This window comes from Oryza sativa, chromosome 12 (genome assembly GCF_034140825.1).
Source record: "Oryza sativa Japonica Group chromosome 12, ASM3414082v1".
Taxonomy (NCBI): domain Eukaryota; kingdom Viridiplantae; phylum Streptophyta; class Magnoliopsida; order Poales; family Poaceae; genus Oryza; species Oryza sativa.
The window spans coordinates 5,139,159-5,211,041 of NC_089046.1; the positions used below are offsets into that span (position 1 = coordinate 5,139,159).

Sequence of the window (71,883 nt, forward strand, 5' to 3'; positions counted from 1 at the left end):
TTACTTTGGTCAGAGCTGTACAACTGTACCCACAAGACACGATTCCACACATGTTGCCATGTCCTGCAGTACCACTATGTTACTGCAAAGGGGGAAATCGTGACGAGACCCATCGCATAACCCTCCCCTAACCATCCACACCATGATGAGGTTTCACCCCCACTCCTAAACAGGCAGTGGGCAGTCTCCCTGTGCGCTGCGGTGAATCTGGAAGCTGGACAACCGGACACCCCGGCTGACCCAACTCCATCACGCCCACCCTCGCCACCGGTGCCTAGGAAAGGGTCAAGCTATACTACAAGTTAAGCAGTTACCCACTCCCGCTTGTGGTAAGCACAATAAGTCTTCCAGGGTTTCCCGTGAACCGGTACTTAAATGCTATGGGTACGACCAGCAAAACCATGCACCCACAGCCCACCATTCAGTCACATTTTAATTGGATAATTACGACTAATGAAACATGGTCGGATGTCTCGAGCACGCAGCTCGTCATGGTACTAAGTGTCTAATAATGTAATTATCACATTATGTGAACTAGTGGATCTAAGCATGGCTAACCATTTCCTAAACCAACATCTAATCAAATTAATACCCAAGTTATCAATGACATAAGGGAAACAATATATGGCCGAGTAATAGGATCCATCCCACATGACATTGTAAAATAATGCAACATTTAATAGAAAGCGGGACATTTGTAAACCAAGTACAATATGATCAATTGTAATGCATGACTTGCCTTGCTCTCGCACTTATGAGACTTCTACAACGAACTTGAGGTATCGCGGAGCGACGAAACGACCGGAATCTATGTGACAAACAAAGCACACAAGCAAAACATGCTATAAGTCTACTGAAACAGGAAATAAAACCATTTTAATGGATTCTAGGGATTTTTATGAATTTATTGAGACTTAAATGGACTTAAACGGAGCTCGGATGAATTAGTTATGATTTTTAGAAGATTATCTGTGTTTTTACTATAAATGGAAAAGCCTTAATTGATTTATTGCACGGTAATACCTAGGACTGACGTCAGCAAAGGAGGGGGCGGTGCCGGCAAGCGGGCCCCGCATGTCAGTGGCTCGGGGAGGGGGGAGTGGCGCCAGCTAGTGGGCCCCATTTGATAGCGGCACCAGGACGTCGGTCCACCGTGGACCGGGACCACGTGGGCGGTCCACCGCCGATCCACGGGACCGACGTTCCAGATCGGCCTTTGGCCGATCGGACGGCGGCAGGAAGCAGTTGCCAGGCTCGGCCTCGGCTTCAAGCTGGCCGACCGGCTATGGCGAGGGCGGCGGCACGGTCACCAGTGGCGATCGGCGGAGCGGAAGGCGGTGGCGCATGCCCGAAGCAGCGGCGCACATGGGAGAGGGAGAAGAAAGGAGGGGGAGGGGGTTTTCCCCGGCGAGCATGGCGGCCGGAGCGGGAGATGAAGGCGGCAGCGACGACCCACCGACGCGAAGGGGCGGACAGGCGCCGACGACACCTAAGGAGAGAGCGGAGAGGGATTAGTAGTGGAGAGGACGACCACGACGGCTTGCATCGCTGGCCAGAGATGGAGAAAAATGGCGGGCTCACCGGAGGACGAGGGAAATGGGGTTTTGGTGGGGTTCCGGCGACGGGAGGCGGCGGCCGAGGTAGCTCTCGCAGCGGCGAAGCTAGAGGCAGTGTTGGCATGGCGTGGCGGCAGCTCTAGCGGCGGTTAGCGGCGGTCAGAGATCGACGGTGGGCGGCGGAGCTCGGGTTGGCGTGGGAAGAGCGCGGGAGAAGGCGGTGAGCGCGGAAAAAGAGAATGGGGCTCGGGGGAGGCGTTTTATAGGTGAGGGAGAGGCGGACGTGGCCAGGAGGGTGGCCTATTGCGCCGGCGACATGGGGAGGTGCAGAGAGAGAGGAGGGGATTCGAAGCCAAATTCGGCCATTGCGGGGAGGCGCGCGTGCGGGAAAATCGGAGTAGTGGGCAGTGATGTGGGCGCGGTGTGGAGTGGGGCACGGAAGGCGGAGAAGGTGGACAGCAGCGGCGGTTGCCGCTGGCTGGAGGTGGAAGAAGGGGCCAACAGGTGGCCCCAACTAGTTGGTGACCCTAAGACGGAAGGATGCGGCGCCGAATGGGACACGGCCATGGGCCGGCCCAGCAAGGATAGGGAAGGCGCCTAAGGAGTGAGCCGACGGCCCAAGAAAGGAAGATAGAGAAAAGAAAAAGAGGAAAAAGGAAAAGGATTTTCCTGGGATTTATATATTGCATAGAATTGATTATAATTGGTTAAAATTATTTTCGAGGCTCTGAAAATTCCGCTAAAAATCCTGTTAATGTATTGTGGCATGGTGAACTCAAGAAAAATCCCACCATGCCCTTTCCAATTATTAATCGCATTTATTGATTAAGGTTCATCTCTAGGTTAAATTAAACCATTTCTTCAGGCAATTTATTAAACGGATTTTAAAGCTACAAAGGGGGAAACTTCGGGGCGTAACACTTGGCTCGAGCTTGGTTGGCTTGGCTCGGATCGTTAACCAAACGAGCCAGCCCAAGCCTCCTTTTCAACTCGTTGCTGAAATGAGCCAAGCACGAGCTGGCTCGCGAGCCTAGCCCATTATGTGTTTATATCGATTACTTAACTTTTTATGGAGTTATTATTTGACAACTTGAAATTTATCATTAAGATTTTGAAGAATTGAATATATAAACTTATTTAAATTTTACATGTTGATGATTTGTTCTTGCTTTTTCTAATAATTACAAAATATATATGAAGAAGTGTTTCAATAGGAAGGCTTGCAAGCTAGCTCGAGCTGGCTCGAGCCAGGAAAGGATCCGGGCCGAGCTCAAGTTTTAGCTTGTTTCCCTAACTGAGCCGAGCCAAGGCAAGACTAGTTTGTTGCGAGCCACTGCAAGCCGAGCCAGGATTGGCTCGGCTCGTTTCCACCCCTAATAATACCGCACAAACTCCGAGAGTCCACATGTGGAGCACATTCCACATTCCTCTTTTTTTTGGGGGGGGGGGGGAGGTGGGAGGGGGAATAAGTTCCCCTGACATCTCTGAACTTTTTGTCAAGTCTGTCTGACGTCTCTGAAATTTATGTTTTTTTTTTGCATACTTTGAGTTGCATCGACCTTACTCGTGCTTAGAACCATAAAAACTAACCTACCTTTGATTGCCAATAAGGGTTTCATCGGGGTTTCAGCCGATAAGTTATCTAGACGTTGCATCGGCTTATAAGGATTGCATAGAAATTGGATTTAGCCAATGATAATCGAGGTTTCATTGTTTATTTAATCATTTGGATTTAATGACATTGGACCTCAAACCAATGTATGCTTTAACCATCGGATCACTTATTCTATTATATCATTGTTAGCCGATTGGTTTCTATTGGATTATATTGTTGTTTTATTATCATAAGTCGATTGTCTATATATCGTTGTTTACTTAAGTATCATAATTTACATTGGATATATAGTCGATTGTTCAAAACCCTATAGGCATCGGCTGGCATCGGCATCGGCTGGAACTACTCCATCGGCTTATCAGCCGATCGGCTCTTTGATCTTCAATTTATATATCTTGTCAGTTGCAGGATCAAACCGACTGGCACGCCCATATCTCATCAATTTTTGGACCTGGACTGGAGCTAAGCAGATCTCCCAGGTCGTTGTGTTCATCGACTTAGTTCGCGCCAACACAGTTCCGACACCATCGGCTGAGCGTGGATTTTTCGTCAACAAGTTCATGTTTGATTGTATCAGTGAGGGTGGTGTAGCCAAGGAGTCTATTGTTATTGATGTAGGTTTAGATGAAGATAGTGATGGTGAGGCTGAAATGTAATTGGATGTGGATGAAGAATATGAGGATGAGGAAGATAAGGATGGCAAGCTTAGAGCCGAAGGGAAGGGCTAAGCTGTGTAAGAAGAACCTAATGGTGCCAATGAAATGAGAGCAAAACTAAAGGACAAAGCAGTGCAAGAAGATGCTGATGCTAGTGACAAAATGCTTGTTGTTTACATAGACAACTCATCACCTCTGGCCACTTTGATGCCATTTGACAGTGAGGATCACAATAATTAGGTAGCTGGAGATGATTCTCCATCTGATGATGATGCTGAGGCTAGGGAGATAGAGAGACATTACAAAGAGGTCAAGAGGAAGATGAAGACTAGAAAGGCTTATAACCTGAATGATGTGGTGTTTGAGGGGTACAGAAGTCTTCTTGCTATGCATGGTAGGGCTAAACCAGATGAAAATAGCACCCCCTACGCTGAGAATGATGATGAGGAGTCATTTGATGAGATTGGCAGTGATGGTGAGGTTATTAGAAGAAAGAGCAAATTGAGGGAAAGTCTAGTTGGCCAGAGGATGGTAGAGAGGCACTGAATGTGCTAGGGTATATCAAGGTGCCAGGGAAGCCTAGGAGTAAAAGGAGAAGGGAGCTCAATGAACTAGCTAAACCAAAAAAGGTTTCTAAGTTTGGAACAACTATCAGGTGCAGGACCTATAAGAAATCTGGGCATAACAAATCAAGCTGTCACAAGTACACTGATGCAGGAACTAGCACAACAGCTTCTCGGCACACTACCAATGCTGCCAATGCATCCAACAACTCAGTACCTAGCAGCATTGGCCAAAGCAGGAAAAGAAAGGCAGTTGAACTCAGTACTAGCACATCTGCTTGCCAGACTTGGAGGAGATCACCTCCTGTGAAAAAGGTCTGTACCATTTCCTGGACTAAACTATTACTCTCATTCACCTGGTCTAATTGTATCTTCTGCTTGTAGGCACCAAACAAAACCAACCCAATGGTGAAGGTAGCAGCCAGTGCAAGGGTATTAACCCGACAAGGTGGTTCAGCCAGTGTGAATCTTCAGGCCATAGTGCCACATTCTCAGAGCTCTAGAACTGCTTTAGTGAGGATCACTTCTGGAAAAGCATGTGTGTTTGTTCAAGTTCAAGAACCTGCTAGTGCCAAGACAAAGAAATCAACCCCTAGTCGACTGATGTTTCTTTTCCATGGGAATCTGATAAGATGTGATGTATTTCTGCACACTTGAGCAGCTATTTTGTGATGCATTGCCAAACTCTTGGGCATGTCATGTGCTGTGTATGGGATGGCTAACTAATGGCCACATAATATGTGTGCCAAACTCACATGTAATATTTGTAGCTTTGAAAAACTCTTAGCCCATCTCAAATGAATCTTCAGTCATACTTGATGGCATTTCAACTTATGTCAAATATTTCTGCACATACATAAGATGAGTAATATGTTTCATCTCATATCAAACATATTGCTGCATTCACTCAAATTTCATGACAAACAAAAGAACATATTGATGCATTCACTGAAATTTCAGACATAACAACAACCACCAATCCACCATACATCTTACCATGCTAACATATTACAGCTCAGTTCTTCACTAACACCAAAACAAACAACATAAACACACATGTCAACAGTAACATTAGAAGCACATATCTCTGTTTCTCTAGCCTACTTGGCTTCAGTCCAATAATTTTTGCTTCATCCTTAGATGCCACAAGCCTCAAAGCTGCTAGTTCATGCCTTGCTGCAGTAATCTCTGCACACTGCTCTTCTTCCTTCGTCCTCAATTCATCAACAAAATGCTCAAGCTCAGCCTTCTCCCTCTTAGTGACAACACGACATCTCGAAGATCATACAACGGCTCTCTCATGAAACTGCTAGATGGGGGATCATACCAATCAAACAAATTGCAGCCGGCGCCCTGAAAGTTCGACATGCAAATTCACCACAAGCTAAATCCCAACTCCCATAACAACAACCAAACAAAACAAATCGAAGAACACTAACCTGATTGTGACATTTGTGGTACCGACGACTTGGGTTGTCGACTCCCCACGAGATCCACCGTGCCGCTTTCGCACCACCCTTGCACATCACCACCGGGTGGTACTCGAAGGGCCCAACATGAGGCGGGATGGGAGCACGATTGGTGGGATGGGAGGAAGTCGAAGAGCATTCACTATACGAACTCGCCATCTCCTCGCATGCACTCCTCTCCTTGCCGCCATCGCTGCCACCACCATGCTACCGCCTAACCTAGGGTTTTCGAAGAGAGAGAGAAGGGGAAAAACTCGCGCCAACCCAACAAGAGAGATGACTCAGTGTAATAACGCCCTAACGGCGCACTAACATGTGGGGCTTGCTGTATGCCACATTAGTAAAACCGGGGTTAAATTTGGTCCATACTGCCTTGAGACCTATTTTACACGGTTTGTAATAGTTGAGCGGTAGAATTTCTGGTATTGGAGATTGGGGACCTCAGACAAACTCGACGTAAAGTTTTGGGATATCAGGTGAACTTATTCTCTTTTTTTTTTTGGGGGGGGGGAGTGGGGGTGGAGGATATAGCTGCAGGTGATCAACATAAGGCATAGAAGTTTAAGCCCCATCCTTCAATTCCACATTCTTCTAAAGTAGAGATACGACTGAGCATATAAAGATGAGTGCATGCTAATTTTGTCATCTCCAAAATTATGTGTGTACACAGAGAAAAACGTACTGTCAATATTATCACACACCATGACACCAACACAAATGTAAAGTTAATTAGTAACCATGGTTGAGTTGTCGACGCAGGCAAGACTTGGCCCTATTTGGGGGAGCTTAGTATTTTGAGAAGCAGCAGGTGACAATCTGGAGAAGCTGACAAATCCAGCTTATGGCTTCTAGTTCATTTTCTGGATTATACAGCTACATCATTTCACAGTCTAGGTGAAAATTTAGACTGTTTGGGGGAGCTTCTGGCAGCTGGAAATTTCTGGAGAAGTTGCAACTGCCAGAAGCTCCCCCAAATAAGCCCTATAGCTAGAAGGCAAATTGCTCGCTTATATATTAATATATGGCATGCAAATCAAATCCCCAAATAAACAACAAAATGCACTGTTGAATGGAGTAACGCAAATAAATTTAGGCCAAAGCAACATAAGAATAACAAAACCAATGCAACCATGAGGAAGAAAGAGGTTACGAAGCATATACTGATGACGCGGTCTGCGAGAGCATGTTGATTAGGGAGGAAGTTGCTGCGGTGCCAGTGAGGGCGGAAGAGTTGGCGATTCCCGTAGCAGCGGCAGTGGCGGAAGAGATGGATGCATCGGAGGTCGGAGGCACGAGCAAGGGGAGGAAGTGGAGGCAAGGGAGAAATTTGCATGTGTGCCATCCTTAGGAAAAACGGCTTCGCTAGAAAGCCATAGTTAAAATGGAATTCGTTTGAATGCTACTCTTAAGCTGTGGGTATTTCCTACAATGTAATTTTTGTTGTTTCTTGCATTTGTAAATCATTTTTCATCCAGTTAATTTTTTCTTGGATGTTTTTGCTCCTGCCTGCATGGTTTGAACGAAACAACATCCTCTCTCTCTCGTGAATCGTAACTACGTTTTCAAGAACCGAACAAGCGCGAGAAGGGGCGATTGCAACCACGCCAGAGCCGCCTACCACCTGCTCCGCCTGCCCCACCGAGCCACGCAGCTTCCCCACACGGAGCCGCGCTCCCTCTCCCTCCGTCGCATTCGCACCACCGCCTCCCTCGACTCCGATCACTTGCCCGCCACGCTCCGCCTCCCTCGACTCCAGCGACTAGCCCGCCACTCCACCTCCCTCAACTCTAGCAACTTGCCCGCCTCGCTCTAGTGCCAGGAGACGGCGCTGTTCCGCGGGAGGAAGCTACGCGGCTCCGCGGGGGAGGCGGTGCGGCTCGGGGAAAGGGGTGGTTGGGGAAGGTGGTAGAGTAGGTGGTGGTTGTCGCCAGCGCGGTCATGGGAAGGTACTGGAGCAAGTGGTGGGTGGCATCAGCGTCATCGTGGTTGCCTTTCCTCGTGCTTGCTTAGAGCGAGTGGATGTGGTTTGGTTCAACCCGTGCAGCTAGAGGATAAAGCATCTGAGAAAAAAATTAAATGGATGAAAAATGATCTCCAAATGTAAGAAATAGAGAAAATTGCATTGTAACGAATGCCCACAGCTTGAGAGTGGCATTCGAGCGAATTCTATTTTAACGATGACATTCTAGCGAAACCGGTTTTTAAGGATGGCATATATGCAAATTTCTCTTTGACTGAGGTACAAATTACTCGTGAGACCCTGATGTCATGACGCCCATCACATGAGAATTTTGATGACGTACCCATGGATGACGTCACAATGGATGACATATGCCAATTAATGTATGATTAATTGTCTCAGAGGCTATTGGTCCTGTACTCCTATCGAATTGAATGGACGAGAGGACGATCGATTAATCCGTTTGACTGATCACCCTTCCTCATCGGGAAAGAAGTAATTCTTGTACTACTCCTGTGTTTGTGATGCGGAAGAAATTAGGCTAGCAATAGCAACTCGTCAGACAATTAATCCCAAACGAAGCTAAGCCGCGATTTTCACGCGTGCATGTATAGTATGCTACATTTGATAAATGGTGAGTAACTCATTTATAATAGTATGAGAAGTTAATGTTTCAATGAGAATTCGAGTATGTTACACATTTTAAGTTTTTATGTTGTAATTAATCTTTATTTAATGTTTCATATGGTGTTATTTGGATATTTCAATACTATTTCAATGGGAAATTAAATTAACTAGATGTTTTGTTTTCCTTAAAATTTGTAGGAATTTCTCTAATTTATTAGAGTGCCATGTAGCATCATAGAAGCGTTTGCAGAAGTGCGATATGACGGATTAAGAGCGTTTATAGGATGTTTAATGTACTTTTAGTATATAATAGATAGATAAGTAGCTATATGTATAAAGCAACGTGGTCTTATAAGGGTAATAAGAGAGCTGCTAGCTCGTGTGTGTACGTATAAGGTTTTGTTTCTATTCCTGTGTTTGCCTATATCGTGTGTTCCTACAAATAACCCAGTGTTAATCTTCAGTATACTGTATTTGCCTATATTGTGTGTTCCTACAAATAATCCAATGTTAATCTTCAGTATACATGTGCTCCCGGTCCGACGTTATTGGAGCACCCAACATCAAGCCATCTTACCATTTGTTGAAAAACCGCCTATAGAATTAAGCCATCTGTTTTTCTTTCAATTCTATAAGCTGAATCTAGTACTAAAAGAAAACGAGGCCTTTCACCATGCCCCATCTTGCCCCTCGAAGTGGTTAAGAGTTTTCATGCAATCCTAGTAGTTAATTTTTAGTTTTTATTTGATGCCATAAATGATTGAACTCTTTCTTATAACATACCTTTACTAAATATAAGAATATAAATTACTCCATCCGTTTCAAATACCAAGATGTCGTGATGTGAGAAATAGCAGCCAAGTTAACATACACAACTCGGTCGCTTTCATACTTCATAAGGTTGATATAAAACCAACCTTAGATAGGGTACTATTTGCTTCAAAAAGAAGGGCACTACAAATATTTCAGCTTAGATGATCGATATACTCATTGGATGAAAACTATTCACCAAACCAAACTTTTAATGAAGATTTTTATTGATGCATACAACACATTGCTAACTGAATGACGACTTTATTCACCAAACCAACCTTCAACGAAGATCCTTATTGATGCATACAATGCATTGCAAACTGAAACCACCGACAGAAGGACTGCAAATTCAGAAGTAAACACACTTCAGCTAGAAAGGATCCCTCATCACTACTGGAATGAAAGGGAGGATCCCATCATATTTATTTATTATAGAAAACACACTTCAAAGTCAAACATGGGAAACTGATTTTGACATGTTATCTCGGATGCACGTAGATGCCAACTGTGTCGAGGTACTTCCCGCTGCGTCCAAAGAAGCCCACTATAGTGGAGTTATTCTGCACCGGGACGCTAAAAGGGGTTCCTTCCTGTCGTCCAAATGGACCATATGTTTTCTTATTGGTGACAAATTTAATAGATCTTATAACTTTCCAGCCTTCATATGGGCCAAACGTTCCAGAAACCTCCTTGAGAAACTCTGAACTGCCAAATTCAATCTACATAAAAAAAGGATAACTACTGTATAAGTAATTTAACACCAAATATGTTCTGTTCTTTTCATTAATTGTGGGTGTGTGGTGTGGGCTGTGAGGTACTCCTAGATGACTGTCGTTAAATAAAAATTGCAATGGAAGTTCACTAACCGTGCAAGGATCCCCACCAGGACCACCCCATGGACCTGCTCTGTGCTTCTCTCCAGCTTGGTCAAAGTAAATAAATGAGATCGAATCAATAGTCCAGCCGCTGTGTATTGTAATGGATTCTAGACGCTTTGGAGTAGCTGTAATGTCTTGAGCTCTGCCTCCATCAATTCCACCCCAAGGCCCAATCTTGGTGACAAGGCCCTGCATAGATATGTTGTACATCTTACATATCCCATAATGATATGGTATCTCAAGTGCTTCTTAACATTTAACAAAGCTATAGAAAATAGATTAATGTTCTTACCTGTGACGGTGACCCTTTCAAGACAGGGCAAAATCCCTTGATAGTGAGTTCCATAATATTTCCTTCTTTTTTTTGTTCATGGAACTTTTTAAAGATTACACCATTTGCCATAGCAAATTGTCCCGTGCCCCCGACAATAGCCCATTCACCTTGTTCAACAACTATTCCCATCACCTCAAGAGTGGAACCCTTGAACCTGTAGCATATACATAATGTTAATCTACCACGTTACAATTGATTGAGAAAAAACTAATGTTCATGTGCTTCTAAAATGCAAGTGTAGAACTTATTTTTGTAGTGTGATTAAAGGGGCTAGAGTGTATGTGTAACCCATCCATTGATACCGAAGGATGCACGCACGCATGCATACACATATATACAGACACAAACACTGAAACACAAATATATGCTTACCTTTCATCCTCAAACACTAGGGTGAAGGAGTTGTGCCAGTTACCGGCATAAACGTGCAGGCCTTGTGCATGGGCAACAACCTTGGCGTCACAGCCGATTCCGTCGTATACCTGCCAGTTGTTAACAACCAAGGAACCCAACCCGGTTTCCTTGTTTGTGCTTGTGACCCCGGACTGGTTTGGTCTTGGACCAGCCGGCGTGTGGTGCAGGTAGAGTTTGCTAAAGTTGATCTCATTGCCCTGAATGGGTGTGCTGCATGGGGTGAATTGCAGCTTGCTAGCAGACATGGCTGGGAACTGCTGGTGGGTAGGGGAGAAGATGTGGTGTAGTACTATGGTCTATGGCTGTGGCTGTGAGGGATGTGAGAAACTGAAGCTGGCATGCATCAGCTATTTATAGATAGAGGCTGTGTTTAGCTCCCTTCAAACTTCCAAAATTTCCACCACATCAAATGTTTAGACACATGTATGGAGCATTAAGTGTGGACGAAAAAAACAACCGATTTGCATCTCATAACACTTTTGCATGCAATAAATATTAACAAATAAAAAGAATTAAAATAAGTGGTAGACACTTGAAATAAACTTCCATAAATCTCAAAAGTTTTGCAACTCAATTAAAAGGATGAAAACATCCAAAATTTGATTCAAATTAGTAAACTTGTTTTAATTTTCAAAAATAAACAGGACTTGAGAAAAATCCCAAAAATTCACCAAGTGGAGTTCTTGACCACACTAACCTCCAGTAATTTTTGCGCAAGCATTTGAGCACTGTAGCATATCCAAAAATTAATCAAACTCTCAGCCTTCTTGGAAATTCCCAGAAAAATCCCCTCACCTCATCCCTTCTCCCTTTCTCTCTCTCTCTGATCAGTGGGCCTAAGGACCATTGGCCCCACCTGCCAGCCACCATCCCCATCTCCCAGCTCTCTTTCTCCCTCCTCTCCCTCTATTCCTTTCAGGCAATTCATCGAGCACCTAGCGTGCGAGATCGAGGTCATCGTTTCCAAGCCGACCAAGCAACCTCTGCCCGCGATTCCCGCTGGCAAAGCTGAGGCAAGGCTGGTGCTTCCCTGCCCGATGCCCTGCCGCGCCCAGGCGCTGACCTCGCAGCCCGCCGCGGCCAACCCGAAGCCGCCGCCCCTCGCCACCACTCCAATGCCGCCGGTCTCTCTCTCTCCTTCTGCCCGTGCGGCGACGCAGCAGCACAACGACCCCGACCACGCCTGCAAAGCTGCGCGCGCTACTGCAAAGCCGCGCAAAAGCCGCGACGCTGCCCTTCCCGAGCCGCCGCGCCTCTGCCTACCGAGCTGCCTGTGCCCAGGTTGAACAAGAAGGACCTTGTTCTGTAATTAGGATAAAATATAGGGTTCTTTCCGAACAATGCCAGACACTGACAGGTTGGCCTAGGACTTACATGTAATTTATGCAAACTTTAGTTTAGTTGGACCCCACGGTTTTAAAATGATTACACAGAACGAAAATGCGCCTTCCCTGTAGGAAAACGTATTGAAGACAGTTTGCTTTAGTTTCTTTTATAAACAAATTATTAAATCTGAGAAAAGGTTTTCTGTTAATTATTTATGCACTATAAAATGCTGAAAATTTGGAAAATCATAGAAAATTCATTTTAGATCCGATTGACGTGAACCAAATTTTGTTACTCCCTCCGGGCTGATAATACTTGTCGTTTTGGATAAGGGTGAGGTCAAACTTTAAAATCTTTAGTTATGAATAATTTCTAAAATATTTATCTTTGAAATATGGTGACTATATTCACATATTAGTCTTAAAAAATACTTCAATAAAATCATATATTTGTTAACATTTATATACATATTATAATAAAAAATAATGGTTAAAGTTGTTTGTTGAAGACAATGCCCTTGTCCAAAACAACAAGTATTATCAACCCTGAGGGATTAGTTTCATAATAGCTCTCTCTTTAATACTGCGCACTCAAACATAGCATCACTGTTGTGAAAATTTTCACTAATTTAAATTTGAATAGTAGTGTATTTTAAAATCTTAGAAACACGATAACTTGCACATTTGACATCGTATTTAGGCGATTATTTCTCCTAAATTTATATTAAATCACCCTCTATACACTGAATATGTTCATGCACCCTGCATCACATTTTATCTTGGAGTTCTATTGGATTTTCGTTTGAATATATGTTTAAATTTAAATAGAGGACAAATTGATTGTTGCTGTTGATGAGAGTGTGCACGACCAAGAGATATTTGAGTAACTCCTGAGCAAGGCAAGTCCTATTCAATTCCTCCTTCGAACATGTTGAATTCTATATTTTCGCAAATGTTTTATTATGTTTAAAAATTGCATGCAATGTTTGCAAAATGTGGGACCTTGGTAGAACAACTCCTATTTGCTGCATTATCTATGATATTTAGGTCGGTTTGTTAGAGATTTGGTAAGAGATCGCGATGTAGTCTTTGTTTGTATCTTATCTTTAGGAAAGTTTGAGTCGTGCCTATAATGGACTAAATTTGTACTCCGGTACAAATATAGACCCCAGATCATTGTAAAAGAGAGAGACAATCCAATACATCTTCGGCGCATCGCCACCCTTTTTGTTCTTCTTTTCGGCGAGTTCTCTCGAAAAGAAGTAACCCGTCTCGATGGCTTGAGCTATCGGGGCTATATCGGTTGGTCCAATATATCATCTTAGATGTTCTAATCCTTTTATCATGACCATCTGTTATCATATGTATTAGTTAATCTAGTCTTAGTATCTCAATTTAGCTCTATCGGTTGGTTCTCGTTTTAGGGTTCTTGCCGATATCGGATAAATTGCCTTACTAGATTAGATTAACTAAGGCATCTACCATCTTGAAAAGTAATTAATTTCTTGACCGTTTAGACTTTAGGTTTCATTACTTACTTTATGATAGTATTGTCTAGAACCCTAAAAACTAACCTGGAATTAATTATAATTAGAGATAGTATCGGAGTTTCAGCCGATCTTACGTAATATAGATGCTACTTTACATGTTTTATGTATATTTGCCACTTATATAGACAGATCACTTCATATAAATATATCAAGTTTAGATCAACATCGGCTAGGTTATCAAACCTGGTAGTTGATCGTTATTTGATATATTTTTATAGATTAATTTGTTTATATAAGTTTGTACTAGAGTATTAGCTAGTACATTATTTTTATTTACCTATCTTGCTCTAAATAATGTTACATCGACAATTTTTATGATATTGTCTTAAATCTATTTTATCAAAACTAAGGAGATGATATTACAGCCGATGTGGCATATTTAGGGTTTGTGCTTAATTTACACATCAATCCATAGCTGATCTGGTCTAACTATATCGGCTAGGATCACTAACGACACGTCATCGGCCAATCGGCTACCGGCTCACTCACTTTGTTTGTTGTTTCCTTGCTGGTTGCAGGATCAAACCAACTGGCACGCCCTTAGCGCACTGGAGTTAAGCAGATCTCTCAGGCTGCCATGTTTCGTTTGCAGCTTCATGTGCTCATAAAAATGGGTAAGTTTGTGCCTTCATAGGCTCAAAAGAAATGTGAGGTAGGCATGTGCATTGTGAATATGTGACTGGCAATGTAATTTTTGTGGGATTTTGGAATGCATGTGTATGATGTTAATTCTGTGATGTATCTGTGCTGAATTGTGGAAAACTGTGAAATTGGGGATTGGCTGGAATATCTGTGATGTATCTATTTCTTAGAGGGCATGGCAAGCAAATCCTGAAGCTAGCTAATATTTTAAATTTTTTTTGAAAGTACCTCATTATTGACGGGTCATAAACAAACACCGTCACAGATGACCTAAGCTCTAACAGCGTTGGTATATCAGTCCGTCAGAGGTGAGTCACCTGTGATGGCTCCAAAGTAGGTATGTCAGATAAGGGGATGCCTCTGACGGGTCGTAAACTTTGCACCCGTCACAGGTGTCTCACCTCTGACGGGTTACAAGCATACGTGGGCTTGTGAAGATCCTCACCTCTGATGGGACGAAAAATACAGGCCCATATATAAAATGTGACTGTCCACCCAACAAAGGTGAACAGAGTTATTATGGCATTGTCAAAGGTAAGGGTTTGAACCCGTCAGAGATGGTCTAATCCAGCGTAGTGTCAGTGCAGCTAGGCATTAATTTAAGGAACCAACACTGATTGAGAGCGCGTGAGTATGAGAGGGCAGGAAACCTTATCAGAACCGGCTTTGGTCCAACCGGCATCGATAAGGGTGGCATATATATACGCTGTTTTGTAGTAGTATTTATCTTAACAAGAACGAACATGTTGACATGTTAGCCTCTGTGTGGAGAGAAATCCCAACTTTATGCCCAGATTAATTTAGACCTCAGTTTAAACTATAGAAAAATTAATGAACTTTCCACCAGTTGCCGAGAAGCTTGAGCTCGGAATGCAAACAATGTCAACTAACTCGTCAAGTACCTTTAATTGGTTCGTCAATCAAATTTTAAAACTAAACTAGTATATTAATTAAGGTAAGTACATGCAGTTTTATCTTAGCAAGAACAGCCATGTTCCTATGTTAGCGCGGAAGGAGGTATTACGTAAAAAAAATGTTGACATGTTAGCCACATTCCCACCTATATTATTATAATATGAAGAGAAACCCCAACCCGATTATATATACCCTAATTTAATTTAAACTCACTTTAAACTAAAGAAAAAAAATTCCCACCATTTGGCAAGGAAGCGTGAGCATGCAATGTAAACAATGTCAACTAACTCGTCGGGTACTCTTTAATTTGTTCAACAACAAATACTAAAACTAAACTTCGTTAAGGTGATGCCGTTATTTTTATCTTAACAAGAACAACCGTGTTGACATGCATGTTAGCCTCCTATATATTATAATATGGAGGGCATCCTAGCTTTATTAAACCTCAATTTAAACTATATATAGCAAAAATGAATATTCCGCCATTTGCAAGGAAGCATGAGCATACAAGTCAAACAATATCAATGAACAGGAGGTCATGTCTTGGGCCTCATGGAAATAGACGAATTTCAGAGCATTCGGTATAAATCCCAAAACCTTATATAATACTACATTCATATTTTAATGGATGACGCCGTTGACTTTTTATTCAACGTTTGACTATTCGTCTTATTTAAAAAGTTTATGTAATTATCATTTATTTTATTGTGACTTGATTCGTTATCAAATGTTCTTTAAGCATGACATTAATATTTCCATATTTGCGTAAAAATTTTGAATAAAACGAATGGTCAAACGTTGGTCGAAAAGTCAATGGCATCATACATTAAAATACGGAGGAAGTATATGTTGCAATTAGCTGTTTTTATCGAGTATATCCGTCCCATGTCTGCGTCCACCACTGAGCACTCCATCATAGGTTGAACAACCAAATACTAGAACTATACGCTATGTTTAGGTAAGTAAAAATGCAGTTTTCCCCGCAAAAAAAAAAGAGTAAAAATGCAGTTTCGCCTTAACAAGAACTAACATGTTGACAACTTGACATATTAAATTACTATAATATGGGGAGAAATCAAAGTTGAGTACCCTAGTTTAAACCTCAGTTTTAAATTGTTAAATCATTGCGTACATGAAATTTCCACAGCTTACCAAGGAAGCTTAAGCATGGGAGGCAAGCAAATGTCAACGAACTTAGCGGGTTGCCGTTCTAATTAAAAAAACCGGAATTGCTATAACAATCTTTCATATTTTGATTCCGATCCAACTGATTCGGTTGAAGATTCGTGCACAGAGTCATGAACTCCGGCGACCTCGACAAACTAGATTTCAGGGTTGGCGTCGGGGTATTTGGGGAGAGGGGGAATGACAGGGAGGTGGTGGTAGGGTTTAATTTACCGTTTTCGGAATGTATTTCGGGGTACCGATTTGATAAAAATTTAGAAAATTTCCACCATTTGAATAAAATTTTGTCAAAGTAGTACAAAATTGACCAAATTCATAAAAAATGAAAAAAAAAATCCAAATCTGTTTGAAATAATTTCATGTATGGGACGAGTTTCTGCCTCATACAACTTGAGCCGAAGACCGCGCGGGGGGCCAAGGTCCAATAGAAAAAAAAATTTCCGAAATTCTGAACCCTAAGTGGCGGCGCTGGGCACCAGAGGACATGATGGTGGTGTTGGTGCTGGTCGGCTGGTCTCGCCGGCAGTGCTTGGGGGAGGGGGAGGGGCCAGGAGGGAAGAAGCTGCGACTAGGGGTGAAAATGGGTGGGTACGGTCGAATTATAACATTTTCCATATCCAAACCTATATTTCCCTTTAAGTTCGGAACCGGATACGGGTAGTGCCGGATAACATATCACTCATCTCGTATCCTATCCCATATTATTTCCTTTGAATTAGATTCGGAAATGGATATCTATTTGTATATCTAATTCATTGAAATTATATATATTAAGGTGTATCATATCCCATATTATTTCCTTTGAATCAGATTCAGAAACGGATATCTATTTGTATATCTAATTCATAGATATTAAATATACTAAGGTAATTAAAGTACTAAAAGAGATACATCAAGAGACAAATTATATAATATTACATGTGAGCTCATAAAATAGTGATTAGCCGATCTTTTATCATGTTTATAGGTAATAGATTTTCATACATGTTTTATAATATGGGACATATAGACGGATACATGTCATCCCGTATCCTATAGAGGACATTTTGAAACTTTTAATAGGCACAATCGTGAGTCAACAAGTAACTCGAAATGCCCGTAAGAAAAGAGAATTGATTTTCAAAATGGTAGAACTAGATGACGAAGTTTTTCTATAACCTTGATGAAGAGGTAGTTTTAGTTTACGACTCCGATCAAGAGTGAGAAGTCTTTCATTTCAGATTGGACTGCTATAGAATCTGGACTCATCGTAGAGACGTTCAAAAGGCTCCTGATGATAAGAATCATACTTTCGTGGAACTCCATGGGGCTATGGGCTTCAACGCGGTAGACGTTTTGTTCCAAATTTTTCTGGAGCAAACCTCCAACCCAACAATAAAATTCGAATGAATTCGGATTCGAACTCGGATAGTATCTGGTATCCTATTTTTTTCTCCTATATTCCTCCCACGAGCCTTGAGTTGGGCGAGTGGTCGAGAAATACCCGCACCATTTTCATCCCTAGCCGTGACGCCTAGGGGCAAATATATATGGGACTATGACAAAATCTAGGCCTTTGGTTTAAATTTGAACCAACGGTATAAAATTTGCAAGATTTAGATCCTAGATTCCTGTCAAATTACATATAGGCAGTCAAAAAGAAATGGCGGGTACGCATATATATCGCGCACGTTCCCGCCAAAGTTTTTGTATAAAATGATCCCTCAATTGCATCAACAAGAAGCAGATAAATCTCGCTCTGTCGTGCGCACTCTGCAAGCAAATTAAACCAGGAAAAAGGCTCTAATCGTGAGAGGGCAGAGAGACGATGGAAGCGACGGCGGTGAGCTTGGCGAGGTCCGTCCTCGACGTCGTCCTGAGCAGCGTTGGGCCTGCCGTCGCCGACGAGGTCGCGCGCTTCCTCGGCGTCCCCAAGGAAGTGAAGTTCATCCGCAACGAGCTTGAGATGATGCAGGCCTTCATCAAGACGGCCTCCTCTTCCTTGCACCCCGACGCCGCCGCCACCGCCGGAGGCGGGGACAACGACATCTTGAGGACGTGGGTGAAGCAGGTGCGCGACCTGGCCTATGACATCGAGGACTGCCTCCTCGACTTCGCCCTCTACGCCGCCAGGATCTCGTCGTCGCCGACGGGCAGCTCCTGGCTCCGGCCAGGCCCCCTCGCGGCGCGCGGCCGCATCGCCGACCGGATCCGCGAGCTCAAGGCCAGCGTCGAGGAGCTCAACCAGCTTAGGCTGCGTTACCATATCGTCGTCGACGACCACCACCACCCGAGCCGCACGTACCATGAGCGCGTCGTCGCCATGCTCCCCGGCGGCCATGGCTCGAGCTCCGACGAGCTCGCGTTCCAGGAGTCGGAGATCATCGGCCGCGCAGGCGAGAAGGAGCAGCTGAAGGATCTGATCTCCCGCTGCAGTGGCTCGCCGTCGCCGAGCGTGGTGGCGGTGTGGGGGATGGGCGGCATGGGGAAGTCGTCGCTGGTGAGGATGGTGCACAACAACCCGGCGGTGCTCGACGTGTTCGACTGCAGCGCGTGGGTGACGGTGCCGCACCCGCTCGACGGCGCCGACGAGTTCAGGCGGCGGCTGAGGAAGCAGCTCGGCCTCGGCTTGGGCGCCGCAGCCGGAGACGACCAGAACGTCATCCAGGACTACCTGCGGGAGAAGAGGTACATCATCATGGTGGACGACCTGCTCAGCCAGGAGGAGTGGGATCAGATCTGGCAAGTCCTCAAGCCGTTGAACAACAAGGGCAGCGTCGTCATCGTCACGACGCGCCGTAAGGACGTCGCCGGGCACTGCGCGGGCCTCGCGCCTGAGGAGCATGGCCATGTCTACGAGCTGAAACGTCTGGATGATAAGCAATCCAAGGATCTCCTTTGTCGAAAGGTACATGCATGTCTTTGCTTGATAGTTGATACTCCCTCCTCCGTTCCAGTTCTAGGTTATAAGATGTTTTTAACCTTTATCAAAGTGAAACAACTTTAAGTTCGACTAAGTTTATTATAAATTTATTATAAAAAAGTATTTAATTACTAATTTAATAAAACTAATTTAGTAATATAAATATTACTATATTTGTCTATTAACATTGTAAGTCAAAACATCTTATAACTTGAAATGGAGGGAGTAACATTTATATTTATTTTCTTTGAGAAATTTTAAAGTCTCTAAGAGGCACCAAGAGTGTTACTAAAATTTATAGTGCAAATTTCCATAGCTCCTAATATCGGAGGTACTAAATTTTACATTTAAAATAATATTGTACCTACGGATACTTTCTCAATGACCATAAAATCACTCCTTTTTTAAGTAAAACATAGTTAATGTGAAAATCATAGATTAACGACTGTATGCAGTAATAGAGACTGTAATCCTTATTGATATTTTTTAAACATACTGTTTCATAAATATTTGCATGGCAAACAAATATAGGGACATCCCTCAAGGTGTTTTAAAAAACTTTTATGCATAGTGGGGCATGGTTGGTCGGACTGAATTTATCACCACCACATATGGATTTTCGTCTCTCAAGGGGACGTCCACTTTTTTCGTGCATGTCATTAAAAAATCATTATTTTTTTAAAAAATGGTAAGATAGATCAACATGTGATATTTACTGCACAATTGAATTTGACCAATATAATTAGAAACAAAAATAATAAATTTGACTAGGAATTACATGTTCTGTTCAGAGTCAAATTTGTTGATATTGTTTCTACATGTATAAGTTGGACTTCAACTTGTATAAAGTGATATATCACATATTGATCTATTTTGTTAAAAAATTTTAAAAAAATTATGACATGTGTAAAATTGAGGGGATTGGGGATAAATAGAGTCGAGGATCTTATTCGGACAAAAGGAACTCATAAAGTTCCCTTGCATATAGGAAGTGAAGTTTTGGAGGAAACCAGAAATGGGAACTTTCCAGAAATCACCTGACCGATTTCAGTGGGAAATTGGCAAGAACGACACCCATACATATAACTCACTTCTAGACAGGGTTAACAATTTTGGATCCGAAATTCCAAAATTTCGGTGTGTTGGTAGGATGTTCTACCGGCTGTAGAAGCTCAATTTTAATCCATTTTCTAAAAGAAGGATGTTCTACTGTGCAAAGTATGTTTTTTTATATTAACAAAATTATATTCATATTATGCAAAAATTATCAAGATTTTGAAATTGTTGAAAATTTCCCCTTTTTTCCCCTGAAATTTCAGTGACCCGGGTATAACTATGTATTCCGAAATAGTAAATTTTTTTTTCAAGATTCCTTCATGCACCTACATTTGGCTTTCATAATTTCAATTTCATTCTATAGTCATTTTCATTTTTCAAACATTAACAAACGCTGGCCTACGCACTGCTCGTCTCATTAATTTAATTATTTCATTCCATTTCCATCATTTAAAGGTCTACAGAACACCAAACTATACCTTGCCGGAGGACATGAAACCGCACATCAGTCGCATCTTGAAGGGATGCTGGGGGCTTCCTCTTGCTATATCCACAATCGGAGGTCTCCTTGCCAATAGGCCTAAAACAGGAATGGAATGGAAGAAGTTGCACGAACACCTTGGAGTAGAGCTGGAGTCCGACCAGCTCCAGGACATCACGAAGGTACTTGTCTCAAGTTACCATGGCCTGCCATATCACCTGAAGCCAATCTTCTTATACCTTAGTATCTTCCCCGAGAACAACGAGATCCGGCGCACCCGCTTGTTGAGGAGATGGATCGCAGAAGGTTACATAGCGAATAACCGCGACATGCCCGTTGAAGTAGTGGGAGAGCGCTTCTTCAATGAGCTTATCAACAGAAGCATGATCCAATCTTCCAAGGTCAGCCATGGCCTGAAAGTCGATCGCTGTCGAGTTCATGGCATGATGCTCCATATAATCCTGTCCAAGTCCATCGATGAGAACCAGCTCTTTGTCATCAAGAAGCACTGTAACGAGGTTCCACAAAGTAAGATACGCCACTTGGTTGTGAACAGATGGAAGAAGAGGGATGAAAAGTTGGAGAACATAAACCTGTCATTGATTCGATCGCTAACGGTATTTGGAGAGTGCCCAGCATCTCTCATTACCCTTGAGATGCGAATGCTTCGTGTTCTCGACCTGGAAGATATGGCCAATCTGAAGAACGAAGACCTTAAGCACATAGGAAAGCTGAGACACCTAAGATATCTGGGTCTTAGAGGAACAGATATTTCCAAGCTTCCATCTTCTCTTCAGAACCTTCTGTACCTAGAGACGCTTGACATCCAAGACACGCAAGTCACCCAGCTCCCAGATGGCATTGCTAAACTTGAGAAGCTCCGTTACCTTCTCGCCGGAGTCAATTTCTCAAGAGATTTGCTACAAAAGATGCCGCAGTTTGGGATGGAAAACCACAATTCCAACCTGTTGGGGAACTTGGCATCCTGCCTATATTGTTACAACACCCAATCTTGTGAGATATCTGGCATGGATCAATTCAGTGTAATGGTTCCTGAAGGAATCGAGAAGTTAAGGAACTTGCACATGTTGAGTGTGGTCAATGTGCGCAAGAGCAAAGATGTGGCTGGGAAGCTGGAGAGGCTGACGAACTTGCAAAGGCTAGGGGTCACAGGTCTTGGTCAGGAGGAAGGCAAGGAGCTATGGAACTCGATAAAGAACCTCAATAGGTTGCAACGGCTTGAGGTGCGCTCCGAGTCACTTGATTTTCTTGTCAACAACAAGGACATAGATGCAACACCACCAAAGTATCTAGTGTCACTCAGGTTGTGCGGTCTGTTGGACGAACTTCCTGTATGGATCAAGTCACTCAATGATCTGACGAAGGTGAAGCTAATAGGGACACAACTAAAGCAGGATGACATTCATCGCCTCAAGGACCTGCGCATCCTAGCTTCACTAGGCTTGTGGGAGAAGTCCTACAAAGAGAAGTCACTGATATTCAATGATGGCACATTCCGAAAGCTCATATTCCTCGATATCGATGGATTGGAGATTATTGAAACAGTTAACATTGAGAAGGGTGCGATGCCTGAACTTCAACAACTTTGGGTGAACAGGTGCCAGAAATTGAGCGATGATGATAATGGCTTGTCTGGAGTGTTACATCTCCTCAACCTTAACGAGCTTGTTCTGAAGAAATGTGGTCCTAAGGAGAAACTGGTGCAGCTATTGCAAAGCCAGCTCAGTACGCATGTCAAGCGCCCCAAGTTCCTAGTTGGAAAGTCCATATCACCAACTAGCTCAGAGGCGAGCACGAGCACGGCCACACAGACTGGATAGTGGAGAAAAATGGATGATGTACTTTATTGTCGCTACTTAATATGATTTTTCAAACAAGCCTCTGTTTCTTTTTTCATTGATGTACTACTTCATTTGTTGCCTCCCACTATGCCATTAACTCACTATGATTGATGTAGTCGTAAGGTCCTCCACAATATAGTGGAATAGAAGATAATAAGTAGTAAACACATTCTTGTTATCATGTAAGATACACCGTGGAGGTAGTAACTACCACTTCCAGGGCATAAGCTTACTACTAGGTATAAACTATTTATGGTGGGTTCCGCTTCTCTTTTTAAAATTATGGCATGACTCATGTTTGGGGATTTTATTTAAGGCAGGTTCCACCTTATATTACTCATCTACGTATTTATACATTGTGATGTCTCTCCTACCTAGTATTGTCAGCTGACATAGGTTCAACTTGGTCTCTAATTTTGCAACAAACATTGAGGATGCTACAATTTGCCTTGGAATGTTGCTTTATACTTGGTGGATTGGCCAGATCCCATCTAGTAAGTTTGTGTGAGCAATAGACACTCCTAAACCATATCAGCAATAGTGCCATACATTTTCTGTCAACAAGTTGGACATACAATATATATGGAGTAAAAAAAGAACATGTGCAGCCGTCACTAGGGGTGTAAGTGGCTAACCCGTAAACTCACTTAAGGCTTATTTTAACCTATAAGTGAGTTTATGGGTTAGCCATTTACACCCTTACCATTACTTCTACACAAATCCTTATAGGAGACACCTTAAATGTCCCGGTTCCTCTAAAACCAGCACTTATATGACCCCTTCCTACTTCTTGGACGTGTCTAAAATTAAAAACTGACACCTTTGATCCCTTATAATTATAAGTGTCAATTTTTTTTAATAAATCAAAACACTTATATTAGAGTTATAGGTATTGATTTGTCACTCAGTCACATAATCCGAATGAACCCACTCCAAGCGCAATGTTAATCCAAACCATAAAAAAAAAGGTTCAACATGGGCCACGGGTAGCACACTGCCTGCATCTTGTCATCATGTTCCCCATTATCGAACATGGTAAAAAAAAATGTTCCCCATACTCTCTCCTTATTGAGTAAAAAAAATATGTTTTGGAGAGTCAAACATGGGCCACGGGCAGCACACTGCCTGCATCTTGTCATCTGCGCTATGTCCACTCCCATTTTGTTCAGTTTTACTATAAATCACTCGAAAGATTTTCTTTTTTTCCATAGCCATCACACGCAATTCCTGACCATATGATGCGTGCATTGAGATGAAAAAATTGAAGGCAAACGCCACAACCTCTTGGTTGATGCCGTGTGGTTGTAACCAAATGAGCAAGCTATCAATCTTGTTATGATTTATATACAAATGATGTAATTGTAATTACACCATACTTATGCTTTAATTATATTAGTGTGATTTTTATTAAAGAAAATCTTTCGAGTGATATCTAGGTAGTCCCCATTTTAGTTTGATTTATATCCTTCATCTTTGCCACAACAACTTCTTTTTAGTAGAAAGGCATGAGATCTACCTTGGTTAAATTAAAAAGAGAAGCAGGCGTTGTTGGATATATCATCTTGTTTACTTTTCAGCCAACCACAAGCACAATTAGATTCAGCCGTTGTTGCGAATTAAAGAAGCAAGAAGTTCTTTTTGAATTTTCTTTTTATGGGAGTGCCGAAAAACTGTATAATGTCAAAACTAAGAGAAATGCTTAGAAATACCAGTCACATTCAACATTAAACCTTAGAAGATGATCAACTTCACAACAAGACAATAGGAGTATGGAGGAGCATGCAGTAGCAAGAGAAGAGGTTACAAATTTCTGCTGATCACGTGCTGGTTTATTTTAGCTATAGATAAATAAATCTGAAATTCAGATAATACTAACTAATGTTGCTAATCTTTTTTTATTATTTTAGTGGTTATTCCTGCAGTGTTCCTCGTGTACATGCATATTCATGACAACATGCATAATATTCCTCGTGTACTTCACAACGATGGTATAAAACTAAGAGAGAATCTATTTTATTCTACTGAGTTTACTCTACTTCGATAATTTGCTATTGATTTTGTCTTCCTCTATAATATACCATTGACTTTGTCAATTTTTTCTATAATGTACCACACTGAGGTGGATACTTTTTAAAAATGCCTAAAATATCCTTCAAGCCATACAAGAGTTGATAATTGATTGACTCATTAGAAGTTTTGAAAAAATATGAAAGTTTTTGTGTAGGCTTCTTACAGAATGTAGAAGTTTATGTATATATTTTAGGATTTTCTTCAATGTTTTTTTAAAACTATTTTTATGGCATATGAAAGATGAATCACATACACAAAACATAGCCGGATTAGAAAAATAATTTTATGTGTCATATGAAAGATGATTTATATAAAATAACATCAACGCATGAGTATTCTATTAGCATATTGAACATAAATGATATTTTCAAAAAAAAAATCAATACATGCAAATTGAAAGTCTTAAAATATACGCACACTTCATAATATTTAAGGAGGCTATGTAAAAATTTTCATATTTTTTCAATACTTTTCTAGTAGGTCAATCAATTATAAACCCTCTATGTATTAAAGGGCATTTTAGGCATTTTTTTGAAAAATATCCACCCCAATGGTATATTGTAGAAAACATTGACAAAATCGGTGGCATATTACTAAGGAAGACAAAGTTGATGGCTAACCGTTGAGTTGAAGTAAACTTAGTTGTATAGAATAATAGATTCTCTCTAAAACCAATCTTCAGTATGGCATTACAAATATTAATTTCAGCTTGATAGATATACTCATTGAATGACAACTTGATTCACCAAACCAACCTTCAATGAAGATCATTATTGATGCATACAACACACTGCAAACTGAAACCGCTGACAGTACTCCAGCTACATAGCATCACTCATCACAATACAGAAATGAAAGGGACGAACCCCCATCAGCATATTTATTTGTAGCTGAAAATACACTTCAAACTCAAACACGGGAAGCTGATTTTGACTGTTTAGATAGGATGCACGTAGGTACCAGCTGCATCGAGGTATTTCCCGCTGCGCCCAAAGAAGCCCACTATACTGGAGTTGTTCTGCACCGGGACGCTGAAAGGGGTTCCTTCCTACCGTCCAAATGGCCCATATGGTTTCTTATTGGTGACAAATTTAATAGATCTTATAACTTTCCATCCTTCATATAGGCCATACGTTCCAGAAACTTCCTTGAGAAGCTCTGAACTGCCAAATTCAATCTACACAAAGAAAAGGAAAAATATAAAAGTATGGTAAGAAATTTACTACCCAATATATTAGTATTTTCTTTTCATTAATTGTGAGTGTCTGGTGTGAGCTGGGCGAGCGTCTATCCAAAATATAGTAGTAAATTACTAGGTTTATATATTTTTGAACAAAGGGATAGATGATTGTTACTCCAAAATATAGTACTCCCTCCGTTTTATAATGTAAGTCATTCTAGCATTTTTCACATTCATATTGATGTTAATGAATTTAGATAGATATATATGTCTAGATTCATTAGCATCAATATGAATATGGGAAATGCTAGAATGACTTACATTGTGAAACGGAGGGAGTATCAAATACAGATCGTATTGGAAGTTCACTAACCATGTAGGGATCCCCACCAGGACCACCCCATGGACCTGCTCTGTGCTTCTGTCCAGCTTGGTCCAAGTAAATAAACGATATCGAATCTGTTGAGTTGTGATCCAAATTCATTTGTACTTAATAAAGGCCAGCATGTAAATAATCAGTTTGGCTGAAAGGATTGTTTGCTGAGCTTTGTGGAGTTGATTCTTGCATTAACTTGTTTTGTGACAGTCAAAGTGCTATATGCCTCACCAAAGATCAGATGTTTCATTAGAGGACAAAGCACATTGATATCAAGTACCATTATGTTCACGATGTAGTCGCGCAAGGTAAGCTAAAGGTATGCAAGATAAGTACTCATGATAATCCTGCTGATATAATGACAAAACCTGTTCCTGTTGCTAAGTTTGAGCTTTGCTCAAGCTTAGTTGGTATAGTGGTTTAGCCCGAGAGGCTATTTGGCGCCGAAAGTGTTTTTTTTTGTCTTTGTTGTGTTCAGGGTAAAGGATTGATTCATGCTACAAGAAGGAATTTGTCTCAAGGTGGAGTTTGTTGAGTTGTGATCCAAATTCATTTGCACTTAATAAAGGCCAGCTTCTGCCGTACGGATCATCATCCCTTTTAGGGTTCCACTATATATATACCTCTTGTAAGCCGCCGTGCGACGATGTAACCTCACCTCAGATATAGTGAAGATATTTTGCTGGCTGGCGCCCGTGGTTTTTTCTCTCCTGTTTTGGGAGGGTTTTCCACGTTAAATCTCGTGTCTTTTGTGATTGATTTATTATTCTTTATCGTTTGTTCGCCTATCGTTTCCTAACAGAATCAACATTCCAGCTGCTATGTATTGTAATGGATTCTAGACGCTTTGGAATTGCTGTGATGTCTTGAGCTCTCCCTCCATCAATTCCGCCGCAAGGCCCAATCTTGGTGACAAGGCTCTGCATATATGTAAATCTTGCATATTCCATATATATTGATATTGCACGTCAAGTGATTCATAACATTTAACAAAGCTAAAAATAGATTATTTTGTCCTTAATTACCTGTGACCCTTTCAAGACAGGACAAAATCCCTGGATAGTGAGTTCCATAATATTGCCTTCTTGTTTCTGTTCGTGGAATTTTTTGAAGATAACACCATTTGCCATAGCAAACTGTCCCGTGCCCCCAACAATAGCCCACTCACCTCGTTCAACGACTATCCCCATCACCTCAAGTGTGGATCCCTTGAACGTGTAGCACATACATAAAACACCACATCGACCAATAGGTTACTGCCACGTTATAATTGATTGAGAAAAAAACTAATGGCCAAAATACAAGTGTAGAACTTAGCTTTCATTATAGTGTGATTAAAAGAGCTAGAGTAGTGTATCCATCCTCGTGCATGCATGCATACATACGCATACACATATATACATACAGATCAATATACTCCCTCCGTCCCTAAATATTGGACGCCGTTGACTTTTTTAAACATGTTTGACTGTTTGTCTTATTCAAAAACTTCTATCAAAAACTATATGTATACATACAACTATATTCAACCATGAATCAAATGATAGGAAAAGAATTAATAATTAATTAAATATTTTGAATAGACAAACGGTCAAATATGTTTAAAAAAAGTTAACGGTATACATTACGCTCCTTTCATCCTTAAACACAAGGCTAAAGGAGTTATGCCAGTTACCGGCGTAAATGTGCAGGCCTTGTGCACGGGCAACGACCTTGGCGTCGCGGCCGATGCCGTCATACACCGGCCAGTTGTTGACGACCAAGGGGCCCAAGCCGGTTTCTCTGTTATTGCCTGTAAGCCCGGACTGGTCTGGTCTTGGACCAGCCGGCGTGTGGTGCAGGTAGAGCATGCTGAAGTTGATCTCGTTGCCCTGAAATAGCGAGCTACGTGGGGTGAATTGCAGCTTGTTGTTGCTGGCCGACATGGCTGAGAGCTAGCTAGCTGCTGGTGGCAGATCAGAATTGGTGTGTGCTACTGTGGCTGTGGCTGTGAGCGATGCGATAGACTGAAGCTGGCGTGTATGTGGTATTTATAGATAGAGATTTGTTCCGGTGAAAAAAAAATACCTCGAGGTATCGGTGCCTTACAGTATTAAATTATTTCTGATCGTTGGATCTAGCTGAGTAAGATGGATATTGTTAGATCCAACGATCGAAAACAATTTGTTACCGCGTGAGGTACTGGTACCTCGGGGTATTTTTATTGGACCGAAGCAAATCTTTTATAGATAAGGCCGCCACACGATCGATAAGTGCACGTTTATACGTACGCTGTGTTAGGGCTTAATTAAAACTAGAAGAGAGAGAGCGCGTAAGAACTACGCGTTTGTCGTTTGCTTTTGTGCATGTGTGGTAACGGGGCGAGGTAGTTTCTGTGCGTGGCTTGTGTGTTCTAAGGTTCTGTGGCCGTGTTGATCTGCGTATATATGCTTCTCGATCGGTGTGGATTTGTTTTACCTTTGTGCTTTGGTGTTGAAGGCTGTGCCTGTGTTGCTTGTTGCTTCTGTGTGCAAGCTTCATCGATCTTTTTTTTTCTTTTGAAACCCTCTGCCATTTTTATTTTTATATTTTTTTCTCGAAAATGGAATCAGAACAGTAGACCCGAAAACGATAACAATATCAATAATAACGATATATTGAAAACGGGACTGTCGGAATGAAATCTACCGATATTGGTCGGAAGTCGAAAATTCATGTCGGAAATAACGGAGTGTGACATAACCACACATTTAACTATGCATGAAGATAAATTTATAACTTCATTATTGAACCATCACACTTCACGTAACACCATGATGTGATGATTGATGATATAATAATAAGTCCGACGAACAATATAATTACAAAGGTCAACAGTTCTTCAACATCGATAAGTTGAAAAGACCAAAGTTCAGCAAAGTCCACATGCCACACTCTAGGGTTAACACGTTTTCCCCTGGACACTTCTCCTTTCTAATAGGCTAAAAGCTTATTAGGCTTCCTCAATTCATGGGCTTCCGATGGGTTGGGCTGGCTGGGACACTAGGAATGTTTTGGAATTTTGATAGAAATTATTAGACAAATAGGGTTATCAACAAAACGGTCGAAAAAACCTCCATCCCATTTTGCTACCATTTTTGGAACATATTACCATTTCCATTTCCAACACCAACTATTGCCTGCACCGACTGAAATGATCGGTGCAAACCAGAAACAGCAGCCTGAAATCTCGAAGATTTTCGTACCGTTTTCACTCCTATTGGAGAGAGTGGGTGGCACATACTACTATCGGAACTCACTTCGGTGCCAGTAGGGAATCCCATATAGGAGCTAGATTTTTCAGCCGGCACCACGGAGATGGTATTGATGAGAGGGACTCATCGATGCCAGATTGAAAATCTGCACCTATGAGTTGTACTACATTTCTGAAAAAACAAAACAGGCTCGTCTTAATTCAAGCGGAGGTGATGCTCCATAAAATAAATCACAAAATCCTTTTAAAAAAAGAGTCACAAATTCACATCATAGAATATGCTGATGGATTGAGAGTAGGGAGATGGGAGAGGGAGAGAGGAAGCCAAATGGATAAGGACAGGGAGAGTGAGAGAGGTGAATGGTTAAGGTCGGTTTCTTATCCCACCCCGCTCAGCTTCACCTACCGCTCAATAGGTACCGGTTTTCAAAAAACTAGAATGATAGCTAATTTTAAATATGTTGATTAGAAGAAAAAAACCGGCACCTATATTTTAGGAGGAATATATATAGGTGCCGGTTCCTATTAACATCCAGCATACATATGTTGCCACATAGGTGCTGTTTGTGTTGAATAGAACCCTGCAGGCGTGTGTTCGGGTGGAAAAAATATTATAGGTGTCAGTTCTAGACTTTCCGGCACATATAGTGTCATCTCATTTTTCCTATTACATATGTAATAGTGTGGTGGCTATGGGCTATTGCAGCAAGGAGTACTACTGAACATGCGAGCGAGGAGCTTCTTCTATATATCTTTGTTGTAGATCGTTAATTTATATATACCCTTTGTTTTACCTTTCAAAGATGAGTGCGTTAAGGACTCAAGGTTCATATCTTTCCTGAAGGAGGATGTGTGTAAGTGTGTCATGGTGTGAGTGCGGTGTGTGTAAGTGTGCGTCTTGAGTTATACCCTTCTCAAAAAAAAAAAGATGAGTACATCAAGGACTCAAGGTTCATATCTTTCCTAAAGGAGGATGGCGGCAGAAGCTGTTGACTCTCTTGTAGGATCTCCCGACCCGTTTATCATGTCAATCGAGTTGTTGGTAGACACCTTGACGTAAAAATAAATTTTACTCGTGTATTGTTACGATGAATGAGTATTCATAAAAGAATTATTCACTGATAACATAACATCATCAACCTCACAATTAGGCATCCCTACAAATCAGAAATTACATCAACAATCAGGAAGCACGACAAGCGAGTAACGCTAGAGGCCATATCCCAGACCAGGCGGATATCAGATCAATCAACAATTAATAATCACAGGTAATGACAATGACAAGGATCGGAGGCAGATTGGGCTAACAGCTGCTGCGTGGGGAGGAGGCAGCCAGTGAAGATGTCATGCCGGTGAGCTACAGAGAAACCAAACGGCGATGTGGGAGACCACGGCGGTGGCTGCATGGCCTCCACAGTTGTTCCCGTACGTCTTCTCTTCTAGTGCTGATCTCTACGCCTCACTGTGGCGAGGCGGTGGCAAGGAGCCTACGCAGCCCGGCGAGATCCGTCGGCGGCAACGTCGTCTTATCTTACAACAATAATCCATAACAATGTGGCAGAATGGAAACAAATCCAACGACGGCGAGGAGGGCACACAGAAGCTTCACCATCCTCAACTCCTTGGCGCGCCTCTCTTTGTCCTTCAACAAACCATCGATAATGCCTGCGATACAACTCAGGTTAATTAGGAATATCCACACACTGCTACTGATGAAGGGCTTCCGTCTCAAACTACGATTTAGACCTGTGGCAGTAAAATTTAGTTGTGGTCTAATTAAGCAAGCTCATCCGAAGAGCTACTTGGTGAAAAACAATCTGTTGTTCCTTATCATATCACTCTAGGAAATTTTCAAGCAGACAAAAATAATCTAGCTCTGTATGTAATGCTTGAAGGAAAAATCTTCTATCAATAATCACGTTTCATAGAGATGATGTGCAAGATAAGGTGATGAATCGCATCATGTGCTTTGCCTTGCATCCAAACCGTTCCATCCATATCTCTCTTTTCGTCAGTAGACGTTAATTTACTGTAGTAAATTTTATTCTAGTGGGCAAATAATTATCAAGTGAACACTATATTGGTAGTTATATGACAACGGAGCTTGAGAAAAAAGAAAGAGGCTAACCATATACTCTACATAAACACTAACTCCAGGGAAACTATATTTTAGTTTGCACATACAGTGATGGATTAATTAGAGGAGGCAAAACTATAATATGCAGTTTAAGCTTCTAGATTCTATTCTTGGCTATGCACATACAGATTCCAAAACATAAGAAAAGAATACCAAAATACTCCATAATGTATAGGAAGAGAATACGTCGACAAAAGTATACACCAATGAGTAATGTTTACCTCTAGATATGGAAGAGCAGACGATATTTGTGTCCAATTTGAAGGGCTCCCGTGTGTAAAACACATACCACCTTCTCCTGATGCGCATTTCACCTGCATATCCACTGATTTGCTGGATATGGCTGATCTTGTCCCAGTCAGAGCAAGAGGCCCCCATTGATATGTTACCAAGCAGTGGCAAACTACAGTCCAGCACCAAACTCTTTGGCTTTACATCTTGTAGATATCCTGGGAGTGTTTTCATGCTGAAGTCTAGCAGATAGAGCTTTTGCAGCGCAGGTATTCCCTCCAATAGTTTGAGCTTTGGGCAGTAATTAATGCTAAGCACTTGCAGTTTTGGGACACCTCTGATGCTCTCCATGTCAGGGTTTTTATACAGGTGAAGCTCCACAACTGAAGGCAAATTCTGTAAAGACTTGAGGTTATGGACCATGAACAATTTGAGAACACTCAAAGCCCTGGCATGTTCTCAGCAAGTCCAAGAGGAAGTTGTCGCAATTTGCACCTGTCTAGTGTAAGCTCATGCAGGAGTGGCATGGCTTGAATGTGTTCCTCCCACACCCATTCCTCCAACTCCAGCACTACTGTAAACTCTAGCGTCTCTAATATAGGAAATGCAACCGCTGCTCGGGAAGGATGGCAATCACCATTGTGTTGCTGTATCTGCAGGAATTCATGCCCGATGCGCTCAATGGCTGGGGCACGCCTGATCTGTAGAAGCTTCAAACAGGAAAGCTGACACAAGCCATCAGGGAGTTTGGTGCAGCAAGGCAGGCCATCCAACTTAAGACTCGTCAATCTATCAAGCCTCACAGATGCTTTTGATGTCATCCACTTTGGGAGCTGCCAACCAAAATATCCTCTGATGTAAAGTTGTTCTAAGCAGTATGAAGGGCACAACTCATCAAAAACCTCCTTGATTCGTCGCTGCTCGTCTATAGAAATGATTCCTTCCTCTTTCAAGAATCCATCATCTCTCTGCCTATCAGTGCACTCTAACCACCATATGGCAAGATGTTTCTTGGCACCAAGCATGGCCTTTGCAGCGGAAGAGCTGGCAGATACATTCTCCAAACCCTTTATATGGAGATCCCTGAGCTGAGAAAGAGGTCCCAGCTCCTCCAAACTACACCACTCATCTTTTGATGAACTGCTACCCATCTGAGCTGGAAACGAGTATAATGTTCTCAAACTTGTAAGGCGACCAAAACCCCTAGGTATACTTTTTATGTTTGTGCCCATAAGGTTAAGAGATCTTAGCCGCTCTAGTTTTATAATGCTACCAGGAAGTTGTTGTATTTGTTCACAGCATGTAATCCCAATGTACTCCAAGAATTTCATCTTGCCGATGCCATCTGGCAGGCTACGTATGTCAGTACGGGAAAAGTACAAGTGCCTCAAGTTCTTCAATTGGCATAGAGAATCAAAAGTAGCAAGTTGTGCATATACTATACTCAGAACCCTTAAGTTTGAGAATTTGCTGCATAAATCATTGGCCTTCAACTTGATATGAGTACTTCCATAAAAAAATAACGTTCTAACTGAGTTTTGTTCTTGCCATGCACTCCAATCTAATTCATTCTGTATGCACAACCAACGATATCTATTTGAATCGAGGTCAGTGACTCTAAGATGTTCCATATGAAAGGGTAGTGCTTCATCTTTAGCCACATGTCGACAAAATGAGCGAACCACATCATGCATGGTCCAATTATTATTGTCGCCGGGCATTGTCTGTAAAAGGTTCCTTATGATTAACTCATTGTAATACTCCTTTCCTAGTTCTTCCGGTTCATTTGATTTTCCATTAACAAAACCTTCACTAATCCATACTTCAACAATCAAATGTTTATTGGGTTTACCATATTTAGGGAAGAGTGAGCAATACAAAAGGCATTGCTTCAAATGAGGGTCTAGGTCATCGTAGCTTAAATATATTGCATGGTTTATCTCTTCAGGCATTCCATCCACTAACCATGAAGGACTTCTTAGTACCTTTCCCCACTCAATTTCATTTATCTCTTTGTGGTTCAAAAGCCCTGCAATCGCTTTGATAGCTAGCGGTAAACCACCACATCTTTCTAAAATTCTAAAGCCAGTACTCTTTAGCTTCTCAATCGCATACTCATCTTTCAAAGTTGAAGCAATCTGCAAGCGGTTGAAGCCCATGATGTTAATACATATAGGCTAGATTTGCGATTGATCGAGAAGGGTAATTTGTGCATTTGCCAAACATAGAATTCTTAGCTATTATTTAAGTTAGCATTTCTATTACTTCCCGGTCTAAATTTAATTAGAGTAACCTTACAGTTGGTTGTTTACTTCATACTCCCTCCATTTCAAAATGTCACTGACTCTAAGTTGTCCCATTTGAGATGATAGTGCTTCATCTTTAGCCAAATGTTGACAAAATGAGCGACCGACATCATGCATGCTCCATTCACTATTGGGCATTGCCTGTATAAGGTTCCTTATAATTAACTCATTGTAATACTCCTTTCCTAGCTCTTCCGGTTCATTTGATTTTCCATTAACAAAACCTTCACTTATCCAAATTTCAACAATCAAATGGTTATTGAGGCATTGCTTCAAATGAGGGGCTAGCTAGGTCATCATAGCTTAAATATATTGCATGGTTTATCTTTTCGGGCATTCCATCTACTGACCATGAAGGACTTGGTACTTTCCCCACTCAATTTTATTTATCTCTTTATGGTTCAAAAGCCCTGCAATCGCTTTGATAGCTACAAGTAAACCACCGCATCTTTCTAAAATTCCAAAGCCAGTACTCTTTAGCTTCTCAATCGCATACTCATATTTCAAAGTTGAGACAACCTGCAAGCGGTTGAATCCCATAACGTTAATAGATATAGGATGCATTTGCTTACCTACTTTTTTTTTTACTTTCTTTAGTAACGAAGATGATCATTCTCTTTGTTTTTTGATCTAGAAGGGTAATTTGTGCATTTGACACACACAGAATTCTTAGCTATTATTTAATTTAGCATTTCTATTACTTCCTGGTCTAAATATATTTAGAGTAACCTTACAGTTGGTTTGTTTACTTCATAATCTGCAAAAACTCTCCAACCCTTTGCGTACTTTCCAATATGTCTGCTTCACTACAGTATAACACATCATATATATCTTGCAATCTCTATTTACATTCATTAAACCTATAAACCTATATAATTCATCCCCTCTTAGTGTACTTAATAGCTATTTCCTGATATTCCGTGCTTCCACATCATCAAGAAATGCATTGCCCGTTCGATCGAATCTGGATACCCCTAATAAATACTTTGTCTCTCTATTCACAAGCTTACTATTGTAATTGGACCCATCTCAATCCATATTTTCCTCTCCTTCTCCACACCCAGCATGAGCCACCGGCCTCATACTCTGCCATGACGAGCGCAAATGGCATCTCCTACTCTCCCACATGACCTCCCGATCGCTTCACACTCCCCTTACCCTCCAACTCCCTCCCCCACTTCTAAGGCCCAGCGCTCCACCACAATGTGTTTTTATACAGGCACGGCCTTATCACTATTGGCTTCTATAGGACAATTTTATATGTATGCTTTGTGTGATTTGATAATTTTGTTGTGTTTATTTAATTTTAGGAGCAAGTGGCTTATAGTATGCTCAAGCTTTTCCCTAAGCAGGTATTTATTTGGCTGGATCACGTTGAGGGGTGGATAAAAATCTGACACAATCAATGCGTGCTGTATGGATTCTCAAATCCTTCCCTGTTTATGTGTTATGATGCTAGGCATACTCCTGTTAATGCTTCCATATAATGACTGCAAGAGTATAATGTTTCCTTCAAATATAAGATAGCATATTGATAGGTTGGTATTCCGTTCTCCTTATCTTAAGCTTTGTATACTCCTACAAATTTATTTGCAGAAGCATGGCATTTTTGTGCCTCGTATGTTTATGTGCCATTATGTTCACATAACTAGGCCTCACTATATTGTTGTCCATGTCTACTCTTATATCTCCATCTTACCCTTTTCACTTAGAATTAGTCACTTTTTTTAACTAGCTGACCTAAGTTGGTTCTGTAGAATACGTCAAACTTGCTCAGAGTTTTGCCATTCACTAACTGATGATATGCTTATTTTCTCTTTTGCTCCAATCAGATAAAAAAAAGTAATTATCACCCAGCTCCTATATTTTCTTGATTTGCACAAATGATTCTGAACATTCCCCTAGAGTTTCCCTATAAAATACCTTGGATTGCCACTACTTCTTGGAAGGATGCGCAAGACGGATATTCAACCAATCTTCGATAAGATCGCAGCACGGGTCACCGGCTGGAGGGGAAAAACATGGGACCAGTAGGGAGATCAACTCTGGTCAAGTCAATGATGACAGCGCAGCCCATCTACCTACTCACCACCCTCAAGGTCACCAAAGAAGCCGTAGGCCTCCTCGAAGTGAAGAGAAAGAGGTTCCTATGGAAATGCAAAATAAACTAGAAAAAGATGTGCCTCCCAACCTTGAACCGGGAAAAACCGGAACCAGCTCCTCAGCCGGTTCGATTTGCTGCAAGGACTGGACATGCAATCGAACCGGTCACAACCAGATGAACCGGGCAGTTTTTGGTGAAAACCGGTGAATCCGACGCCTCTGAACCGGCGGTTCTGGCGAGCACGTGGAGCAGGCTACAAAGGCCCACTAGGCCCAAGTCATGCATGTGTCATTTTTACTGAATAAATGAAAAAAGGGTGGGAAGATGGGATTCAAACCCTGGTTGCCTCATTACAAACTCAATAACTAAACCAACTAGACCACTTATGCATGTTGTTCAAGGGAGAATATACATATAATATGAATGCTCCGGTTCTGCAGTCGAACCGGACGACCCAGCGGTCAGACCTGTGAGCCGGTGAACAAGAAGCTTGACCGGTTCGATGGCCGGTCCGGCTTTTTGCACTATGCTCCCAACCGTGCAAAGAGGACTGGGAGTTCTTAACATGGAGAAGTTCACGAGGGCCCTGCGCCTGAGATGGCTCTGGCACGAATGGAAAGACCCCACCAAGCCGTGGGTGGGCCTCAAGACACCATGTGATGAAACATATAAATTGCTCTTCACCACGACCACTACAATAACGATTGGGGATAATAAAACGATTCGCTTCTGGGACTCATCCTGGCTAGATGGGCAAAGGCATTATGCCACTACCCTATGCAGTCTCCAAAAATAAAAAGAGAAAAAAATACTACGTGAAGGAATAAAAAACGACGTTTGGATTGATGATCTGGACTTAAATGGCAGCACCCATTTCACAGTGGATCTGATCAACAAACTCGTGTCCCTGTGAGACACAACCCAGAGCATCCTTCTAGATCAAAACAAGCCTGACCATACTGCCTAGAAGCTTTCAAGCCATGGAGAATACTTGGGAGCGTCGGCTGATAGAGCGATGCATGGGAACCATAGGTACCAATTTTAACGGCTTAATATGGAAATCATGGGCTCCTACAAAGTGCAAATTTATGCATGGCTTGTGATCCAAAATAGAGTTTGGACTTCTGATCAACTCGTAGCCAGAGGTTGGCCAAATAGCGGGACATGCCCCCTCTAACGTACGTCAACTGAAACAGCAAGCCACCTGGTTGCCCAATGTAGATACACCAAAAGAATTTGGAGCCTAACTACCGCATGGGTAGCATATCAACAACTAGACCCGAGTCACTAGGACCCATGCCAAAGCGTTAACGACTGGTGGGAAATGTTAGCCAACTCAAAGGAAGTACCCAAGAAAGGCATGCGGACCCTAATCCTACTCGTCGTCTGGGAAAGCTCGAAAGAAAGAAATTAGCGGGTTTTCGAGCACAAGGAGATGGCAAAATTAAAGGAGGCAAGAACTTGGGCTATGGGAGGAGCAAGGCAGCTTCGGGATTTTGTTTCGAACCAACCATAGGTGCCATGTAGCTCTGTACATTTTTTTTCCTTACCCCTAGCCCTAGGGGTTGTATTTTTTACCTCTATATTTAATGAAATAGCACAATCTCGTGCTGATTCCTTCAAAAAAAAATGAAACTAGTTAAATAGCACCCATTCCACATGGTTTTATTATTAGGTGGTGGTGATTGTGCATGCATAACTGACATAACATTTGATCCACAAGATTAGAGACAAAAAATGGTTGGCATACCTAGTATATCTATTACTCCTTAAAAAACATCTAGTGGAGGTGACAGTGAATCTGCCACCCCACTATTGCTTTGGCTGTTTTCAGAAATTACCTACAGATATTTTCTAATATTGTGGAATCATCGAAAATTTGGTTTAAACAAGTGAATAGCATATAATCAAATAAACAAACAAGTGATACTAAGATATCTATTATATATTAAAAGTCCATGAAACTTCCTACAAATGCTCCTAAGCCACCATGTGTCGCTCCTACAAACGCTTATAAACCGCCAAGTGGCACTACAAAATCTAATCGTTCATTTTTCTTTAAATTAGTGGGTCCAATATTTTCAACCATTAGATCTAATAAAAAACAAAACTCCCCTATCTCCATGTATCCCCATCTCCCCTCCTCCTGTTGGTACGTACATACTTCACTCCTCTCCTCATCTCTTTTTAATTTCTTAATCTCTAATTTAAGCCACATATCTTATTTTTATTGTTAATTAAATAAATAATTTAATATCTATGCTGTTCTATGCGCCATATGCTTTCTATGGCAACCAAATATAACAAGGAAAAAAAATTTCACTATAAAAAAGTTAATAACATATTTTATGTTACTTTAAATAATTCTACAAACATGTGTCGCTAAATTGTATCGACGATATCCAATCTATCTATTATATAGTGAAAGCCCATCAAATTTCCTATAAATGCTCCTAAACGCCATGTGACGGCTCCTATAACTCCACGTGACGCTCTAATAAATTAGATAAAAAAGAAACAACTAGCTTTGATTTTCACTAAAACAACTAGCTCTAATATTTTTTTCTCTAACTGTTCTCTCATTATAACTAAATTAACAATATAAGATACATATGCCTATATTTTGCTATATAATTATAGCATTTGGGTGCAATCCACCGGTGCAGTTTGCGCGCCATCTAAATACCTTATAATCTAACAACAAATATTATATTACTATGAATCATTCTACATTCTACAAACATGCATAGCTAAATTAAATATATAGTATCGAAATAAAAATTTAAAAAATACATATTCAATTTGCTAAAAGAAAAAGAAATAATTCAACAATATAGGTCGCAGCATGATATGTTTGAAAACATGTATAGCTAAACACACTACATAAGCAAGAGTAACTAACTGAAATATAAATAGTCTGAGCCACTATATAAAAAATCGAGTGCCTTTTAGTAGAGAAAATATTAAGTTTTTTTTCTAAATGTGCTCAAATAATCCAAACAAGCTAAATGATCTTCTATTTAATATTCCACCTTTATAAGTTTCTCAAACACGGTCTACGATTCATGCCCGCGCGAATGCGTGGGCTACCTTCCTTGTTTGATAAAAAGTATATTTTGCTGTGACATATTATGATATTATTTTCTTCTGCCCAAAGCAAAGCTTGGGTATTTTGCTAGTGTGTACAGTGTGTTACTTTTAATGAAACTGCAAATACATGTTAATGTTGGAAAGTGCTTTCATGGATATTAATTAAGAATATATTTTATGAGTAATCAAGTCAAAGGTTAATCTTGAAGACTTTACCAATACATAATAGGATTTTCTACAGAGGGAATAATTACCAAAATAAATACTCTGAGGCAGGAGTAAGAAATAAATACGAACCTGTTTCTTGAGTAACAACCAGGCATCTTGCCGAGATAATATGTCCACGCGGTGGTACGGCTGTATGGCCTTCATCTCTCGGGCAACTCTTTCGTCTCTGGTGGTGATGAGAACCCAGCTGCCTTGAGCAGCCGAGTTAACTAAAGGGATTCTTAATGAATTGTTCCAAGCATGGACGCTCCACATATCATCCATCACCAAAAAGATTTTCTTTCCAGATATTGCTTCTCGAAGGATTGGCTGAAGCAGGGACAGTTCTTGATGCCCACTGTGCTCACCACCGGCACCAGTGATGGCCGTCCTCACCAGCTCAGGATCACTGAATTCCTGGTTAATGCTCAGCCATATTATTTTGTCGAACTTCTCCTTGATGTCCTGGTGGTTGAAGATGTTCTGTGCGAGGGTAGTTTTACCAATACCTCCAACACCGACGATGGCAACGACCCTGACGTTGCTGCTGATACTCGCCGCACTTGCCTCTTCCTCCTCCCTCGTTAGCAACTCCACCAGTCTCCTTGTATCTTGCTCGATCTTATTCCCGACAACGCCTGACCGATCAAGCTCTGGTGTTGTCCGGCGTAAGCCATGGCCTTGAGCTGTCCTGCTGCAGTCACCGTAGCGATCGAGCTTGATGAAGCTGAATTGCTCGGCACGCTGCTTGATGCCATCAAGCCGCTGGTTCAGCGCCATGATGCGGCTTCCAATGTGGTGGGCGTTCAAGGGATTCCGCAGGGAGAGTAGCGACGGGTTGTTGCTGCGCCTACTGTCCTGATCCATGGCTTTGAGCTGACACAGCTCCAGGATGTCCGTGGCATCGTACATGGCATCCTTGAGCTCCTTCACCCAACCCTGCACGTGCAGATCGGTGATGCGCCTCCGCTCCGCGTCGGCGAGGAACTCCTTGAGCCCATCAAGCCTGACGCGGAGGCTGTCGATCTTGTCAGAGATACCAAGCAGCATGCCCACCTCCTTCCTCGCCATCTTGGCAAGCACATTGCTCAGGTTGGATGCCAAGGCCTCCAGAACCACAGCCATCAAGGCTGAACGAGTAGTGCTTCTGCATCTCAGATTTAACCAGCTTGTCAGTTTTTACATACATATATAGCAATAAAACAGAAAAGGTGCTCTAAAGGATTGTGTACCTGGCTTTAATTAGTATGCAACTTCTCCGATCCTGTTCAGAACCAAGTAGATTGATGAAATGGAATGGTGGCACAGAGCTCAATATATACACATATTGAGCCATTTTTAATTAATACAATCTATTTTCTAACCCTACTCAATGGCTTTCCTAATCCTGACAGCAATGTGGATGCAGGACACCTCACGCGAGCAGCCACGTATTAGATTATCAAGAATCTTAGTCAACAACGAAAAGGGGATCAAATTTCAAGCGAACTGATTGTTGTCTCCATCCATATTGTGGAGATATCTAAGAATATGCCATCTCCTAACAACTAAACAAAACTGATTTCAAACAAAACTGTTGACGCAAGTTAAATTGTACTGAAATAAACCATCTCTGCACTGCACTAGGAAGTTGCCGCGTCACTTTCCACTTCCAACAAAATAATCTCAGATGTTCTGCTGTAAACATATCTGTTTCTTTAATAGAAATGGGAGGGGGTAACATCTATAGTTAAAAAAACTAAATAATCTCAGGTGGCTGCATCAGCATCAACCTTCACTTTTAGATTAGCTTATCACAATGTGTTGACTCGGGACTTCTCAATATTTTTGGTCACAGTTTGTTGGAACATTGCAATCAGTGTTCTGCTCTTCTAGCCCATGAATCTCGGCCACAACTACGCCATAAAATTATCATACATGCTGTGAAGTTTGTACATGACACAGAAATTCCAATGTACCTATGTCAAATAAATCTATCAAGAAACTAATGGGGTCGCTGCTCTCCCTTGGAGAATCAGTAGATGGAAAAACTCTTCTTTTTTTTTCTTTGAACGAAACATACAAACTGTTATGTGGCAAGAATATTTCCTGGTATTGGATTTTTTTTTCTTCAATATTTCCTGCTATTGGATTTGTCTGACAGAACATTTGATGGTTGATATAAGTATCAAATACATGTGCTTCATTCTTTGCCCAACTAAAGGTGCCTTCTCTGACTGGTGCGAATTATTAGTGCTAAGCTATTACCAACAAAATTTCAATCAGAGAATCACAATGGTTTTGTTTCGATAATGGGAATAAAAGCTCAATGAACAATGATGTTTCCATGTTTCATATATTGCTTCAGTAGTTCAAATGTGTCAAGATAGGAAATATCGTAGATCCAACAAAAAAAAAAGGTGCAGATTTCCTAGGAAATAAAAAAATGAAACAAAATTGAAAAAAAATACATTACCCTGCCATGACGTCACCGATGGAGCTGCTGCCGCTTCAGCTACCCTTGGTGCAGAGCAAGGCAACGCGGACGCAGCTCACCCCCACTATCCAGCACACGCTGGGATCCCCAATCCAGGCCTCAGGCTGCTCATCTGCATTGCCCCACGGCCGCAGCCGTTCCTGCAGTGTTGGGAGAGAGATGGGGAATAACCCCGCACGAGTTCACCATGGAGAGCACCACACTGCGGAAATACGACCACCTGCTGAGGGATGACTATCTTATCGGCGCCGATGGCCATCTCCGGCTGCCTCTCCTGCCGAAGTGGTTTTTGCTGCTGCGGATCTGGAGGTGGAAGAAGACCCAGGGGCGAAAATGACATTCTGGGCTTGTTCACTTTATTGCTAAAATCGACCTTACCTAAATTCGACATCTTTCTAAATTTTGATAGTGTTTTAATGAGAGGAAACTTTTGAAACTATCAAATTTTGGTAGAATTCCATTGGTAAGATCATGTGTAGTTTGTAACCTTAACGAAATTTGGTAACACAAAAATTTGGTAGGATTGAACATAACAATAAAATGAACATGCCTTTCATATTAGTGTTCCACGTTGATGCGTCTTATACGTAGGTGGAACAAAATTAAAAGAGTCTTGTCTCTCTAGCGACAATTTCCTTAAAAAAATGAGCAATTCTACGGTCCTTGAGGAGGTACCATGAGGTACCAAAAAAATTAGTGTAAATTATGAGGTACCATGAGGTACCAAATTTACAATAGAAAAATTGGTACCTCCTCAAGGACCGTAAAATTGCTCTAAAAAAATTATTAGGGACAAATCTTATAATGGCATTTGGAGATTGGCCACTTGAGTTGCAAATAGTTAAATTTCCCCTCAAATGCAATATATGTCATGAAAAATCATGAAGAAAAAAAAAAGAAGACCATATAGCGTAGTGACATATATCATCTCACCAAATTTCTATTGTATAATCAATTGAGCAATGAGAAGAAAAATTCGGATGCATATAATATTTGTATTGCTTATATCTCGGATTTGTCTCTCATATTTTTTAGATGTTACGTTCGAGTTGAGTTTAGACTTGAACATTTGAACATTTAAGATGGTATACATTTCCTAGCTAAATGATATCAAATGTTTTAAAAGTTGTATCTAATTAGTTACTATGTATTTAGAGGTACAAGGGAGATCTGTCAAGTTCTCCGGGAATGGAAACTTATACTTCTATTCATACAATATGTGACGGTATCACATACTATAGTATTTCTTCTAGGAATCACATATTATAGTATTTCTTCTAGGAGTACTTCATATGTCTTTGGTTCAAAGTTCAAACTAGACAATTGTTCATACGGGTGAAAACAGATCGGACATTCGCTTCGTTCCTAATCCGTCTGAAACAAGGATATGGTGGGGCTTGTAGAAATTCGGCGAATACGAACCCGGATACGGATATATAATATCCTGTTATGATCCAAGTAGATTGACAAAATGGTTTGGTGGCATCGAGCAAAATATATAGACGTATGAGAACTTTCTCAATTCATACAATGCGCATGAAGGACACATCGCGCGACCAGGCACGTATTATATTATCACGAGTCTTGGTCAACAAACAAAAAGGATCAAATTTCAAGCAGAACTGATTTTCAGTTGTCTCCGTCCATATTGTAGAGATATCTAACAATATGCCATCTCCTAGCAACTAAACAAAACAGATTTCAAACAAAACTGTTGACGCAAGTGAAATTGTATAGAAATAAACCATCTCCGCACTGTACTAGGAAGTTGCCACATCAATTTCCACTTCCGACTAAATAATATCAGGTGTTCTGCTATAAACTTATTTGTATCCTTAATAGAAACGTACGGGACGGCAACCTCTCTGGTCAAAAAAATAATCTCAGGTGGCTGCATCAGCAAACTTCACTGTTAGAATAGCTTATCAACAATGTATTGACTCAGGACATCTCAATATTTTGGATCACGGGTTGTTGGAACATTGCAATCAGTGTTTTTGTTCTTCTAACCCATGAAGCTTGGCCACAAACTATGCCATGAAATTATCATACATGCTGTGAAGTTCATACATGACACCGGAATTCCAATGTACCTATGTCAAGTAAATCTGTCAAGACACTAGTGTTCTGAAACTATCAAATTTTGGTAGAATTCCATTGGTAAAGATCATGGTTAATTTGTTACCTTAACGAAATTTGGTAACACAAAAAATTGGTAGGATTGAACGTGGCAATAAAGTGAACATGCCCTTCATTTCCGTACGTGTTCCACATTGGTGCGTCTACGTATCATGCCATATATACGTATGTTGAACAAAGTTAAAGAGCCTTATCTCTCTTGTGGCAAATTACAGGGACAAATTTAAGAATGGCATTTGGAGAGTGGCCACTTGAGTTGCAAAAAGTTAAATTTTCCCTCAAATGCAATACGTGTCAAGAAAAATTGTAAAGAAAAAAAATGAAGAGCATAGAGTGTACGTAGTGACATATATCATCAAATTTCTATTTCATAATCAATTTGGATGTGAATAATACTTGTATTGCTTATATCTCGGATTTGTCTCTCCAATGTTTTGACATTGCATTCAAGTTGAATTAAGACTTGAACATTTAGGATGGTATACCGTATACGTTTCCTAGCTAAATCAAACTAAATGTTATAAAAATTGTATATATTGTTTCTATGTATTTAGAGGAACGAGGGAAGTACCTCAAGTTCTCTAGAGATCAAAAGTTGTACTTCCGTCCATGCAGTATGTAACAGTATCACATACTATAGATTTTCGCCTAGGAGTACTTCATAGTATGTCTTTGGTTCAAACCAGACAATTTTTCATATAGGTTTAAATAGATCAGATATTGTGTCCTATCCGCTCCACTCCGAATCTGTTCGAAATGAGGATATGGTGGGGCCTGTAGAAATCTGGTAAATATACAAATGCTGATACGGATAGTTTCCAGTTTAGATCGAAGTAGGTTGATGAAATGGTATGGTGGCAAAGAGCTAAATACATACACATATGAAAGCATTTTCAATTTATAAAATCACTTTTCTATGCCTACTCAATGACTAGCAATGTGCATGTAGGACAGCTCGTGCAAGCAGGTACGTATTAGATTATCATGAGTCTTGGACAACAAACAAAAGGGGATCAAATTTCAAGAACTGATTTTCAGTTGTCTCCATCCATATTGTGGAGATATCTACCAATATACCATCTCCTAGCAACTAAACAAAACTGATTTCAAACAAAAATTTTGACGCAAATGAAATTGTACAGAAAAAAACCATCTCTGCACTGCATGCACTAGGAAGTTGCCACATCACTTTCCACTTCCAACTAAATAATCTCAGGTGTTCTGCTGTAAAAATATATGTTTCTTTAATAGAAACGGGAGGGGGCAACCTCTCTAGTTAATAAAAACTAAATAATCTCAGGTGGCTGCATCAGCATCAATTTTTCAGTTTTAGATTAGCTTATCAACAATGTATTGACTCTGGACATGTCGATATTTAGGGTCACAGGTTGTTGGAACATTGTAATCAGTGTTATGTTCTTCTAGCCCACGAATCTTGGCCACAACACTATGCCATGAAATTTTCATACAGGGGTTGTGAAATTTGTACATGACGCAGTAATTGCAATGTACCTATGTCTAAATCTATCAAGACACTAATGGGGTCGCTGAGCTCCCTAGGAGAATCGGTAGATGTAAAAGCTATTCTCTCTCTAACGAGCGTAAGAGCTGTTCTGTTGTTGCAACGAGCTTTCCTGCTATTGGATTTATCTGATAGAATATTTGATGGTTGATATCAGTACCATATAGATGTACTTCCTTTCTTTGACAAATTAAATGTGCTTGAGTATTGTAATATGCTGGCTTAAACAAATGTAAACATGTCTCTGGCTGGTGCAAATATTTAGAGCTAAGCTATATATGGCCTGGCGCAACCTCAATCACAATGGTTTCGTTCCGATAATGGGAATAGCTCAATCCCAAAGATGTTTCCTTGTTTCACATGGTACAACAATTTGGCGGGGGTGGGTGCGATACAGTGCAATAACTCGAGAATTGAACGTTCGAGTGCAACAACTTGATAAGTAGGTGCGTTTTAGTATAAGAACTTGACAATTTAGTATTTGATACATAAACTTAGCTAAGCATATGCTAGGTACTTAAAATATACAAATCCACGCTAGTATATTGTCAAAATAAGTACTTAAAAATTAAATATGTATAAAAAAGTGCTCCAAATAATTAAGTTGCCGCATAACTTGTTAACTTATTGTATCGAAATCGTACATATCTTGCAAGTTGTTGCATTTATGTGATCACTTATAAAGTTCTGGTACTAAATTACACCTATCTGCCAAGTTGTTACGTTAAAACGCTCATTTCTCAAATTCTTGCACCAAATTACACCCATCTGCTAAGTTGATGCACCGTAGGTGTAATTTACTCTTTCAGTAGTTTAAATGTGTCGAGAGAGAAATTAGCAGATCCATCAGAATAGGATATAAATTTCGCAGAAAATAAACAAAAAAGGGAATAAAGGAGGGAGACTGGCCGGAGCGCCGCTCCCGCCGTTCGCCACGTGGCAGCGGGCCATGGAGTCACTCACCCCTATCCAGCACACACTAGAATGCTCTTGGAGCGCCCTAAGGCCGGCCTCAGGTTTGCTCATCTTCATCGCCCTCCGTGGCCACGGCTGTCGGTGACATGGGACCGGGAGTATCATGACTAGAGGCTTGGGCAGGAGCAATCACCCACGAGGCCTGACCCCCTCGGGGGGGTCGGGCCCGAGGGTGATGTGGCCGCCCCCCTCTTTGTCTTCCCGAGGGGTCGGACCGCTCCCGTTTCGGCCCCGAGGGCTGAGGCGCCCCGACCCCTTGTAGGTTTTGCGCCGCGTGTATGGGTTAGGTGAGCGCAGCGGGGCTCACCTAACCGCATTTATTGCGGTTTGGACGAGCGCGTCACGCCGCATGTAACGCAGTGCAGCGCGCTCGTTTATCCGGTCTGTGACCAGTCACAGACCGATCAGATCGTGGGTTAGGTGGCGACAGGCGGTCTGACGCACGCCTCGCCCCATCCCGTCAGGATGAGAGCCTCCAAGCACTCATCCCTAGCCGGGGTCGGCGTGTTAGCTCCTGGAGGTGGCACGTTGGACCCGGTCAGATATATACCAGGCTTCATCCTAACCATTACAGGCAAGATATTGTATGAAGAAGGGCGAACATGCAGATTGTTAAACTGACACGTGGTGGACAAGAATGACCGATTTGTGACCGGTCTGACAATGGTCATGTCGTCAGCAGACAGCCATGTTCCCACGTCGCGCCTGCTTCCGGCGGAAGTGGAGGTAGGTATGGGCCGTCCCATCAGAAGGTCATTCGGACGGCAGCCATACAAATCTCCGTCCATTAATGAAGAGAAGTCAAGTTGGAGGGAAGAGAGGATGAGTCCCCACACAAAAGAAAGAGAGGGAGAGATGGTGCATGTGGTATCCCCTTGAGATATAAAAGGAGGACCTTGCCCACTTAGAGAAAAAAAAAAAGAGAAGACGATCCCAGAACGATCGGGGGCTGGAGGGGGGATGATCTGGAGAGGGTTTTTAGAATAAGAGCTCTCTGGCTCTCCAGCTCTTTGTAGCTTCTTCATACACAGATCCACCAGAACACAGGAGTAGGGTATTACGCTTCTCAGCGGCCCGAACCTGTATACATCGCCCGTGTCTTGTGCTTTTTCCACTCTCGCGAACTTTCCACAGACTAGGAGCTTAGAATCTTACCCAGGGCCCCCGGCCGAACTGGCAAAGGGGGGCCTGCGCGGTCTCCCGGTGAGGAGCCCCACGCTCCGTCATCTGGCGCGCCAGGTAGGGGGCTCTGCGAGTGATCTTCTGAGCTCTCGCACTCTTTCGTGTGCGCCCAGCTTTTCCTGTTCAGCCCAATGGCCGAACAAGCAAAGGCGCACAACCTCTCTCCGAGCGTTAGCGGTGACGATGGGGAGCCAAACCCACGCCGTCGAGCTCGTACTCCACCGCCCCCTCCACGCCAAAGTCCTAGGAGGGAGGAGGTGCTCGAGAGGGTCGAAGGATCCGCGACTTCGACATCCACGGGTGATGGAGAAGGGCGCCGAGATGGGGAGCGTCGCCTCCTCGTCTACGGCGACGGCAGCGCGCCCCAGGGCGCGCTCCAAGCTGCGGGCGCGCTCCTGCGTCACCCGCCTGTCGTCCCTGACCTGGAGTCTCCAGCCCAACGATGACTGGACGACGTGGCCAACTTGGTCATGACGGCACAGCGGCGCCTAGGTGCTGGTGGTTGGTCCTCCGCCACCAAGACCTCTGGCGCTGCTACCACCGGCTCCGTGTCGTCAAGGCGGAGGGCGCGACGAGCGGCGGCTGTTGCTCGCCATTCGGCTGCCACTCCCTCGTCAGCGCCTCCGACCCGGGAAGATCAGCGTGGGGGGCCAGATGCCCGCATCGATATCGAGCGCCGGCGTAATGGTCGGCGTGCTCCCCACGCAACGGAGGGCGCCTCCTCGTCCGGAGAGTCACCTCAACACAGACGCGGGGATCAGCCCTCCGTGCCCCCGGTTGGTGGTGTCGGCTGTAGAGCCTTTGTGGCGAGCCTTCGGAACGTCCGTTGGCCCCCAAGGTTCCGGCCCACCATCGCCGAAAAATATGACGGGAGCGTCAACCCCGCCGAGTTTCTCCAGGTCTACACGACCGGGATCGAGGCCGCCGGGGGTGACGACAGGGTCATGGCGAATTTCTTTCCCATGGCCCTGAAGGGACAGGCACGGGGTTGGCTAATGAACTTGCCACCCGCGTCCGTCCACTCTTGGGAGGATTTGTGCCAACAGTTCACCATAAACTTTCAAGGTACATATCCGCGCCCAGGTGAAGAAGCGGACTTACATGCAGTCCAGCGAAGGGATGATGAGTCACTTCGCTCATATATTCAGCGGTTCTGTCAAGTCCGCAACACCATACCATGCATCCCTGCACACGCGGTGATCTACGCGTTCAGGAGGGGTGTGCGGCACAACCGCATGCTTGAAAAGATCGCCTCCAAAGAGCCCCAGACTACCGCGGAGCTTTTTCAGCTCGCGGACCGAGTGGCTCGCAAGGAGGAGGCCTGGACTTGGAACCCCTCCGGTTCCGGTGTGGCAGCTTCGGCCGCCCCCGGGTCCGCTGCTCGGACAGGGCGGCGTGACAGGAGGAGGAAGAAAAGGTCGGCCCATTCCGACGACGAGGGTCATGTCCTCGCCGTCGAAGGCGTTTCGCTGGCCACCCGAAAGGGGAGGCCTACGAGCGACAAAAAGAAGGAAGCCGACGCTCCCTGACCTCGGCTACTTGGAAGAGCGAAGGTGGCGCGCGGCCCTTCGAGCCGCGCGCTACCAGCAGAGCCTGCGGCGCTACCATCAGCGCCACGTCCGGGCCCGATCACTCTGCGTCGATGACCTCGTCCTACGCCGCGTCCAAGCGCGTGCTGGATTGAGCAAGCTCTCACCAATGTGGGAGGGTCCGTATCGAGTGATCGGCGTCCCCAGGCCGGGCTCCGTTCGGCTGGCCACGGGCGACGGCACAGAGCTGCCTAACCCGTGGAACATCGAACACCTTCGTCGCTTCTACCCCTAGTGGGGGTCGGGTGTCAGGTCTTGGGCTCGGGCCAACCCCGCACCCCCCCGGGCGTGCAGGGTTGGCCGGGGGCTTATCTTTTTTCTCTTCCGTATTTCAATAAAAGCATTTTCGATTTCCTAAAGGCTGTGTCTGTGCTTTTGTTTCCTTTTGAAGAATCTTGACTTGAAATAGGTCACTCGTGCTCAATCCTACCCTCGGGGGCTCGGGTCGGCTAAAATCGCCAAAAGGGGCCCAGAACCGAGCCGTGCCCTGGGACATGGTGAACTCCGGGGGGGAATCGGCAAAAACCCACAATCGGGTCACCCATAACCCTCGGTCACCATGCTCCCGGCCTGGCCAGTCTCGACATGTGGATCTCCCCAGGCACTAGCCTTGACCCGCGTCGTTTGAGGCTGGGACCTGGGCACGAGCCCTTGTTCAAGCCAAGACACAGAAGGACCGTGGCACAGACCATCCTCGTCTCATACACAGAACAAATGAAATTGACACAAAAATTTCCTCTTTATTTGATTGCAGATTAAATCAGCGTATAACAAGAAGGGGGCCCGAAGGCCTCGGAAGAAGAAGGAAAAGCTATTAAGATTGGCGGAGGCCTAGGGGCTCACTCCGACGCGCCCGGGTAGCCGGCCTCGCCGTCGCTGTCGTCCGCACCGTCGTCACCGCACTCCTCGTCGGAGTTGAAGGCAAACGCGAGCCAAGGGGCCGCTCATTATTGTCGGTCGGTTTTCCCTTGCTGATGCGCGCGATTTGCGATCGCCGGGATTCTGCCCGAAGAGAGAGAGAGCAGGGAGGAGAGGCCCCCGAGCCGAACGGCGGCCCAAGGCCCCCGACGGCCGGAGCTGGCCCTCTGCCTGCTTGTCCGACGGTGCCAGGCGCCCCCGACCCCCAGGATGGCCCCGAGGCCACTGCGGGAAGGCCGCGCCTGTCGCCCTCTGACCCCGAGGTCGTCGGCACAGAAGCCGAGTGCGCCCCGCGTGGCCTCTCGGATGGAGAGCGCCCTGGAGATGTGGCCCCTGACGAAGAAGATCGGCCCCGCCGAAAGGTGCAGCGGCCCGTCTACTTCGTTAGCGAGGCCCTCCGGGACGCTGAGACCCGATACCTTCAGGCCCAGAAGATGCTTTACGCTATCCTGATAGCTTCGAGGAAGTTGCGCCATTATTTCCAGGCGCATCGGGTCACGGTGGTTACGTCTTATCCCCTCGGCCAAATCTTGTATAACCGAGAGGGTACTGGACGGGTGGTGAAATGGGCAATCGAACTCGCTGAATTCGATTTGCGCTTTGAACCACGCCACGCGATCAAGAGCCAGGCCCTCGCCGACTTTGTGGCGGAGTGGACCCCAGCTCCCGAGCTCGTCTCCGCCCCCGAGGCCAGCTCGGGCCCATCGCAGCTGCCTCACACCGCCCTCTGGGTGATGTAGTTCGACGGCACCTGTAGGAACCGGCCCCACCTATCACCAGGCCTTAGAAGTGGCGTCACGCCCGACCGCTTCCCTCGGGGAGGGCGATCGCCCTGGCATAACGCCAGGGGCTACTGTCGGTGACATGGGACCGGGAGTATCATGACTAGAGGCTTGGGCAGGAGCAATCACCCACGAGGCCTGACCCCCTCGGGGGGGTCGGGCCCGAGGGTGATGTGGCCGCCCCCCTCTTTGTCTTCCCGAGGGGTCGGACCGCTCCCGTTTCGGCCCCGAGGGCTGAGGCGCCCCGACCCCTTGTAGGTTTTGCGCCGCGTGTATGGGTTAGGTGAGCGCAGCGGGGCTCACCTAACCGCATTTATTGCGGTTTGGACGAGCGCGTCACGCCGCATGTAACGCAGTGCAGCGCTCTCGTTTATCCGGTCTGTGACTAGTCACAGACCGATCAGATCGTGGGTTAGGTGGCGACAGGCGGTCTGACGCACGCCTCGCCCCATCCCGTCAGGATGAGAGCCTCCAAGCACTCATCCCTAGCCGGGGTCGGCGTGTTAGCTCCTGGAGGTGGCACGTTGGACCCGGTCAGATATATACCAGCCTTCATCCTAACCATTACAGGCAAGATATTGTATGAAGAAGGGCGAACATGCAGATTGTTAAACTGACACGTGGTGGACAAGAATGACCGATTTGTGACCGGTCTGACAATGGTCATGTCGTCAGCAGACAGCCATGTTCCCACGTCGCGCCTGCTTCCAGCGGAAGTGGAGGTAGGTATGGGCCGTCCCATCAGAAGGTCATTCGGACGGCAGCCATACAAATCTCCGTCCATTAATGAAGAGAAGTCAAGTTGGAGGGAAGAGAGGATGAGTCCCCACACAAAAGAAAGAGAGGGAGAGATGGTGCATGTGGTATCCCCTTGAGATATAAAAGGAGGACCTTGTCTACTTAGAGAAAAAAAAAGAGAAGACGATCCCAGAACGATCGGGGGCTGGAAGGGGGGATGATCTGGAGAGGGTTTTTAGAATAAGAGCTCTCTGGCTCTCCAGCTCTTTGTAACTTCTTCATACACAGATTCACCAGAACACAGGAGTAGGGTATTACGCTTCTCAGCGGCCCGAACCTGTATACATCGCCCGTGTCTTGTGCTTTTTCCACTCTCGCGAACTTTCCACAGACTAGGAGCTTAGAATCTCACCCAGGGCCCCCGGCCGAACTGGCAAAGGGGGGCCTGCGCGGTCTCCCGGTGAGGAGCCCCACGCTCCGTCAGCGCGGCTGCCACACTTGGGTGCCAGTGGTAGCCACCCTTCATGGACATGATGCCGTGGTGAAAGAGGCGAGCGGATGAGACTAAAACAGCGGTGGCGGGCGGTTGCCTGTAGCCTGCAGCGTAGATGTGTTTAAACTAGAATGCTCTCAGCCCATAGCTAGCGCAGATGTAAAATTGATTGTCGCAGGTGGATATTTGGCTCCGAGGGTCATACCCGCCTAGAAAAATAAAAGTCCAATGTCGCTAAAAAATATTTTTCTAGTAGAGTGTGACGCCACGTCGGCTGAATAGAAAAGCAGGCTTGGACTCCAGTGGTGGCTTACCCCTATCCAAACAATCACGCAGGATGTTGTAGCTTTTCAGCGGCCACATTTCGATGGTGATTTCCCTTCCTAGACACAGGGATTGAGAAGGTCAAGCGCTTTCTAGTTTAGCAGGCGACCCATCAAGTTTGTGGTATTTTTTGATAGGGGAGATTCTTTATTGGTATGAAATCATTGTTCTATATATGGAATTTTCCGGGAGATAAATAATCTGGCCGACAAAGAATAAAATGAGGAGGAAAAAAAGAAATAGAGAAAAATTGGGGAGAATGGCATGAAATCAAACGATTCACAGTCCTGGTGGCATATTTTGACATGTCTTGCGAATTGAGTGACAAATGCGCAAAGCATATCATATTATCAAATTTGTTAAGAGGAGTGTGAGATAGGACTGGAAATGGGGAATAGTCGGAGGATTAGTAGTATGATCCATTAGTATATGGTAGTATGGTAGTCACACATGGATCATATCGTGGCAGTCATCAAATTCCGCGCGAGAGGAAATGAGCGCGGTGGCACAGCGAGCAGCAGGCCTTAACGAGCAACAGGAATACAGGATAGCGTGACCGATATCCCCTTCACCAAGACACCGAGGCTGAGCCTGTCAGCGTGCAGGCCTAGAAGAGCATCTCACTACAACAAGCAGGGCTATAATTATCTGAAATTTAATACTCCTCCGTCCTACGATACAAGTGATTACATCATTTTTTATAAGAAAAAGATGAAGAAAAAAAAATGATATGTGATGGTACAAAAGATGATGGGTGAAACAATAAAATAATACAAAAGTTGGTAGGTAGAGGAATAAAATGGTATAAAAGTTGATAGGTGTGGATAATAAAGTACTATCTTGAAATCCTAAAATCTCTTATATTTTAGAACATAATAAAGGTGAAAATATCTTATTCTATGAGATGGAAGGAGTATTCTGCTTCTCTGATTCTCCAAACAAACCTCCGGTTGTTGTGTTCTGTCTCTGGCTAATCTCTGATCTTGAATTTTGCTGTCTATATTTGGCATGAGGGTCAACAATGCGATGAACTAGTAAAATGGCAGGATCCATGTGTGTATAACTGAATATACATGACAATTTAACCGGTGAGAGGATGGTGAGTTGTGGTTTGCTGGTCTATGGTTCTATATATGCGTCTATCATGGTGTTCTCCGCCATCAAGGATCCATGTGCAAGTACATGGAGCGGTGGCACGAATTGGTAACGCGATCTCGACGGGATGGGCAGCATCGAGCTCAGGACGGTAAGAGGGTGGCAAAGCGCTCGCGACGGGAAGAGAGGTGGCACAGCGAAGGAGGTGGATAGGAAAAAGGAAGATTCGATGATAGGGGCTAGAGTAAAAGGCATTAGCGATGCACGGACTTGTTAAGTGGGTATAATTTAGTGTATGAACTTGTAAAATGCTCATTTTGGTGCATGAGCTTGTCTGGTACTTGCAAATTGAGGTTAAAATGGTATGACAAGACCGATTTTTTTATGTTGAACATTATAAATTATAAATTAATATATCACGTATGTGCACCATAGTAGAAAGGTATATTTGTAAACTTAGTTTTCACTTTATCTTTCTTTTTGTCTTTTTTTTCTATCTCTTGCATCATTACTTGTTTTTTTATGCAATCATTATGTCTTATTATATGTTTATCCATCTTAGACACATGTTTACATGGAGTTTAAATCAAGGACAAAATCAGCAAGATTAATCTTGCCGTGCAATTCTGACCTTGTTTGCACACACCAAACAAGTTCGTGCATCAAAATGAGCGTAATACAAGTTCATGTACTATATTGCATCCACCTCTCACAAGTTCGTGTACCGCTGATGCAATTTACTCTAAGGAATAAATTGCCCTCACTGATGTGGTGGGTAATTTTCTAAAGTAGTATAACATTGACAAAATACCCATATAAATGAACGGTTAGATTACATACATACTACCTATACCCCTACTCCTATTACTAGAATGATGCACTCTTAAAGAACTCTCTAGTTAATGTTGTTGTGAATGTTCACCATCTAAAGATAGCAAGAGCACAAGCTAGAAAAAGGAAGCATTTAGAATGAAGAACTTAATTTTAACTAAACCACTATCTATCTATCTTTATATACTAAAAGTCCATTAAACTTCCTACAAACGCTTCTAAGCCGCCACGTGTTATTCCTATAAACACTCCTCAATCGCCACGTGGCATTCTAATATATCAGTGGACCCACTATTTTTAATTATACTAGATTATCTTTAAAAAAATACCACAGCCCACCTCCCTCCCTCTCCCACCGGCCCACACTGCAACTACATACGTACGTACGTACACGTAGTATATGTACGTTTCCTCCTCTAATACTTCCTCTCTCCTATTCTCTAAAAAAAAACCTCCCTCACTCCTTCCTATTTAATCCTATTATATTCTATAGCTAACAATTTTTTAATATAGAAAAAATATAAAAGAAATGAAATATCTTACTGTGCATTTTCACTTAAGTTGGTGAAACCTACTATTTTAAACATTAGATTTAAAGATGTACATAATTCAAATCAATGAATCCATTAAATCTATATTTAATGAAATAAACAATTTTGAACATAGATCGTTATTGTTTGCATGGCCACCAAAGAAGAAGGAAACATAAAAAAAATAACAATATCTATTAATTATGCCATCTTGAATCATTTTTACATAATAAAGATTGATTAAATGTCCTCTATAACGCTCTTAAGTCACCATGTCTCATGTCTCATGTTTTAAGTTTAGACATTCAAAGAAAAAAAATAAAACATGTAACTATGGGTTTTCAGTTAAATCGGTAAATCCACTGTTGTTAACCATTATATCTTGCAGCTGCAAAAGGTCGGGTCTTGAAGATAAAAAAAAATGGCATTTCAGAAAATAAAAAAAATCACCAGTTTCCACTTGGATCGTTTAGAAAGACTAGAAAAACGAAGTCCCTCCACCATCACCTTCCATCACATGAGTATAATAATGCTCGCCTATTTCCATGTCTCGCTCGAGCTCTACGCTATTCATTCCTCTTCAGACTCCCCTCCCTATTATCAGCTATATACTAAATGTGCAACAACCAATAATTGCAGATATTGACAAGACAATAATTTTAAGCTATACTTATAATTAAACCGATCCATATGCCTATATTTTGGCATTTAAGAAATATTGTCAATATCTATTTTTGTCATTATACATCAGTCTAGAAACAGGAGTAGAGAGCAAAATAAAAACATAAAAAAAATATAAATTCATGTTTCAATCAGTGTTCTTAATGATGGACAATGCAACTTTTGTATGGCACCCGAATCGCCATTAAATACTTTAAAATAATTAAAAAAACAAAACTATAAACATGAATAACTAAAAATATACATTTCACTCAGTACATAAGAAAAAAAACAGCTCAAATGTGAGTAGGCCAAGCCACTACATAAAAAAATGGACTAATTTGCTAGGCATGTGTTCTAAACAAAATAAGTCTACTTTATTGTTAGATGATGAAGATGACTATAAATAATTGACGTGGAGATTAGTAAAATTGCAATGCTAATGAAAAGATTATGGAGTAATTGTACTTTTGAAGTGCGATAAATGTTCTTCTGTTTATATACCACCCTTATTGTGTATGAAACGCTTTGTTTTACAACCAGAAACACCGTTAGTAATTGCAATGCATGGCAACATAAGTTACGCTTTGTTTGTAAGGGTAGAAAATTAACTGGATTATTTATATCATAATTTAAGACTAAGATATCTCCAAAATTCCTACAAACGCTCCTAAACCACAGTGTGGCAACCTACAAACGCTTCTAAGCCACCACGTGGCACTACAGTAAATTAGAGGCATTCCTAAAAATTTTGACAAAAAAACAAAACAAGTAATCATTGATTTTCATTAAATTTGGTGGTAATCCCCCCTCCTCTCCCCGCCACGTGGCCTACTCAACTACTTCCTCTGTTTTTCCTCTTTTCCACCTATTTCATCTCTTATTTTTATGCTTTATTAGTTAGAAAATCAAAAAAAAAATTGTGTCGAAGAACTAAGCAACCATAACATCTAAATCATACAACTAATTTTTATCTGCTTATATCTTTAAATTATGCATGACTAAGTTTAAAGTTTAAGACCAAATTTCATTATAATGTAATTTGGGTTATATTTTTTGATTTTTTGCGTGTCGTTCAAGCAACTATAATAATAATAATAATAATAATAATAATAATAATAATAATAATAATAATAATAATAATAATAATAATAATAATAATAATAATAATATATACTGGATTTTATCATCCTACATAACTTCATAATGATCAAATTATATATAAAGTCATAAAAGTAAAATGAAAACTATGAGTAATATTCCCAAAATATATTAGTTAGGAAGCAAAAGTTATTCTAAAATGTAAGAAAAAGCATACTAATATTTGATTCGTTGTAACCCATAAAATAATATTATAATCATCTCCTATCATTCAATTCCTCCATCTTCTAATTTTTAACTAATTAATAAAAATGATTAATAATTGGAAAGAAAAATAATTATAATTCTTAATTTATATCTGATTTTTAGTTTATTTTAGTTATTGTTTTATTTATAGTTAAATAAATATATAAGATCCATATTAGCCATATTTTACTGTATAAAAATAAAAATTTGTCATTTGATCATAGACACCAATCCTTTGTGTGGTAACCAAATAGCAAAAACAAGATAACATTATAAAAAAATGACAAATGTATAATATCACAAGTACATCCTCTGTAGCGCACTTAAGACATCACGTGTTACGTCTTAAATAAAAATAAAATCTTAGAAATTGTAAGAAAAAGATTAAACCATCAGTTTTTACTTAAATAGGTGGATCCATTATTTTTAACTAATAGATATACTTTAAAAAAAATCTGAAACCGCGCCATGTGTTACGTCTTAAAAATTAGAAAAAAAAATAGAAATTCTGAGAGAAGTATTGGATTATTGTTTTTCACTTAAATCATTTAGAAAAGAAATAAACCACCACTACACTTCACCCTCCCCCGCACATGCACACAACACAATACTACCGGTCCCCTTTTCTCTCAGCTTGAGCTCTCCCTTGAATGTTCTTTATAGCGAGAAATAATAAAAAAATTAAAATATACATACTGCTTTCTAATCTAGCTATTTTTGTATTCATAATTGAACCAACAATTTGAAGATCCATAATACCTATATTTCGAAATGATATAAAATAAAACAAGAAAAATAAAATGTCAATAAATTGAACTATTTGGTTCCAACCAGAAGGACTAACTTGATGGTGCAATTAGGACATATTTATTAACAATAATAGTTATTTAGGATTAGTTGAAAAAGCCACTAAACTTTCAATTAAACAAGACAAAACACCTTACTTTTAATTTACACTTAATTTGTTAGACACGTTTTTCCAACAAACCAAATCTAACTCCATAATGAAGAGATAGATAATTGTTTATATGGATGTATTAAATATTATATATTTTAGAAGCTAACAGATAGATTGAAAAAATTATCTAAGCAATGTCGATGAAAAAAATTATGGAGAAACAATACTTTTGAAATATGGCAGGTGTCATTCAATTGATATTCCACGTATATAAGTTTTTCAAACACAATTTATAATACATGCCCGCGCGAATGCGCAGGCTACCTCCCTAGTTGTTTTAAAGGGAGTAATTTACTATTTAACTATTCAGACACACTCAAACTCTAATTTAACTCTCGCACTCAAATTAACAACTTAATACATATAGCTATATCACAACCCTGATATTGTCCACATGCTAACTCACACACACGAACAGGCAAACTAACACAACCATACTAGGCACACGTTCTACCGAGGAGAAGGACTTCAATATGAGTCATACTTAGAGAGACATCTCTTCATCCTCTGTTTCACCCAATTCCACAACTGAATGGCTCATCTGAAGCTAAGCGTCCTCTTGCCTATTTGGAATCTTCTTCTTCATCACCAACAATTAATGTTGTGCATAAATGGGGAAATGATCCTAAGTGGAACATTATTGTTATTCAACACGCAGGTCTTGATGCAATGATGCCAGCTGTAAGCATGGAGGAAGATGAACCCTTCCTATCCGTGGTGCGGATCCTAGCTAGCTCCTCTAGGGGATGCTTCTACCTACAGTTGTGCCAGCTCCTCCTTCAAGTGATCTATCTGGTTTTGTCCTCTGCAGATCTTGATACACTTGTCATTAATTCTCCTATTCATGAGCCGCTATCAGCCTATCATTACATCAGTCCATTGTCCATTGCACTCAACATCCTCACAAAGTATTGCATACTCCGTCCGTCCCAAAATATAGCAACCGAGAACTAGATTGGACATCACCTAGTACGATGTACTGGACATGTAGATTGCTATATTCTGGGACGGAGGAAGTAGTAGAGCATGTCCAGATACGGTACTAGGTGATGTCCCATCTAGTTCTATATTGCTATATTCTGGGACGGAGGAAGTAGTAGAATTGTTCTCCGTCTCTGGTTCCAGTAATTGTTGTACTCATCATTGTGGGCCATAGATGGATCGTAACAATAATAGGTGTCCCTCAAGAGCTCACTATACCTATGACAAAGTTCTCGGATGGCCACCAATGCCACCTCTTGATACATATGGGCAAAAGTTCCTTCCTCCAGTTTCGAAGATCATGAACAAGATGCCTTAACGATCACTTAATTGTCGCCGTCAGACGAACATAACAGTTATTGACGATGAATATGACACTTCTCATTTATGTCAGGGGCAGGGGTGATGCGTTTCTACTTGGGGTTAGCTTGAATCCTATGTGCAGCTCCGTAACTATACCACCAACTTCGAACAAATGGATAGTCTCATTGATTGAGTTAGGTTAACTGAAAATACAGAAATAACTGAAAACTAGTGAAAATAAAAACTAAAACCAGAAAGCGAAAGTAAATCAAACAAAATTCAGAAATATCTTTTAAAGTTTTCTTATTTTTTGAAATAAATTATTTTTCAGATTTTAAATAATCAATTTCCGGAATAAAATAAATCCTTTTCCAGAATAAAACATTTTCAGATTAAAGAAATTAAATCTTGTCCTTTTCAAACTGGTTGATTTTTTGAAACGATGGGTCTTACTGTACGTACAAAACCAAAAAAAAAGTTCTTTTTTCAAGAACGTGATAATACTAAAAGCAAATTAAGGATCGTACGGTACCAATTTCTAATTAATTTTTTAAGAAAGCATAAACAGGACAGTAAGAAGTACATTACTATTTAGAAGGAAAGAGTATGCGCGGCACCAGATTTATAAAAGAAAAATGCAAAATTTTATTTCTTTAGAATATTTTCTCAGAAAAAGAAGAAATCAAAGAAATGATGTATATATACTATTAAAGAGGAATGGAGAAAAGCGGTCCTAATTTTTCAAATCTTTTTGGAAAGGCTTCTATATATTTTCATTTGGCTTAGGCTAAAGCCAAGGAGCCTCTCATATCAACTTTTCACTCCCGAAATTTTTATGTATAATTTCAAACACTTATATGTATATTTAACTCTCGTTCAGGAATTAGTCGAGATAAGTAATAAACAATATTAACAACAGGTATAAGTGTTTAATTATGATAGATGTGGATAACCTCTCAATCGTAAGAGTTCTAAGCAGTGGAAGGAAAAAACTAGCATAAGCGACGACTCCACTATATGGACAGCTTAACCAGGAACAGCATATGGTAGCTTATTATAAGAGGAGCATATTGTATACTCAACAAGCCACATAACAAATATAACAAATATCCAAATATGCAAGTGTATATCATATAACAAACGAGAGTATACTAGGGCTAATTTGAACAAATAGCATTTGATAATCAATTGATAATACAAAAATAGTTGAATAATTAAGGAAAATTAAACCAGCACTACATAATCTAACCTGGTTGCACGGGCCCACCGTAAAACCTTACCCTGTTGCACAAACCCAAAACGCTCCATAGGCGGAGATATCAATTACCAGTGGCGGCGAATCTAGGATAGAAATTGAGGATAGGCTCAACCTCAAAGTACTAAGTTCATGAAAACTACCGTTACACTAGTTTTTCAACACATACATGATTAAAAAAATGATGAAATAGAAGTACCTTGCCAACGGGAAATGAGTGATTGCATATTTGCATCAAAGCATCAACCATCTAAAGTGAGCAGCCACCTATGCATATAATAATAGCAAAATTAGTGACAATAGGAAAGTAAAAAAATTAACTAAAAGATTTGGCCAACCACTAGTCTACAAATACCTGCAATTGAATTACGAGGCAATGATATTCTGCGGGTTTTCAATGCTTGAAATCTATTCATGATTGCATCATCATCAATTTTTTTGAATATTTGAGGCCTTTTTGGTTGATTTTTACTCTCATCAGTTGAAAGTTTAACAATGTTGTTTTCTTCTCCATCGCTAATCTATCAATAAATCAAACTATCAAATAGTGAGGCTCAATTCTTTAAAATCCCATCATCTAGCTGCTGATGCTGCTTAAATCAAAAGAAATAAAAGATGGAATGACAGTGATTGACTCACCGCGCTGGCGCGCTCGGCACTTGGATTTGGATCGGCTGGATCGCTAGCGCTTGCTGCTCTGCTAGTTGCTGCCTTGCTGCTGCTTTCCTATGGCCTACCCAGTGCGGCAGTGCCCACGCCGCATCGGTGCCGCCGCTTGCGGCCGGCCTTCGGCCGTTCGGCGGCTGCGCCCTTGCTGCTCGCTTTTGCCGCCGCCCGTCGCAACTCGCAACGCAGCCGCCGCCGCCGCCCGGTCTCGTCGTCACCTGGTAGGGTTGGGGAATTGGCTTGCCGAATTGGGGGCGTCACCGCATCAGGCGTTGCTTCTGCCTTCGTCTCTGGGCTGGGCCATAGTTGAGCATTTGGGCCTAATCTTTTTCCAGCGCTGCGCTGCGTACCGCTTCGTCTCTATTTTGAGTGCTGCCCTGCTGCCGCTTCGTAGCTGTTCATCTTCTTCCCCACAAGAACTCTGCCATGGCTTTCCCTGAAGATTGAGCTATCTATTAATTTTTTTTTTGCAAAAATCAGAGGGTAGGCTAGAGCCTGATGGAGCCTACCCCTTAAAATCGCCACTGTCAATTACCGATTTTCTGCTGTTCTGTCGGTGATTTTGTTTCCAACATGAGATGCACTACGATAGTGCAGTGATACTGAGTACGTGGTTTTGGTCTCATGTTTAATCCTCAAATCGCTCATGATTTTTTTTCAAAGAAATATTTAGAGAAATGTATTTCCCTTGATCAAATCTTCTTTTTTTTTCAAACGTGCACGGCGCGTGAGACGAGAGAATATTAGGTACTACCAAATAGTGCTATGCTACCGGTGCTGTCAACCCTTAAAATACATTTAAAAGTCACAAAAAATATGAAAAATTTCTGAGACGTGCAACACCATAACTTATAGTATCACACAAGAAATCAACTCAAAATTCGCTGTAATCGTGAAGAAACAAAAAAGATAAACTCGTTCCGTAAATAGTGCTCAAACAGTTCACATCACTATTCACAACAGATTTGTCTTTTTTCTTCTTCACGATTACAACGAATTTTGAGTTTATTTTTTATGTGATACTACAAGTCATGGTGTTGCACATCTCAGAATTTTTTTTCATATTTTTTGTGACTTTTAAATGTATTTTTAAAAGTTGGTAACACCGGTAGCATGGTACTGTTTGGTAGCACCTGATATTCTCTCCGCGTGAGACAGAGAGAAGGGGAAGAAAAGGAGGACTCCGTGCTTTTAAGGTAGGAATAATCACAAAATAAATATTATTTAGCATGCCCATTTAAACAAGGAAAATCAAATTAAATACAGAAACACATTTTTAAGCTTTTTATTTTCGAAATAAATTAGTTTTCAGATTTTAAATAATCAGTTTTTGGAATAAAGTAAATCCTTTTCCAGAATAAAACATTTTCAGAATAAAGAAATTAAATATTTCTTTTTCAAACTTGATGATTTTTGAAAACAAAGGACAGTACAGTACCAATCTTTTTCATGAACGGTATAATACTAAAGGAGAGGATCGTACAGTACCAGTTTTTAATCAGTTTTTTAGAAAGCATAAACAGCACAGTAATAGAAGTACAGTACTCCTCCTTTTATTCGTTTTAGCGTTGAAATTCTGTGCCAAAAATATTTGCCTTCTTAAGTTACAAAGCAATTTTAATCACTACCTAAAAAACCATTTTTGCATATGCTCAAGACCTATATATTTTTTCAAATGGTTCAACCGTCCGTCTATTCGGAGGGGCTTGTAAAAATTGCTATTTCCATGCAGTTGGTGCACCCCAAGATTGAATTTTCACATGTGGGTGGTTATCTCGTCTTCATGCGAAAATGAAAATCAAGGAAAAAATAAATATCCCAAAAATTCCATCCACTGCCGCTCGTCATCGCCGTCGCCGAAGCGCTGCTCCTCGTCGTCATTGTTACAGTCCGCCGCCGCTCGTCGTCACCGAGGCCCGGCAGCTCCTCGTTGCCGTCGCCGCGCGGGAGGAGGAGCTGGGGATCCGCCGCCACCGAGCTCCCTACCATCGGATCCATTGCCACTGCGTTTCCCAACCGCCCTTTCCATTGCCGTGGAGCTCCCCACCTCTCCTGCTTTGCTTGGCCAGCCGCTCCCTCCTAGCGGTGGAGGAGGACAAGCTGAGGAGCCTCCCGTTGCTGCCCCTCCCCACACCTCCACCACCTCAGTCCCACCTTGGATCTGTCCCGACTAGATCCATGGTCGACGGATCGATATCTGCCGCCTCCCGGTCACCCCCACTCCTTCACCGGCTGCTCCGCTCTTGCGCCCTGCACTCACTGCCGTCGCTCCCACCGTTGTCTGAGCCGGCCGTCGCCACCACCAACCCAAGTCCGCCGTCAGGGTCCAGGAGGAAGTGGGAGAGGAGGGTTGGAGTGGAAGAGAAAAATAAGTAGGCAGAGAGGACTTGAAATGAGTGGGGAGAGAGGCCGTGGAAAAACGAGAGGAGCTCATCTGGTCAAAATACCTTATATTTTGGGACAGATAGAGTATGTGTGTGCGGAGGATATACGATGAAGGGTATTGTAGACTAATTTAAATAAAGCATTTTCTTAATATTTGAGAATTGTAAAATAATTGAATATATAAGCAATAGTAAACCAATACTTAACAACCTAACGCGGTTGCACAAGCCCACCGTACAACCAGAGAAAATATGTATTGCAAATGTAGTATATAGACATGTGAGATTTGTCCATATTACTACAAGTAAAAGTTTTACTCTAATATTTAATCATGAGTAAAAATTTTATGGAACTAAAGTTTTAATCTGGTGATGTGGACAAATCTTAAACAAAGTGTCCATTTTTAGATCATTCGTTAGTTTCTGGGTTTGCGATATATTTTTCAGCACAACCTTACCTGATTGCACAAACCCAAACCACTCCACACCCGGAGTCTACTCCATACCCAGAGATATCACAAAAAATAATGTTTAGCTCTCTCATAACACTCACCTTATTAATTCGAATAGTTTTACTCTAAAATCAGATATGTGCAAATTTACACACAAGATACAACTTCACGACCTGTTACCATATGCCTTACAATATACCTCCGAAATGAATTGTCACAAACCTGTTAGCATTACACAACCTAACATGAGCACACCTACGTCAGCTTATCTTGCCACTTCTTAGTCTAGGGCCTCACATTTGATCATGTTATATATACCACAAAGTCAATTTCCTTTTCTACGTACGCTAACTCGTGATTAGTTTGGTAAATGTTTTACAACAGTAGCTCGTGAATCGGTCTTTAATTTTTATGAGCTAGATCATCGAAACCGTCAAAACCGTGTGCTCATAACCCAATAATTAAGCATAGATGAAGCATTAATTATCTTTATGTGAATCTAGTGTTTTTAAGCATGACTAATTAAGTAAAGTTAAAATAATCTAGCCAAAACATTATAAAGTTCTAAGCTAGTCCAATTATAATACCGGTTAGAAAGAATAGGTGATCAACAATCAAAGGGGTACGTCACACGCGTGAACTTAGATATCGTGAGTATTGGTAGAAGATATCGTTAGTTCCAAACTAAATCTTGTAAACTTTATGTACACACTGTTGTCTGGAACTTCAGGATTGTTAACAATGGAAAAGAATTGCACTTTTGTCACCATTATTATTAGGAGAGGACACACGAGAAAGAGACAGGGATCGCTCCCATTACCATCTACTACTAGGCATCAAACACAACTAATACACACAGAAATATTGAACGATTGTTAATTAGAGCTAGCCATGGACAACGCTCGAGAGAGTGAGGATGAGCATTGCCTGTACGCGCAGGAGCTCGTGTTCGCCTACAACCGCTCCATGGTGCTGCGAGCGGCGATCCAGCTGGGCCTCCTCGACGCGCTCGCCGCCGGCGGCGACGCGCTGACCACCGACGAGCTCGCCGGGAAAATCCAGGCCACGGACGGCGTCGCGGTGGATCGGATTCTCCGGTTCCTCGCGTCCTTCGACGTGGTGAGGTGCTCAACAGAGACGAGCCCCGACGGTGGCGCGGCTCTGATCCGGCGCTACACGCCGGCGCCGGTGTGCCGGTGGCTCACCAAGAACAACGGCGAGGGGTCGCTGGCTCCATTCTCCATGTTTATTATCGACGAAGACCACCTATTGCCCTGGTATATACACATTATTCCTATAATCCTATTTACGATTGTCAATTGAACCAAATGGTACATCATATGCGCGAAGTGAATTTATAATTTAACTGGTTAGGTTCCCTATGGTGTAACATCTCATCGGAGTTTAAGATTTTGACATGAGTGATTGTATTTACGCTAATTATTTTCTAGTGGTAGGCAGTAACCTACCTTCATATTTTCTAGTAGTAGACGGCAACCTACCATCATAGAAAGAGATTTGCTCCGGTCTAACAAAAAGTACCATGAGGTACTGGTACCTCGAGATACTTTTTGCTGGATCGAACCAAATCTCTTATAATACATCATAAGCATATGCATATCCATGTAGGCAACACATAGCGGAGGCGGTGGCGAGCGGCGGGCCGGCGCCGTCCGAGAGGACCCACGGGATGCCCTACCACGAGTACATAGGGAAGAACAAGAGGCTGGGCGGGCTGTTCGACCACGCCATGGCGCAGCACTCGGCGATCCGGGCCCGCAAGATGCTCGAACGCTTCGAAGGTTTCGATGGCATCCAGCGGCTCGTCGATGCCGGTGGAGGCGACGGATCCACCCTGGGGATGATCACCTAGCGGTATAAGCATATTAGGGGCATCAACTATGACCTGCCTCACGTCATCTCTCAGGCCCCATCTCTTCCAGGTATGTGTGATCGAGATTTTGTGTTGACTACAAGCATTGATCAGTTTGCACGACGAACTGATCTCTACTATTATAAAAATTGAATATGTTTTTACCGGTATTTTGGTACGTCATCTGTGTATGAGCTGATTTTTAAGTTTGTTTGCTTTTGGAAATATATATCCGTAATTGAGTCGGTTTTTAATATCGCTTACTTTTGATAATACATAAGGAATCATGTAAGAAATCTGTTTTCAAATCTAAAGAACTTTTAACTAGAAAAAAAAAATCAAACGATTTACAATATGAAACGGAAGGAGTAACTAAATAAGTGTGCGCAATATGCCCTGGATGTTGATCTTATATTACAGGCGTGGAACATATAGCTGGAGATATGTATGAGAGTGTGCCCAATGGAGATGCAATTCTTTTGCAGGTATGATAGTGTACCCACTCTATATATACCGCTTCTTTTGATGACCTAAGTTTATGACTAGCAGAATCATTTGGGTTGTTATATATAGCAGGGTTTGAAATTTCGGTTCAAAATTTACAAAATTTCGACCCCCACCGGCATGCTCAAATCTCACTTGAAATTTTCGGTTTTTTGCAATTTTTTGTGAATTTGGTCAAATTTTATTCAAATTCATTCAAATTCAGTCAAATTTTCAAATAATTTTGGCTCAAAATTTCGGTAACCCCTGTCATAAAATCCAATTTCAAAATTTCAAACCTGATATATAGTCATATGGAAAGAAAATGTTTAACCAAATACAATTTGTGACGCATGAAATTTTGAGAGTACAAATACAATAAAACAATTGATTCTAGCGTTGTACGATGTCTCCTATATATGGCTGTGAAATTGGGACATTTGGCTAGTAGAAAGAAAGAACGTTCCATAAAGATGGAAATAATGCAGAATTAATTCATACATGCATATACATATGCAGTGGATGCTCCTTATGTTCAGTGACGAGGACTGCATCAAGATACTGAAGAACTGCCACCAAGCTCTCCCTGAAGGCGGGAAAGTGATCATTGTGGAAGGTCTTCTGCCAGAGACCCCAAATACTACTCCAGCTGCGCAGGATTCATTCACCATGGATATGATCTTGTTTGTCCTCTTCAAGGTAGGGAAGCACAGGACAGAGCAAGAGTTTGCAAAGCTTGCCAAGGAGTCTGGCTTTACCGGTACCTTCCGGTCGACCTACATATTCTTGAACTTCTACGCCCTTGAGTTCAATAAGTAGCTACACCTATAAAACAGTATGGTCTTGAATAAGAGTTGCTAGCTCGCGTGTGTACTTATGTCTCTCTATGATATGTTTATATTCCAATGTATGTCCCTATTGTGTCACTATAGCTAATCTAAATGTTAATCTTCGATATACCATCTATATCTAGGTTTCCGGTGGACTTTCGTCCGTCACCCCCTGTCCGCTTCGTGATCGTGACATCGGTTTAGATCAGGATTCACCGCTGGCCTCAATGTTGGTATGGACTCTGAATCAAACACAATAAAATCAGCTAGAAGGAGTCCAAGGATTAAAAGTTCGAGCAAATCACAAAGCAATACACAATATCCGACCTTGATTTTCGTCTTGCCCATGACGGTGGTGCCTCTGTATGGTGGCGGCAGAATCGATAGAGAAGATGATCACATCGGTGAAAAGAACGTGATGGCGTTCACTGCTCCGCCGCCAACGTGTGCCGCCGTTGTCGAGGTTGTTGCCACATGTGCCTGCCTGCCACCCCACCTCAATGCCCGTCTTCTCGTCACCGGCCGGGAGAGGAAGAGAGTAGGGGCGCCGGCAAGGGAGGAGGAGAGAAGGGCCCTGCGCCTGGACGACATGGAGGAAGCAGAGGATCCAACGACAAAGTTAAAGACGACATTGGAGGGAGGCGATGCCAGTGGAGATGGAGAGAGCTAGAGGGAAAGAGGTGTGGTCCACCTTCTACCTCCAAGCCGGGCCCGGGCCCCGATTCACGCATGCGGTAAGGATTCGTTTTTTCAGTCGCTAGGCTGATGATCCCTAGCGCGCCACCATGTCGATCTGCCTCCCCATGCGTTTCCTACTCCAATCTATACCTTCTTAAAAATTACGTAAGGCTTCCGATAGTCCGCTTTGTCCGTCATCATCGTTTGAGTCTGAGTTCGTCTTTAACAAAAATCCCCGAGCAGATCAACCGATTGCTCCCAATCCATTTGCCCCCAATTTCCAAAATACATGAATCACAAAATCACTCAATTGCAATCCCAAACCAAAATCAAGAATCCTCCACAAAATCAACATCCCAAATCAAAAATAAAATCCAAAACCTAACCCTAGCCGCCTCCTGCAGTCACCCTCCTCGTGGTCACTGTCGCCGTCGTCGTCGTCGTCTGCCGCCGTCGTTGTCGTCGCCATCGTCGTCGTCCGCTGCCGTCGTCGTCATCGCCGTTGGCGTCGTCTGCCACCGCCGTCGTCGTTGCCGTTGCCGTCGTTGTCATCGCCGCCTTCCGCCACGACCGGCTCCCGAGCCAGCCTTCCGCCGCTCTCGGCAGCGTCTCCGCGCCGGGGATGGGGCCGACGCCGCCACCGCCATCAGATCCGCTGCGGGAGGGAGGCGAGAGGGGTCAGAGGGAGTTGCCGCCGCCGGATGCGTCCTTAGCCGCCACCACCGCCGCCGGATCCACCCGCGGTCGCCGTCGCCGGACCCATCGCGCGAGGGAGGCGAGAGAGAGGGTGAGGGAAAGGACGGTCGGGAGGAAGAGGGGGATATGGAGCGGCGCCGCTGGTGGGGGGAGAGGGAGCGGCGCCGCGGGGGTGGGGGAAAACCGCCGCCGGGGAGAGGGAGGAGGAGTGGCGGAGGGGGAGAGGTGACGCAGAGAGAGACAGTGTCACGCCCAGAAATTCCCGAATAGAATTCCATGCAGAATGTGCATTAAAATCCCCGTCCAGGACCGGCCGGGGTACACAAACGACAATGTTGACATTCAGATCCACGTCTTACAAACATCATAAAAGTCTTACATAAATGCAGCGGAAAAAGGAAGACAACAGGAGCTAAGCCTTGACTAGAACTGCAGCGGGAACACCACTCCACAAGCACCCTCGATGGCACGGACGAAGCCTACTCCTCGGAGAAACCTCCATCTGACACATACTCGAACTCTGGGGTTGGGAAAAAAAATAGAGCAAGACTGAGTACTACCCACTGTACTCAGCAAGTCATACCGGAATAGGGGTATGATGCAGGGAATTATCAAAGGAGAGCTAGAGTGGTTCATTTGCATAAAGCGAGCATTTATAAACAGAAGTTGAAAGATTTAAACAGTTGTAATAATTAATTATTATTAACTATCCACTGTCCAACGCTATCCCACGTTACGACAGGCCCAACCATCCACCTAAACTATCCAAATTCAAAAGATTACACTAGGGTGAGACTAATCACGGTGAATCTGGTTGACCGCCTATAACCGCGGGCACGGCTACTCGAATAGTTTTACTCTGATCAGAGGTGTACAACTGTACCCACAAGACACAGCCCCACGACACGTTTCCGTGCGCCGACATGCCACCACGACATACCGGAAAGAGGCCGTGACAGGACCCTTCGCATAACCCCCTCTAACCAAGCACACCACACCTCAGGTTTCACCCCCACTCCTCGCAAGGCAGCGGGCAGTCCCCTCTCGTGCCTACGTGAATCCGGAAGCCGCATAGGCCGTCGCAGGGCCCATCCAAACTCCATCACGCCCACCCTTGCCTGGATGCGTCGGCTAGAGGAAAGCTACACTACAAGCCCAGCCGTTGCCCACGCTGGCTTGTGGTAAGTACGATAAGTTCTTCCAGGGCATCCCGCGAACCGGTCCTTAACTGCCATGGGTGCGACCAGCAAAACCATGCACCCACAGCCCACCATGTGATTTATTTTAATTAACCAACACCAAAGCGGTGGCACTAATCCAACAGTACCATTAGAACCAACAGTCTAAACATTAATAGGATTCTCCCCATTGTGCACTAGTTGAACTAAGCATGGCTAAGCAATCCCTAGTCCAATCTCTAGTCATGTTATAACCCCAAGCTGACAAAGGGACATGGTACAACAATAGCATGGCTATGACAATAGGTAAACACCCCATAGTAACATTATAAAACAATGCAATATTTGAAGGAAAACAATAGAGCATTTGCAATATAGGATCAACATGTTCAAGTGACAAGCATGACTTGCCTTGCTCTGCTGCTGGAGGAACCTCGGCGACTATTTCGAAGTACACCGGAGCGTCGGAAGAACCGGAATCTAGCGACATACAAGACAAACATTGCAAACAGGCTATAAGACTACTGAAACAGAGAACAAAACCATTTTTAATGGATTCTACACATTTTTCTTGATTTACTGAGACTTGAATGGGCTTAAACGGAGCTCGGATGAATTAGATATGAATTTTAGAAGATTCACTGTGTTTATTAATATAACAAAAAGTCCTTAAATCATTTATTGCGCAATAAATCCCAGGGCTGGCGTCAGCACGGGGGGAGGAGGCGCGGCGCCGACATGTGGGGCCCACCGGTCAGCGGCTCGGGAGAGGGAGGAAAGGGGCGCCGGCGAGCGGGCCCCCTCGGCAGCGACTCAAGGGGGGGAACGGTTCACCGTGGACCGGGACCACGCAGGTGGTCCACGGGACCGACGGCCCAGATCGCTCCCGGGGTTGATCGGATGGGCGGCGGCGACCCGGCTCGGCTTGGCTCAAGGCCGGCCCGCCGGCCACGGCGATGGCGACGGCGCGCGCGTGCGAACGCGTTGCCGGCGACGGCAACCGCCGGCGGAGGCAACGGCGCAAAGGCGACGCGAAGGCAGCGGCGGCTAGGAAGGAGAGGGAGGGGAATAGATGGGAGAGGAAGCCTCACTAAGGGTGGCCGGCGCGGAGGAAGACGACGGCGAACGGCGACGGCAAGCCACGGGAGGACGACGGCAACCGGCGGACGGGCTTCGGGGTGCCCTAAGGAAGGGAGAGAGAGATTAGAGAGAGGGAGATGAACCACGGCGACCGGCATTCATGGCCGAAGGCGGCGGTAGAGGTTGAACTCACCGGAGCGCGAGGGAATGCGAATTCCGGCGACGAAACTCGACGGGGAAGGGGCGGCTGGGGTGGAGCTTAGCCTCGCGAACCCGACGGCGGCGACGGCGCGGTGCGGCGGCGAGCCTAGCGGCGGCTAGCGGCGGCCGGAGTGACGGGAAAGGCGGCGGCGGGTGGATGCACGGTGCGGGAGTGATGGAGAGCTCGGGAGAGTTCGGCGAAATGGGGAAAAAGAGAGAGGGGGTGGCGTCGGAGCTTAAATAGGGAGAGAGGGGGCCGGACGTGGCCGGGAGAGGCGGGAATCGCCGGCCAACGTGGGGAAGTGGGGGAGGAGAGAGAGGCGGGATTCGAAAATCGAATCCCGGCCATCTCGGGCGCGGGCGCGGGCGGGAGAGAGAGGGGAGTGGGCGCGAGGGACGCGGCGCACGCGCGGGCGTGGCCGACGTGGCCCGGAGGAGGCGGAGGCATGGGCGCGGCGGCGGTTGCGGGCGCGGCGGCGCGGCGCGAGGTGGGAGACGGGTCCGACAGGTGGGCCCCACCTGTCGGTG

At 42.9% G+C, this 71,883-nt stretch overlaps 5 protein-coding genes and 1 long non-coding RNA gene across 9 annotated transcripts; 2 read left to right on the top strand and 4 right to left on the bottom strand.

Moving 5' to 3' along the window:
- Positions 1–9,504: 9,504 nt before the first annotated feature.
- LOC4351732 (uncharacterized) lies at positions 9,505–11,206 on the bottom strand. The gene is made up of 4 exons (XM_015763563.3): positions 10,844–11,206; positions 10,430–10,625; positions 10,126–10,326; positions 9,505–9,978 (listed from the first exon to the last, which is right to left on the bottom strand). The coding sequence occupies exons 1-4, from the start codon at positions 11,128–11,130 to the stop codon at positions 9,739–9,741; spliced, it is 924 nt and encodes a 307-aa protein (XP_015619049.1). The 5' UTR covers positions 11,131–11,206; the 3' UTR covers positions 9,505–9,738.
- Positions 11,207–18,304: 7,098 nt separating this feature from the next.
- On the top strand, positions 18,305–22,782 carry LOC107277562 (disease resistance protein Pik-2). The gene is made up of 2 exons (XM_015763681.3): positions 18,305–19,389; positions 20,917–22,782. The coding sequence occupies exons 1-2, from the start codon at positions 18,310–18,312 to the stop codon at positions 22,780–22,782; spliced, it is 2,946 nt and encodes a 981-aa protein (XP_015619167.2). The 5' UTR covers positions 18,305–18,309.
- A 2,940-nt stretch (positions 22,783–25,722) lies between these two features.
- On the bottom strand, positions 25,723–28,427 carry LOC4351733 (uncharacterized). Its single transcript, XM_066306167.1, is given in 5 exon segments — positions 25,723–26,050; positions 26,427–26,524; positions 27,247–27,349; positions 27,455–27,644; positions 28,062–28,427. Coding segments are annotated over 5 exon segments (924 nt in total). The 5' UTR covers positions 28,355–28,427; the 3' UTR covers positions 25,723–25,810.
- A 2,291-nt stretch (positions 28,428–30,718) lies between these two features.
- LOC4351734 (disease resistance RPP13-like protein 4) lies at positions 30,719–42,536 on the bottom strand. Of its 3 annotated transcripts, none has more exons than XM_015762632.2 (5): positions 42,192–42,536; positions 40,969–41,000; positions 39,827–40,883; positions 32,020–34,167; positions 30,719–31,326 (listed from the first exon to the last, which is right to left on the bottom strand). In XM_015762632.2, exons 3-4 carry the CDS (start codon positions 40,859–40,861, stop codon positions 32,470–32,472), a joined length of 2,733 nt encoding a protein of 910 aa, XP_015618118.1. In that variant the 5' UTR covers positions 40,862–40,883; positions 40,969–41,000; positions 42,192–42,536; the 3' UTR covers positions 30,719–31,326; positions 32,020–32,469. The 3 variants fall into 3 exon arrangements, with proteins under 3 accessions (XP_015618118.1, XP_025877892.2, XP_066162693.1); XM_026022107.2 differs by having other exon boundaries at positions 30,742–31,326; positions 32,020–33,180; XM_066306596.1 differs by having other exon boundaries at positions 30,742–31,326; positions 32,020–33,374.
- Positions 42,537–60,605: 18,069 nt separating this feature from the next.
- Positions 60,606–61,745, bottom strand: LOC9268252 (uncharacterized). Of its 2 annotated transcripts, XR_001541844.3 has the most exons (4): positions 61,474–61,745; positions 61,190–61,355; positions 61,034–61,101; positions 60,606–60,920 (listed from the first exon to the last, which is right to left on the bottom strand). It is a non-coding gene; the product is annotated as an uncharacterized lncRNA (long non-coding RNA). The 2 variants fall into 2 exon arrangements; XR_010738705.1 differs by lacking the exon at positions 61,190–61,355.
- Positions 61,746–65,196: 3,451 nt separating this feature from the next.
- On the top strand, positions 65,197–67,618 carry LOC107276887 (3-aminomethylindole N-methyltransferase). Its single transcript, XM_026021958.2, is given in 4 exon segments — positions 65,197–65,613; positions 65,966–66,279; positions 66,630–66,694; positions 67,212–67,618. Coding segments are annotated over 4 exon segments (1,065 nt in total). The 5' UTR covers positions 65,197–65,227; the 3' UTR covers positions 67,512–67,618.
- Positions 67,619–71,883: the final 4,265 nt, after the last annotated feature.

What these genes read in the sequence shown, in the direction of transcription:
- LOC4351732 (XM_015763563.3), bottom strand. Translation starts at nt 11,130, where the DNA reads ATGTCTGCTAGCAAGCTGCAATTCACCCCATGCAGCACACCCATTCAG. An exon ending in CTAGTGTTTGAGGATGAAAG is followed by an intron (nt 10,626 to 10,843) that starts GTAAGCATATAT and finishes TATATGCTACAG; the next exon opens with GTTCAAGGGTTCCACTCTTG. An exon ending in TGAAAGGGTCACCGTCACAG is followed by an intron (nt 10,327 to 10,429) that starts GTAAGAACATTA and finishes ATATCTATGCAG; the next exon opens with GGCCTTGTCACCAAGATTGG.
- LOC107277562 (XM_015763681.3), top strand. Translation starts at nt 18,310, where the DNA reads ATGGAAGCGACGGCGGTGAGCTTGGCGAGGTCCGTCCTCGACGTCGTC. An exon ending in AGGATCTCCTTTGTCGAAAG is followed by an intron (nt 19,390 to 20,916) that starts GTACATGCATGT and finishes CATCATTTAAAG; the next exon opens with GTCTACAGAACACCAAACTA.
- LOC4351734 (XM_015762632.2), bottom strand. Translation starts at nt 40,861, where the DNA reads ATGGCTGTGGTTCTGGAGGCCTTGGCATCCAACCTGAGCAATGTGCTT. An exon ending in GGTTGTTACTCAAGAAACAG is followed by an intron (nt 34,168 to 39,826) that starts GTTCGTATTTAT and finishes AACCGCTTGCAG; the next exon opens with ATTGCTTCAACTTTGAAAGA.